Source organism: Gymnoscopelus microlampas, assembly GCF_963454915.1.
Source record: "Gymnoscopelus microlampas genome assembly, chromosome: 6".
NCBI classification, from domain to species: Eukaryota; Metazoa; Chordata; class Actinopteri; order Myctophiformes; family Myctophidae; genus Gymnoscopelus; species Gymnoscopelus microlampas.
Genome location: NC_139943.1, coordinates 55,651,009 through 55,723,097, shown reverse-complemented (window position 1 = coordinate 55,723,097; position 72,089 = coordinate 55,651,009). Strand labels below are relative to the sequence as shown.

Genomic DNA, 72,089 nt, shown 5'->3' with positions numbered 1-72,089 from the left:
GGCGGCCGGCATGGTAGGGACTGGCATGTTAGCCAGTGAGCGGGCTACCATGCAGACAGAAGGGGGTCTATAATTTGGGGGTTGTCTATGTCTTAGATATGCCATTATGGTGTTATTACAATTAAAAAGAGACCCTTGCCAAGTTAATTCTGAATCTAATAAGATCAATGATTTGAATTATGAAAATTAAATTAGTTTTGGGATGGTTAAATTTAACAGTTAATTTATAACTATTTTATATCTAAAGTGAACAGTTTAATTTATGGCAATTTACAGTTATATGATATAACTATAAATTGTCACAATGCCTCTCTAATGTGCAAAGTCAATAAACCAAACTATACCCTTCCAGTAGACCGATCACCGGATCCAGTATTCCGCGAAGAAATGAAAAATATATTTCCGAGTATATAAAAAAATCCTAGTAATTCGCTCGTTCACGAAAAATCGTATTTATCCGCGCTCGTTTTGGACCATTTGATAACGTAGAATAATGAGGGCAATATTATGCCCTAATTAGCCCAAGCTATCACTGGAACCTGGACCCTGTGTAGACTTTATGATTTTGGGTAAAAAGGTGTTAAGACTGTAAAGGTATAGTAATAATAAAAGAGACGACAACGACAGGTTAAAATAAGGTAATTATTATTACAAAATGAGTTATTAATTACAGTTACAATTAATTGCGGTTAGATTGAGTTTGCACAGAGCTGCGATAGGAGGCAATACAAAAATAAGGATCGTATAGCGTTCCTTCAGGTTAAGTAAAAATGTTACAACTGGATTATGGGAGAGAGATTCAGATATTAAAAGGAGGAACAGTCTGTTATCTTCCAGTAGGAGGGGGGGGGGATTTGACCTCGCAGGACGTCTTCAGAGCTATCTTGCCATATAGCTCTCGGCAGTTTGATGACGTCAGAGGACCCAGGCTGGTAGCTGCTGGTCTTGGGAATCATAGCCATGATTCGGGGCAAAACTTGATAGTAGAAGTCAGGAATCCACAACATGGTGGGGTAGACACAACTGGCAAGCGACGCCAAATGAGGGAACCTTGGCAGGCAGTTCTCGTTTAAAGTTCACTGGGGTTTGGGGCAGTCTGGCCTTAGTGTAATTTCCAAGGTGAAAAGATGGTTTTATGTATTTCACGTGATGTTAAAACCTTTATGCAGCATTTATATTAATTTGACATTTAAAGCAGGTTTAAGACATTAGACAAATTATGATTAATTAAAACATATCCATCAATGCTTAAGAGTTTTCAGAAACATGCTTTTGAATAATGAGTGTTTTTAAAAGCACTAACTGCACTAAGTACGCATTTGACTGAGGGGGGTATAATAACTTGTATTGTTCTAATGTTGCTTCGATTGGACCTGTTTCTGAGTTGGTGTCACACAGAATGTGCTCTCTGAGTACCTCTTCTGAGTAACATTGCATCTGTTTTTAGATACGCTTCAAACTGAAAATGCCACTAATTTACAAGAATAATTTGCCTTGTACATGCAATGAATGTCTTTAAATTTTAAATTTTACAATGTATCTACATATAGTAGCAGGATGCATGCACAAATAATTAAAAATGTATCATGATTAATAATTCATGTTTCCATTATTACAGTCGTGAAATATAAAGTATTGAAAATAAAATAATTTGAAACTTTAAAGATTGCAAGTAGATTTTCGCTCGCACGCACGCACGCACGCACGCACGCACGCACGCACGCACGCACACACATTTCTTTTATTAAAATATATAATAATATAATATATATATATATATATATATATTTATCCTTGCTAATAATATGTTGGATTCAAGTTAATGCATATTTTCAGACATAAAAAGAAAAAAAACAACAACAAAAACACACTCCTATGAAAAAAATAATTGGGTACCCCCCCTGCAGTGACTCAGAGGACCCCCTCGGGGTCATGGACCCCCTGTTGAATACACATGTTTTTTAAATAGGGAAGCCCTGACATTTTTACATGACTTACAACTCCCTACATCAGCAAAATTACAGGCAAACAATAGCAAGGACTCAAGCATCCACAACACCTGACGAAGCATAAATCCTGCATCAGTCTCTTTTGACAGTGGTTCTCAAACTTTTTCATGTCAAGGTGAAAAAATCACACCCTGTGTGAAGGTAGCGGCGCCTTTGATACATTTTGTCATCGATATGTGTTTATAATGTGTTTATAGCCATGTGTCACGTGAAGATTGACCAATCAATTTGTTGACGGGTCTGACCAATCAGAGCGTTGACGGTTCTGACCAATCAGAGCGTTGACGGGTCTGACCAATCAGAGCGTTGACGGGTCTGACCAATCAGAGCGTTGACGGGTCTGACCAATCAGAGCGTTGATGGTGAACACGGACAAAGTCAGGTATAGAGCAGGATCTTAGAGCGGCGCAAAAAATTATATGTATTTTGCCGTGGACCCCCATCTCAAAATATGTTGTTCCAGGGACCCCCAGAAGCAAAGATTTGAGTTACAAATGTTGGCTTTAAAAAATAAAATTGTATATATATATATATATATATATATATATATATATATATAAGAAAGATATAAACCTCCCCTCTGCTTCTCTTAGGAAGGAACCGCACACTCCAAATGACGATGGACTCAAGACTCCATTAATGCTTCATTTTTAAGCTTTTATTTAGCACGACGCGTTTCGCCGTGTTGGCTTCATCAGGTGCTATATACACAGGCGTGACTGATCACTCTGATTTATAGTGACATCCCCCGTGACAACAGATACTCCGCCCACCTGTGTGGCTACTCAGTCAATTGTTTATACAATGAAATTGTTTATACAATGTATCAAAAGTGGGCAGGTACAAAAGCAGAAAAAAGGTGACAGACAATAATAAAATATTATAATAAAATGCAATACAGAGAGAGAATTCATATCTATGTGTATACACACATACACACCCACTGTGTGTATGTATATGTCCACATAATAAATGCATATATATATATATACACACACATGATGCAACATGACACGGAACCACCTTGATGTAAATAAATTAATGTAAATACTCCTATTTAGCAGCAGTACATTTACTGACAGTGAATGGAGTTTTGTAAAAGAGAGGGTTTGGAATACTCCAACACCCCCCCTCTTATTCTTTTTTCTTTTCTCTCTCATTGACCACTGACTAACACAGTACACCAACAGCTCAGTGAAATTTGGAGTAGGCCAAGCAAGACTGAGTAGGCTGCAGCCTATGTACAGTAATACAGCTATTTGTGATACTTAAACATACATGGCTGTTTAGAATACATCAAATTTACAAAAAGGAACTTAGATCCAGGCTTTCATTCAAGCCGTGTGGTTCCATTGAATTCAATGTGAAGATCCAGTATGTTTCCCTTTGTAATAAAAGTTTTTTATGGTCACCACCTCGAGGAGGCAAGGTGACCTTTTCAATGCCAAAAAATTTGAGTGTGGCTGCCGAGCCATGGGCTCTCTCCTTATAGTGCCTTGCTATGGCGTACTCCATATTGCCATTTCTTATGGCTGCCTTGTGTTCGGCTATACGTATCTTTAAGTTGCGTTTAGTTTGCCCAATATAAATCATACCACAGGGACATTTCAACATGTAAATCACATGGGTGGTGTTACAGTTGATAAAATGTTTAATTTTGTATTCCTGTCCTGTGTGTGGGTGAAAAAAGACCTTAGTGGTTGAAGTGTTAGAGCAATGTGTGCATCTCCCACACGGGTGGTTACCACATAGTTCCTCTCTTAACCAGTTGGAACTAGAACTAGGTGATCTATATAGTGATGTGACGACAGAGTCTCTAATGTTCTTTCCTCTTGTGAAACAAAACCTTGGTGGTGACAATGCCATGTTTTTCAAATTAGGATCACATTTAAGCAGATTCCAGTGTTTATTAATGATATTTTTGATAGTTTGGGATGAAGTATTGTACTCCGAAACAAAAGTGACTCTGTTCCCCACAACATCCTTGTGTGAAGGATCTAAGAGGGACTCCCTTTGTACAGTTTTGATTTTGTTCATTGCTGTGCGTATCACAGGTTCTTTGTAACCTTCTTTGTAACCTGTGATATATATATATATATATATATATATATATATATATATATATATATATATATATATATATATATATATAAATATGTGCACAGATGTCTGTCAAGGTGGCATGTTGCCTTGAACATCTGTTCCATGCCCTCGTCTACCAATCAGACAGTTGACTGTGTGACAGACAGTGAGCTGAACTATCCATCACCTTCAACACTTCTGATTGGCTACACGACTACCTCCATTATGACATCATCCACGTCTCCTCTTTTCGCATTGGCTGCAGCTAAGGGGAGAGAGAGAGAGAGAGAGAGAGAGAGAGAGAGAGAGAGAGTGATCATCCATAATATCAGCCAGTGATGGTTATAAGAGTCACTTCATTAAAGGAGCACTTCACCCATATTTAACCTATCTTCATAAAATTGGTCCTCACTAACGCTCATTATACAGTAAGATTGCACCTTTTCTGTCCACTCACTCTTTGTCTCATTGGTGGGCTATGGACAGTTCAGAAACCAGCCTACCACTGACACCATTGGTAGGCTGGTTTGGTCATTTCAAACAAGATTTCAAACTTTCTAACTTTTTTTTATGCAAGAACAATGACTTCTATTGTGGCATAATGTTTTGATTGATTGATTGATTGATTGATTGATTGATTGATTGATTGATTGATTGATTGATTGATTATATTTAGAGAAAGCACTGCAAAGCAGAAGACCCGCAACAAAAGTCTTAAGGTGCACGCCTCAACAATGTCATGAAACTGAGAAAACAGCCAGCACACAGTAAATGTCCTTTTCACAGCGTTGTCACACCGTCCGTTGCTCTGTCCATGGAGAAGTAAATAAATAATAATAATAATGTGAAAAGGACATTTATTGTGTGCTGGTTGAAGATGAAGATAAGGTTGGAAATCGGTTCCTATAGCACAGTTTATTATTAGTTTATTTTCAGGATCAGTCAGTTTATTCTCCAAGCACGTTTGCACATAGGATTACACATGATTATATACAGTACAACAGGAGTTGAATATAACAGAAATATAACAGATTCTAGGACCCAGAGGAACATGGACACAGCTGTTAGGTCAGTGGATCTCAAAGTGGGGTCACCCAGGGGTCCTTGAGGGGGCTCTAGGGGGTCCCAAGCTAAATGATTGATAGTTAGAAACCAAATGGACCCTTACAGGTCTGCAACTCTAGACCTGTAAGGGTCCATTTGGTTCCATTTGTACACTCTCAGGGTTATGCATACCAAAATGGGGGTCTTTGAAATTAAAGAAGTTTGAGAAGCACTGTGTTAACCCATTAAGACCGGGAAAGCACCTGTCATTTTAGATTTTAACCACTTTAACCATTATTTTAAACTTTGGCTATTCAAAAATAGCAGATATACAAGCTCATAGCACATTTTTGCTTTGAGTATATTTTTAAAGCAAACATTTGTTACTCTATTCTACAATTGTCTTCTAAATCCTAACAGTTAAAAAAAAAAAGAACGTATGTTACCCCCACAATTATATGTATTTGGCCACGGACCATAAAAATGTTGGCTTAACAAAATGTGTATATTCAAATATTTGCACAAAGTTTTATGATTTTTCAAAAAATAGCAGATATACAAGCTCGTAGCGTGGCACTTGATGCCGCGCTACGAGCTTGTATATCTGAGCTTGTAGATCTGCTATTTTTGAATAGCCAATATATAAGATAATGGCTAAAGTGGTTACACAGATGCATTCCCGTTTTTAATGTGTTATGGTGTGTTCGCATAGCATGTCTCACCTCTAGCTCTGTCTCTGTTTATGAGAACCAGCAGGATGGTCGACACCAGGTAAGGAATGAAGGCGATTAGATGAAGAATCAGGCTGGCCGTAGACATGAGAGGGGGTGCAGCTGATGGAGAGTTGGTGGGTCCCATTGATGATGCAGTTGGCGATGCAACTAAAATAAAATCGGCCGTGGATCCAAGTGGAAAGAAAGAAAGAAAGAAAGAAAGAAAGAAAGAAAGAAAGAAAGAAAGAAAGAAAGAAAGAAAGAAAGAAAGAAAGAAAGAAAGAAAGAAAGAAAGATTATAAGTTATAACATACAAATACAAAACACATTCAAAGCTGGTTTCATGTACCTTTAAATATTGACCCACTGTAGACCCAAGTGTTTCCCAAACAGTGCGTCGGGACCCATTTTTGGGTCGTGGACCTATTTTCTGGGTCGCAAGTAAATATGTTTAAATAAATATTATTTCAAAAGATAAAAAAAATAATAATTATGGCTTAACCTTAAAAAATAATGGCTTAACCTTAAATGTATATTTTGGGTGTCAACTTAAGCGAAAAAGTTTGGGAAGCCCTGCTGTAGACCATTCATCTCACCTCTCACATCTATCCAGCTCTCTGGTGACTCTCCCAGGTCAGATATGTTACACTTGTAATAACCTTCATCAGACTTGGCAACGCTGTGGATGGTCATCTCTCCTGTAGGCCCACTGTTGATGAAGTGTCCGTCTTTGTAGAAATCAGCCTTGAAGTGAGAAGAGGGGTTTTCTTTACGTCTCTTTCTGTGCCAGCAGCGCAGAGTCAAGCTACCTCCCATCACAGGAAGCACAGGACTTTCCAGGATTACAGCGCCTTCTGAAATTCCAGTAGTTAATGATGATTAATTTGACGATGTTGTTTTGACAAAAAGGCTTCACTCCATGGTACGGCACATTAAAGTCACATTAACCAGGATACCACAACAGAGGACAATATTTCTTGGTTAAAACAAAGTATTTGTGTTAAATAATCAAAGCACTCTATTCTGATAGTGTTCAGTATTGCTATAGAGTGTTTGTACAGGGGTCCGCCTGTCTCTCCAGCTCTTAACAGAAAATACATTTTCAGGTGGGTTGCTGCTTATTGAACCTGTAAAGGAATACTTTACACAAAACAATGACTTTTTACCTATCAATTACTCACCCCATGAAGCCTTGAATTCATGGAGATTTTGTTTTTTTTTTGTCGCGTTCCTGAGCCAATAATCAAATATTTGACCAATTGAAGTTTATAGGAGACCAATCTTAACAAGAGAAAACACATATTTAAAACATTCTGTTTGAACCTGGATCACCAGTAGGCTCATCAGTGATTAACAATGTGAGAGTTTTTTTGGAGTTTATATTAGTCTTTCTAGCTCTAGTTTATATTGTTATAAGAGTCCTCAAATATTGGATTATTGGATCAGGAATGCGACAAAAAAGAAAAAGAAATCTCCATGAATTCAAGGCTTTCATGGGGGAATGTTTAAGAATAAAGAATAAAATGCAAAAAGAGACTTGCTGAACGTACCGGTCACAGTGATATTAACAGTGTTACTTTTCCCCTTTGAGGACTCACACCAGTAAAGCCCACTGTCTATCAAGGGAAGCATGGATCCGGCGAGACATCCTTTGTTGGTGGCCTTCCCCCAGTCGTCACCACACTCTGAGGTGACGTTTCTGATGTTGTTCCTCTTCGCCTTCCAGGCAGTAGAGTTGTTAGACTCAACGCTGTCCTTGCAGCTCAGAGAGACAGACTCATATCTAAAGAACTGAGACCTCTCAGGACTGATTCTGAGAGAGGCTGGGGGGGTGTGTGGGGAAGAGAGAGAGAGAGAGAGAGAGAGAGAGGGAGAGAGAGAGAGATTTCCTATTATATGTGTGGCAGATACAGTATAGTACAGTACATAGTATGTTGTTGCTGTCGAGCAGAAACCTCCTATCAACATTTTTGTACTTGTGTTTTTTCGTAACTTAATGGCTACTTGATCATACTACAACGTCACGCAAAGGCATCAAAAGTAACAGATCTACAAGCTCAAAACGCGGCGCAAAGCGACACGTTTTGAGCTTGTCGATTTGCTACTTTTGCTATTTTTGAATTTTAATCCTGACAAGTCACCGTTTTTGACAAAGAGATGTATGCTTCGAATACTTTACTGAGGCGATCAAAAATACTTGATCTCACCATTAAAAATGACAAACAGACTTACCTCTCATAACGTCATCACTGTTTTGAGTTTCTGCTGAGACAGTCCCCATGAAATTCACCACTAAACAGAGGAGAACAAGAGTATTATGGGCAATGGCCATTTTAAGCAATGTTTAGATTTGGACTGTATGGGTCCCATCTTACACCTGGTGAAATACGCAAGTACGCAATAGTCAGTGCTAGTTTATACTAGGGCTCCACAATTAATCACATTTTTATCTGGATCACTTTGGCTTCCCACAATTAAATTAACATCGTCCGATTATTTATATTTAAAATGTGATGCATTTTGAGCTTTCGGCACACAAAACTGTTGTAAGACAAATTATCAGTTAGAATGTACGTCAACTAGTGAGGTTCAGCAGTTTTATTCACACCCATCATGCATGTACAATGAATGGAGTGAAAGACTTAATATTTTGCTCATAGGAGATGCACTGGAGTAAATACAAACAGTATTTAAGTCTGCAAAGATGTGTTAATTAGCAGGAATATGTCAAAGTGAAAGCAGTGGTCTGTTGTTTTCATTTAGTGTTAAGTTTTGGTGTTTATTCTGGAGGACCAATTTAATTTTTTATTCAAACCTACATTAGCAGGAATGTACAGCAGCACAACATGAATGTGAAAGCAGTGATATGTTTATCTGACAAAAACAATTGGCACTAAACTCAATGAATAATCGTGATCTCAATATTGATCAAAAATAATCGTGATCATTTAATTTTTACACTTTGCACCCAAGTTGTGTTCCGTATGTACAGTACGTAGCCCCTCTGTGCTCCCATGGGTGTGTTGGTCTTAAAAATAAGTGTTCAGGCACATTGGTGGCATATTGCTATCTTAGGTGGAGTGAGCAAAGTCAAAAAGCGATTGTGCCTTAGACCAGCTGACCTGGTCTAAAGTTGTGCTCACTCCGCAGCACTGTAGCCTACATTAGAAAGTAGATTTACAATTTTTCCTATATTAGCAGGTTCACAACGCACGCACATTGCTTGTAATCAAAATCCATCTGAATTTTACACATAACTCATGTTCAACATGGTAGATAACATTGCTGAGACTCTTGGCCAGATTATTGCATTGGTGGTGCCTGCCAATTTGCCATGCTGGGTGGCACCAAAAATCTAAATACTTTTCATGTTCAGAAACAGCAGACACATTATTTAAAACAGTTGAAAACTAAAAGAAAGAAAAAAGAAAGAAAGAAATTAAGCAGGACTGAACTTCATTTCTGATAAAATTAATTTCTGATAAATATGTTAAAATACCTCCCGTCATGTATGAATGTTGTGAACCCATAGCCTTCTGGCTTGCTTTATCTATCTCTGCTCAACGTAGAGCAGTAACAGTTCCTATCCATTTCAGAGTTCACAGCGTCCCTGTCATGCTCGTATTGGTGTTTAAATAAAGAACCTTTAACTGAGAACGAGGATCATGTGATTATTAAATTGATGGCCGAGAGAATGCCAAGCATCTTATGGAGTTTTTTTCATTCTATTCTATTAAACAAAACTGAGGCAACATGCCATGTGTGTAAAAATAATGTGTGTAAAAATACAATATTGTGGCAATACCACAACCCTGCTGAAAATCAGCCACATAAAAGAGCATGATGAGAGATAATGTTAAAGCAGTGGATAAATGGGGGGTAAATTGGTAATTAGGTTATTTTAAACCGAAAGCATAAATTGAATACCACATTTTCTAACTTTTCTTGAATACATTATATCCATTTTGTGGCAAAACTGATATGCATTGCTCAGAATGTCTAAAACATAGGCTTAGAATGGGTTATAAAATGAAGACCATTACAGTTTTGACAGTAAATGTCTTTGGTTGTCAATAGCTTCAAGAATTAGCCCAATTTCTTTCAGTATCCGTGTATTGGGATACTAAAGACCTTGGAGTTACTGGGTATCAGATGAAAAAGAGAATCTGTGGTATCACCCAACCTTACACATGAATCATTAGGCTACATAAAATACGTGCAGTAACTGGTTTGTATTTGCTCAATCGGCACAACAATTGTATTGTGGGTTTCTACTCACAGACTAGAAGGTACAGTGATGTTAGCTCCATCCTGTGTTACTGCTCACTGACTGACTGACTGACTGACAGACAGAGTCACTGACTGGTGCAATCTCCTCCTACTGGTATTGTGGTAGGAAGGAGGTTACGCTCATACATGATGGTAGCATGAGGAAGTGTGAGCTCATTTATGACATTCTGGGAATACATGGCAATGAATAGTATAATAATAAATACATGTAATGTTGTAAAAATACATTTTAAAAAGTTTGTTGTGGACTTGACTTATACAGTAAGTCCAGTTTGTTGGCTTAGTGGTTATTTCCTACATTTATTTAGTCCAAGTTATATATTTTTTCATATGATTGAATTACTATATGAGCATACATTGTATTATCTGTAATAGCTTAACAAGGGTGTATTATGATTAACAAACTAAAATATTTGCATATACATTTTGTTTTAGCATGTGTGCTTTGTTGTCATTTTTGTGAGTTTTGTCTGTATGGTTGTGTGTCCAAAATCATTTAAACTCTCAGCCCCCTGTTTTTGTATTTTGTGTAATCATCTGTCCTGCTTTTCTCATTGCAACTTTCCTTGTTTTCTTTGTATTTTTTAACTTGTACAGCACTTTGGTCAACCACAGCTGTTTTTAGATGAGCTTGATGATCTGTTGTTCTATTGCAGTAACACAAGATCACAAAACTGTCTTCTGTGGCGTCTCAGACTTGTGAGAGGTGGCACTTGGTAGACCGGCAATGGTATCAATTCTCAAAAAGGCCACAGGGTGGCATTCTGACACTGTTGATAAAACTTACACTGACAGGTCTTTTTGAAAAAAAGTACAATTAAGTGTATGCAAATGACCTCCTGCACACAATTCTGCATTCATTCAAACTCTGAAAACTCTGAATTGGGAGGGAATCTTGGAGATCCTGATGTGAAAGAAATGTAAGAACATATTAAAAAAAGAAGGAAAATAATAAAAGGTTGTTATGCAAAATCTGTTGGAAATATTTCGCTTTGATGTGGTGTCATAATTCAATTTAATGTTGATATGGTACACTCACTATCAAGCAAATAAAAACATGGCACTTCATGTCAAAAAGGTTGCCAAGTAACTAGTGACTAGAGTTTTCAAATAATTGTAGTGGAGTAAAAGTACAATATTTGCCTCTGAGATGTAGCCTAGTGGAGTAGAAGTGCAATTTGTGCAATTTTTACTTTACAGGAGTATGTCCAATTTTCAGTACGTTGTACTGTACAAAGTATTGACAAATGGACATTGTCTATATTCTATAAGCCAGTAACACGGTACAACCATGGGTAGAACTAGACCCATACAGAGAGTTCCGTCACGCTTTCATCTCGCCGCAAAGCGGGCTGCTATGGGCTATAGTTCCAAACATTTGAACTTTCTCATTGAGATAGACAGAGCATTTCCGCATTCCATTCTTTACTATGTGAGTCTATACTACTGTCGTCACTCTCATACTAGATCACGCTGGGCTGGGTAGAACACACCACATGCTTGGCTGAGTCATACATGTACCCCTCACTGCAAAACCCCACCCACTCCTCCTCCATAACCCCGCCCACTCCTCCTAGGAGAAGCCCCTTTCCCCATTCACTCTTGCACTTGGGCGTTGGACAAACGGCTATAGCTGGCGTGAATGGGATAGCTCCAGTGAGGACTGGAGAACGGAGAAAGAGAGGAGAACGGACTCAGCCAGGACAGCGGAGAACAAAATAAATAAGTAAGGTAAGTTATTAAATACCTTATCTAATGTAACGTTACTTTCCTTTGTAGTGTTAGAGGCAACGGAGCCCTGGACAATAGATTAGACTGAGATACATCGTTTTTAGCCGTTTTATTTTTTATGACATGTGTTGCATCTCTCTGTCTAGCACTCTGTCCACAGCTTTAGAAGGAGTCCTAAAGGGATATTTCACTTAAAAAACAAAATTGGGGTCATTTTAACATCTACTCGGGCTTTTGTTAGCCCCCCAGACAGTTTTTAAGTTGCTTGATTCTGTATTTAGATATTTGATGTTAATTTTATCAGACACACCCCCTTCCTATACAAACCCATTATAACTTCAAACTCCATGACCCAGCGTTGGGTGACTGGGTCTGGGTCATGTCTTCAACATATGGGGGTGCCATGCCTTATAGGCAGGTACACATTGCAGGACCTTAACGTGGTCGGGGGGTCATCTGATCGTTAAGCATAACATACTGCAGGAGTTTATTTCTTGAAATCGGCTGTCATAATATCGTTGTGGTCTTCACAACACGATTGATCCCCGACAAGGGCTGACACACTGTAGGATAGTTCACTGATGCTATCTCCAGAGTCAGACCCAATACATACATTTGTGTTTATTCCAATTCATTTTAATCGACTTATCCCGTGATATGCCTCTCTCTCTCTCCCTCTCCCCCCTCTCTCGCTCTCTCTCTCTCGCTCTCTCTCTCGCTCGCACGTCAAGAGCGCAGAAGCGGCCAATGACAGAGTTGCCATGTCCGCTTATTATAAGCGACTTTGGGATTGTTTTTCTGTAAAGTTGCTTGAAAGTGTAGTTGCTTTTTTGGCCTTGTTTCCTAATGTTGTTTGAACCAGTTGTTCTCAAACATTTTCATGGCAAGGACTCCCAAATTAATAATAATAATTAATTGTCCACACAGAGGCGCAGACCTCCCCCTTCTGAAAACATGTTGTGCCATAGACCCCCATACAGATCTGTGTGGATTTGGAAAATACTCCACAACCCCCCCCCCCCCTAAATATCTTCTTTAAAAATAGCCTATCTACAACGTGAGCTTGTAGATCATCTATTTTCAAGTATCCAATGTATTTGTATATAGGCTTGAAGTGCTCATAGTCGCTTTTGTTGGGCTTGTTTTCACAAAGTTGGTTGCTTATTTCTCTAGCAAAATCTGGCAACACTCACAGACTACGAGACATTCACACACACACACACACACACACACACACACCGCTCACTCTCTGTGTCTTTCTCTGTCTCTCTATCTCCTCAGTGCAATAGTCTCAAATAAACAGCCCCCCTTTGAGCACGCTTGCTCACTCTCATTCTGTTTTATAATAATGTTTAACTTAATACAGGACTGGACGGTAACTATGTGGGGGATCTCAGATCCCGGATCTGTTTGTTGTGGTCAGGTCCACCGACCTTCCATAGCCACGGTGGCTGTAATGTGCTCTCATTGGCTGTAGCGTGCATCTCCTCGCAAGGTGCTCGCAGCCCCGTTCATAGTGTATGATATTGTCTGTTGTCCTGTCCCAGACAGATCTGAATATCTAACAATTTAGATATCTGAAAACGGTCGGAAAGCCGTCGCAGAGCGGAGAATCGCGGCCACATCGGGTCGCAGAGCCTTTCACACACACAGAGCATTATCTCGCAGATCAAAGGCCGATCTGCGTCAGGTCGGGAGGTTTTGTCGGCGAGCGCCAAAAAATGTCGGCGATAGCAATATCGGACCTAATGTCCTGCAGTGTGTACCAGCCCTAGTCGCCTTGTAGGTGACTCCTTTAGAAGGAGTCTTAAAGGGATATTTCACTTTTTTTTTAAAAATTGGGGCAATTTTAACATCTACTCAGACTTTTGTGAGCCCCCAGACAGTTTTTAAGTTGCTTGATACTGTATTTAGATATTTGATATTCATTTTATCAGACACACCCCCTTCCTTTACAAACCCAACTTCAAACTCCATTTTTAACATGTTAGATTCATCAACAACACCCGTCCTTGGTTCTGGTGACTCATGGCACTAGGGAAATCGGGGCACCAGGAAGACTGGGCATTAGGAAGACTGGAAACTAGGAAGACTGGGCACTAGGAAGACTGGGCACTAGGAATTTGGGCATTAGGAAGAGTGGGCATTGGCCAGGGTGAATAACGGAAGGTTCAAACAGCATTCCTATATTACCTGCTCTAAGTGAGCACGAAGCGTTGGGTGACTGGGTCATGTCTTCAACATATGGGGGTGCCATGCCTTTAGTCGCCTTGTAGGCCAACACCGCTGTTTTGTGTTTTGTAAGGGCTCTTACCAGTGTGTGTGGGCATTGGCGCTAGATGGCTCTTGGACTGGGGGTGGTTCAGTGTTCAGTAGTTATTGTTGCATTTTAACCCTAACCCTCGGGTGGAAACCTTGTATGTCCAAAACAGTTATTATTATATTTAAAAAAAAACAATTTAAATGGCGAAAATATGAGATCTACAAGCTTCACATCACGAGGCGTTGTAAGCTTGTAGATCCACTATTTTCCCCCACTACTTTGGTGTGACACTTTTGTATGAAGTAGGGCATTCATTTACAGAACAAAATACATATTTCAAAGTGATTATGACGATTATGCAATTAGTGAGACTATCTCAAATAATTGCGATTATGTAATAATTGTGACAGGCCTAGCCGTGGCCATGGTATAACTCACACTTTTGCATGGAAACTGAGTTTCTGTCTTTCTTTTTTTGTTATTGTTTTTACATATGAAGTTGGAGTACCTGCGTGTCCTCGTTCCAGTTCTGCTCTCTAGCACTTTAGGTAAGGATGAGAGGGGGGGGGGGGGGGGGGGTGCTAACTCAATTCATTACAGGTAGTCACATTAACAAGTCTTTATGAATTATTTTAGAACAATAGAACTCAGAGCTAGACCTATACATTCATGAATTAATTAAAAGAAAATGTTGTCGACACAACTTAAAGTAAGTTACTAGGATGTAGTAATAGTTGACTGAAGTGGTGTTAAATTCTTCTCTTCTCTTCTCTTCTCTTCTCTTCTCTTCTCTTCTCTTCTCTTCTCTTCTCTTCTCTTCTCTTCTCTCCTCTCCTCTCCTCTCCTCTCCAGGGATTTGTCAGTACGCATCAGTGAATGTAGAGGTTGGAGATGACGCTGTGCTACCATGTGAGGTCAAAATGTACACTGAAAATGATGTAGCGTGGTTAAGAGAAGACCTATCATCCAAAGAATGTGTGCATTACGTTAGGAAGGGGGAAGAAATAGTTGATCTTAAGAATGATGCCTACAAGGGAAGAACTTCCCTCTTCAAAGGTGAACTGGAGAAAGGCAATCTTTCCCTCAAAATCTCCAGAGTGACATTGTTTGATGGGGGAAACTACACATGCTACATCCCTGAAATAGAACAGGAATGCACTGTTCAACTCATTGTCGGTAATGGTAAGGCAATTGTAATTCAAAGTATCACAGTTTTTAATTGTTGGTACGCTAAATCCACTTTCACAGGGACCAGGAATCTCACGAAAATGTGTGCTTGTTTGAGCTGAGGTTGAACTCGTGTTTTGATCAGTGGTGGAATAAGTACTCACATTTTTTTACTTAAGCAAAAGTATCAATACTGCGATATAGAAATACTCTGTTACAAGTAAAAGTCCGGAATTCAAAATGTACTTGAGTAAAAGTACAAAATTATCAAAATGTACTGAAAGTACCAAAAGTAAAAGTACTCATTATGCAGAATGTCCCATTTCAAGTTTTCAAATGTATATATTTTTTGGGAAAATAGCAGATCTATAAGCTCACAGTGCGGCTCATCGCGATGCATTGTGAGCTTGTAGATGTGCTATTTTCAAATGGGAGAAATGTTTAAAGGGCTGAAGTGGTTAATGTGTGTTTTGTAATAATAATCCAAATCTACAAAGTAACTAGTGACTAAAGTTTTGAAATAATTGTAGTGGAGTAAACGTACAATATTTGCCTCTGAGATGTAGTGGAGTAGAAGTAAAAGTATTGGAAATTGGAAATACTCAAGTAAAGTACGTACATGTACTTAGTTACTTTCCACCACTGGTTTTGATTTTAAAGCGTGACCACTGGATATGCAGTACATTTCTCAGTAGATGGGCAGGTAAACCAAATACGACCACCACAGTTGTTTTAGTTATTATATCATTTGGATGATTGTTTTGGCTTAATATATTGTGGCGTTGGTATCATATTGGGACACGTATTGCATAGTGACTCTTCTATCGGTATATGTATCCTGCCCTGAGTTTTTATCTGCGAATATACCCAGCCCTATTAGCCAATAAATATCCATTAAAACCAGAAAAGCATCGATTCGATTTTTGTGTTGGCTATTAAAAAATAGCAGATATTCAAGCTCACTTCGTGCCGCGCTGCAAGCTTGTACATCTGCTATTTTTGAACATTTTTGAAAAAATCTTGAAAGTGTGAGATCAAGAGGGGATTTGTAGAATCGGCCTCAGGTCTTAATGAGTTAATGGAGTTCATTGTCCTTTTTTTGCTTTTGTTTACAGGAGACCCACTTGTTGACAGCTCAGCACCAGTGATGCCTGCTGTTAGCGGCCTAGTATTGGCGATAATGATGATGCCAATAATCATGGTATAGTTATACGTTCAACATTTAAGAATACTGCAACAACAACAAGTGAATCATATGCATGCTAAAGCTCCCGTTATCCATAAACTTAGAATACTTACTGAAATGGTTTTGCTACTTAAAGCCAGGCTGTTGTTTATCAGTATTTATCTTGATATATTATATACCACATTTTTACTAATGCTATACTGTAGGCCTGACCGCGAATATTCGAATAGTCGACTAATCAGTCGAGGGGAGTCTGAGTCAACTGCCAATCTCTTAGTCGAATTATGAAAACAATTATGAAAAAAGTGTCATTGTTCGACTGAGAGATTGGCCTAATTTGTTAGATTAATTAACTTAATAGTTTGCCAAAAATAGGATATACATCATGATGTAATGGGAGAAACCAAGCAAGTGTATGTTAAATCAGACATTAAGCACCCAGGCAGCCCAAATGGAATGTTCCTCTATTGCGTAACATCTTTTTTGCATGACTCGACTGAGAGATTGGCAGTCGAATCAGACTTATTCGACTGACAATCTCAGTGAAATCATGCCCAAAAAAATAAATAAAATAAAGTAAAAGATAGTTTATATTTTGTTGGTGTTGCATTAGTCGACTATAGGCAACATTTGGCCAATCAGATTTGACTATAGAAATCCTTAGTCGGGGACAGGCCTACTATACTGTATATAATCATCATCCGTATCATTATTATCAATGACTTCATTAATGTATTTTTGTTAACAGCTTCCAGGTAGATGAACAGGATGTTGCAGTCAACTTCCAGCCAGACAGAAGACATCGTGCCATCCTACCCCATCACTGGATCCGGTCAACAACAACAAACGCCTTGGACTCACAACGGACGATAAGCTCACTTCTATACATAAACCTTTCAGGATTCAAATTCTAAAGCATAAAGCATGTAGCAGATCTACAAGCTCAAAACGCGTTGTTTCGCGATGCACTTCAAGCTCGCAGATCTGCTACTTTTGATGCTTTTGTGTGACGCTGTAGTGTGATCAAGTAGGGCGTTAATTTATGAAAAAACACAAAGATGAAGATGAGAGGTTTATGCCTGACAACAACAATATACACTTAGTTGTACGACAGATACCGAAAATAGGCGATCTACAAGCTCAAAACACATCACATCACTACAAATGCTATAAATGTTCGCCTATACAACATGATTTGTATCCCACACACACACACACACACACACACACACACACACACACACACACACACACACACACACACACACACACACACACCCACTGTGCCCGCCCGCCCACCAATGTCAAGGACACTGGCATAGCACAGGTCAGTTTTTACATACACCCAGATCATCCTATAATAGGCTCTATGCACAGCAGCCATATTGGAAAGAAATTGGGCCTCTTCTTAATTCCTTCACAGGTGTTACCAGTGATACTAATGAAGGCTCTGTTCCATTCTGGTCAAACAGAGTCTGTGCTGACATTGTGCATGTTGGCTCACTGGAAACACTTGAGGGGGTTCCAAATGGCCCCTTGCGGGTCTGTAACTCTGAGAATGTACAAATGGAACCAAATGGACCCGTACATGACACGCTATGAGCTATGCATCTGCTTTTTCTGCTATTTTACACACACACACACACACACACACACACACACACACACACACACACACACACACACACACACACACACACACACACACACACACACACACACACACCCACACCCCCCCCCCCACACACACACACACACACACACACACACACACACACACCACTGCCAAGAACTCTGCCAAAGGACAGTTTTTACATACGCACAAAGATATTTTTATAGATGTTTATAACCTTGGAGTAAGAACCTTGCACCTTAAGCTTTTCTGTTATTTTATTATTCTTTCTTGTTTATTTACTATTGTTGTTGTTGTTGTTGTTGTTGTTGTTGTTATTATTATTTATGCTGCTACAATGGATGACAGAGGAAAGATAGGTATTCATTTACATGTGAGAAGTACATTAAACACTTAAGGTTGGTGGTCATAATCGTTGCCAAATTATTTATACAATTTCCCAAAACATATTTGTAAAGGTTTTTGAAAGTTATTTGTCATGTCTGCCCTAGTCTGAGCAATTCGGATTTTTTTTAACAAAGCCTAAAAGCCAAGCGGAAATTTGTATTAATATGTTCCAATGTTCAATACCAAAAAGACTAAATTAAATGAGGTCCTTTTTATTTTTACCCATTTTCTCCCCAATTTAGTCGTTATGCCAATTAATTAAACACATTTATGTGTGTTGTCACTGCTGTCGTATCCGACTGGCTCACCTGCCCCAACCGGGACACTCCTGACAGGCACAGGCTCCGCCCCCCAGCCCATAGGAGTACATGCAGTGACAAATATCACCCTGCCCGCCCGGCTTCCCTCCCCCGAACGCGGGACAATTCTGTTAGTATAGACCAGGGGTCTTCAACGTTTTCAGGCCAGGGACCCCCTAGCTGAGAGAGAGATGAAGCAGGGACCCCCTATATATATTGAATAAAATTGTGTTTCAGATAAACTTCTGCTGCTCTTTTTTCCCTCTACACCTATAACTCTTTGCCAAAAATAGCCGATCTACAAGCTGCGAGGGTTGTGAGCTTGTAGATCGGCTATTTTTGGCTAAAGTTCTCCTCAGAAAAGGGATGCGAGGGTTCAAGTGGTTAAGGTAAAAAAAAAAAATAATCATATCACACAAGGATTTGGCGGACCCCTTGTCGTAACTCTGAGGACCCCCTAGGGGTCCCGGACCCCCTGTTGAAGACCCCTGGTATAGACGCTCGACAAAGCCGAATGCACCACGGTGGATTCAAACCCACAACCCCCGCAGTGGTGGGCAGGCACTTTACCACTGCGCCTCCCAAGTTCCATGGTGTCTTGATCCTATAATATTGTACTGTATACTCTTCATAATGATAATGAATTTTATTGTATAGCACCTTTCCAAACAAAGTTACAAAATACAAAGTGCTGAACAGAGCAAGGTTTAAAAAAACAACAAAGCAAAACACCAAATAGAAAAAACGTTTGATTAAACAAATGGCAACATGGGTGTGTACAGTCATATAAAAAACAATTAAGAAAAACACTTAGGTAGGTTTTCAGAAGTGACTTAAACGGAGGCACGAATGGTGCTAACCTCAGCTGCCCCGGCAGTGTGTTCCACAGCCTAGGTGCCCGGGCGGCGAAGGCCCAATAGGCTCTATGCACAGCAGCCATATTGGAAAGAAATTGGGCCTCTTCTTACTTCTTAGGTGTTACTAATGATACTAATGAAGGCTCTGTTCCATTCTGGTCAGGGTGCTGATATCGTGCCCTTATGGTGGGTGTGTAACTCTGAGAATGTACAAATGGAACCAAATGGACCCTTACGGTTCCATTTGGTTCCATTTGTACACTCTCAGAGTTATGGGGGTCCTTGAAAATAAGACAACCACTATGCCACACTAAATGGACACAGAGCCTTAATTAGTATTATTGGTAACACCTGTGAAGGAAGTAAGGAAGGGGCCCAATTTCTTTCCAATATGGCTGCTGTGCATAGAGCCTATCGCCCCGGGTTACTAGGTTAGTATTTGGTACCTCCAGGAGGGCCTTATCTGAGGATCTAACTTAGAATGCGCTCAGACTTAGGAGGGGACAGCATATCAATTCATTCATAGGACTGAGATCACAGTGTACAACTACTACTAGGGATGGATGAAGCCTCTCACTGCAGAGCCTACTGACCAAGGTGTTTTTTATATGTTTTTATGTGAATATATATCTTTTTTTATTTAACCTTTTTAGCCTAGTGGGCGAGTATGCCAAATGTGAAAAAGGTAAAAAGCATTTCTTTTATTTTTCCTGCAGTCGTTAATGAATGTGAAATTCTCAAGGTTCTATGCTATCCAGTATATATATATATGCTATGTACCTGCTGACAACAATCTTTTTATTCACACCCTTAATGAGATTGTATGTAATTTACAATTACTGGAAGCATTAGAATAGTTTTTGGGATCAAATATTGACATTATGAAATAAAACATTTATTATAAACATACATTTGTTTTTATTTATTCTACGAAAGCTCCCCTCCTATCTTCATAATACTTTTCCCCCCCTTTAGCTGTTGCTGTATTTTAATTGCATTTTAATTGATATAGCCATGTAGTCTCGTGCTCATTTGATTTTAATTATCTCCACCAGGCCGGGGGCGTGGGGATCATGTTTTCGGCCCGTTGTGTGTGTGTGTGTGTGTGTGTGTGTGTGTGTGTGTGTGTCTATCTGTCTGTCGGTCTGTCTGTCTGTCTGTCTGTCTGTCTGTCTGTTCGGGGCTAATCTCCAAAACCTCTGGACGGATAAGCGCCAAACCTTTTGTGCACACAGTAGGCCAAGGGAGTACCTCCACCACAATTTATTCAAAATCGGCCTCATGGTGGCACTATACCAGCCTGCTTTTCATTTTGGCCTGTAACTCTGAATTGAAATGTATTTTTTCCCCTGGATTACTGGAAAAATGATGCATGATAATGATGTACCGTGCATGTTCAAATCATGATTTATAGCTACTTTACATTACTTAAAGGGATAGTTCACCCCCAATAATACTTTTTTTCCTATCGATTAGTCACCCCATGGAGACTTTGTGGATATTTTTTAGTTTTTGTCGCATTCCTAAGCCAATAATTTGATGACCAGCGGACCGGTTGGCAGCGGTTCCAGTAGGACAGTGGTTCTCAAACTTTTTCATGTCAAGGACCCCCAAATTGACACTTATTAGCCCGCGGACCCCCTTTGAAAAGATATGCCAAGGACCCCCATAAGAGAATTTTTTTAAGGCTCTAGCAGTGATTTTCAACCATTTCAATTTCAAGGACCCCCAGTTTGACATGCATTAGGCTACGGACCCCCCAATTTATATAGTAAAATCAATGTTAATTTAACTCTGAGCGTGTACAAATGGAACCAAATGGACCCGTTAGGGTCCATTTGGTTCCATTTGTACACTCTCAGAGTTACAGACCCATAAGGGTCAATTTGGTTCCTAACTATCATTCAGCTGAGGACCCCCTGGAACTCTCTCAAGGACCCCTGGGGGTCCCCGGACCCCACTTTGAGAACCAATGCAGTAGGAGACACAAAGGAGACTCTTTGTGTCTCCTATACCGGAACCGCTGCCAGTCATCAAATTATTGGCTTAGGAATTAATTCAAGTCTCCATGGGGTGACTAATCAATAGGAAAAAAAGCAATTTCTTTGGGTGAACTATCCCTTTAAGGCCATTTTCCAAAGCATACATTTAATATTACATTTATGTGGTGCCCACAATGTTTAGGTGCCCACTGGACCTGTATCCCAGCCAACGCCTCTCCACCTGCTCTGCTCTCTGTCTGAGATGCAGTGGTGGAAAAAGTACTCACATTCTTTACTTAAGTAAAAGTATCAATACTGCAATATCAAAATACTCTGTTACATGTACTTGAGTAAAAGTACAAAAGTATTGACATCAAAAAGTCCTCATTGAGCAGAATGTCCAATTTCAAGTTTCCAAATGTATACAAATCTTTTGAAAATAGCTGATGTACAAGCTCACAATGCGTTGCATCGCGACGCATTGTGAGCTTGTAGATCGGCTATTTTCAGATGACCGAAATGTATATGGGGCTGAAGTGGTTAATGTATGTTTTGTAATAATATAATAATCAAGATCTACAAAGTAACTAGTAACTAAAGTTTTCAAATAATTGTATTGGAGTAAAAGCACAATATTTTGCCTCTGAGATGTAGCGGAGTAGAAGTAAAAGTATTGGAAATTGGAAATACCCAAATTAAAGTACAAATACCTCAAATTTGCACTTAAGTACAGTACTTGAGAACATGTACTTTAGACCAGTTACTTTTTGTTCTACTGTACCATTCATCCTAAGATATCATAACATCATAGAAAAGGTAAGAAAAACTTAGTCCAAAATTCTCCTTTAAGTGAGGGGTACTGTGCAAAAGACTGTTGCTGTAACGTAAGTCATTATAATTAGACATATTCTCAAAATAATGGCGTATCTCAAAATAATTATAACCTTTCCCAAAAATAATGATGGCACGTTAGCATCTCAACAATATTATTGTATATCAACATGATGAAACTTTATTAGCAAATTATTTCATTATATTATCAAAAGAAATTGATGGAAAAGGGCTTGACCAACCCTTGACCAACCCTTTTTTGGCTCAACAAAGGGAAGTAACTCGTTCTCATGCTATTCATCAAAAATGTGGAACGCCCTACCAAAAGGAGTAAAGGAGTGTAAAACCCTACTCTCTTTCAAAACAGCCCTAAAGATACACCTTCAGGAGGCTGCAATTGGAAAATGGCCCATGTCTAAGTCCTAACCTAACCTACCCCCCTACCCCCCCCCCCCTCTCTCCTTCTCCTTTTGTACATATTTCTCACTCTTCATACCAGTAACCTGTAAACTGATTGTATGACATTCTATAGTAGTTGTGTATATCTGTCTGTCTCTTATATGTCATCATGATTTGTGTGCATGGGGAACTCATTTGAAACAAGCTCAGTGCTTTTATGAGTCTTCCAGTTTAGTAGACCTTGTATTGTGAATTTGTACTTCCATGTACTGTTGTTCTCATGTCTTACTAAATAAAGTACATCAATCAATCAATCAATCAAAACCATAAATTACTGCACAAGTATGAATTTGGGAAAAAGTGTGACCCCTGGAGTAACACAATTCGATAGCTGATCAATTCGGTCGTAACACATGTAGTTGAAGTGAAGGCGCTTCCTGCCTCAACTCAGCGTGTCATCTATGCACAACTTCACTGTGAAGAGGCAACATGTTGCGAGCTTGTAGATTAACTATTTTCACAATATTTATCTGGGGGGGGGGGGGGGGGGGCCTGTCCCCTGTCCCCTGTCCCCGGTTAAAATATGATTATTTTGGGGGGCCACGGCCTGAAAAGGTTGAGAACCACGGACTTACTACTGCACAAGTAAGAATAGGCTCTATTCACAGCAGCCATATTATGAAGACATTCACAGGTGTTACCAATGATACTAATGAAGGCTCTGTTCCATTCTGGTCAAACAGAGTCAGGGTGCTGATATTGTGCATGTTGGCTCACTGGAAACACTCTGCTACACCAGTGGGTCTACAGTTGGGGTCCAGGGACCCTCATGGGCTTCCAAGTGGCCCCTTAACGGGTGTGTAACTCTGTCGCGTAAACCACTGTGGTGTGCTAGACTAAATGGAACAGAGCCTTCATTAGTATCATTGGTAACACCTGGGAATGAAGTGATAATATGGCTGCTGTGCATAGAGGCTATTTGTGGAAAAAGTGCGACCCCTGGAGTCACATGATTCTATAGGTGGTCAGTTGGGTCGTAACGCGTTAGGTTGAAGTGAAGGCGCTTCCTGTCTCAACGTCTCATCTCTGTCTCTTCTGTCCAAGTTGTTTTCTTCTGCCCGAGGCTTTTCTTTACCATTATATGCAGTGAAACAACGACTAGTATAGCTTTTTTTAATCCTAACAAATATCTGCTGCTTTCTAAGTTTTCCTGCAGTAAAGCTTCTCGTTATGTTACAGTTGGTTCGGCGGGCGGAAATATTCCATGTTTAATTTCCTCAAACCAAAAAAAAGTCGCTGCTTATGGTTTTGAGTTCCTTGAACTTTCTCTGGTGTTTTTATAGTTCAGTTTATTGTTTAGGTTATTGGAGGTTGATGTTTTCACATGGAAACATGCATGAATAGCAGCTGAAACACACGATCAATCACTCCTTCATCAACAGGTAAGATATGATCATTCATAATAATAACTCTTTACATACATCATGTAACATATGGGTGCGACGCCCTTAATGAGCTTATTCATATGACAGTCCTGGAGAAGTTTAGTCTACAGTGTGTTTCTGCATGAGATAGATTGATAGATAGATAGATACAGTAGATAGATAGATAGATAGATAGATAGATAGATAGATATAGTTAGATGGATAGATATAGGTAGGTAGGTATATCTATCTATCTATGTATCTATCTATATATCGATCTATCTATATAGATATATAGATTAGCCTTAAGTCAAGAACTCTTGTAGATGTATTTGATCGATATTTTAGGTCAAAATCGATAAAATAAGAGTCTTGATCCAAGTCTAGATATAGAGGTAGATAGATAGATAGATAGATAGATATAGGTAGATAGATAGATATAGAGATAGGTATGTAGATAGATATAGAGGTAGGTAGGTAGGTAGGTAGGTAGGTAGATAGATAGATAGATAGATATATAGGTAGGTAGATAGATATAGGTAGGTAGATACTGTAGGCAAAGGCACGTTTGTATAACACATTTTTCAACAACAACAACAAGGCAATTCAAAATTGCTTTACACAAACCAAGACCATTAGGAAACAGCAGACACATACAGACAGGCAGGCAGACAGACAGACAGACAGGCTGGATGAAGATGTGTATAATGTTGTCATTATAGTGATATACAGGCCTAAGTAATTATTCATGTACAATCATACCCTGTGAATATGTGCATGCATTCTATTGCCTATGCCTTGATTATTATATATGGACTATCAATGTGTAACACACACACACACACACACACACACACACACACACACACACACACACACACACACACACACACACACACACACACACACACACACACACACACACACACACACACACGCGTTTGTGTTACTACTACCATACTTGTGAGGACATTTTATGAATGCCATTTTTACCATTTCTAAGGTAACCCTGAAGCCAAAAATAGTCGACCTGCAAGCTCACAACGTGTCGCGCTGCAACGTGTTGTGGTGAGCTTGTAGATCTGCTGTTTTTGCTAAGTATAAATCAGGCATAACTCTAGCCCTATCTGCTAAAGCTAGTGTCTAAATGTGTAATCCTTCCTACCAACCCCAACCTGGATCTTGTCCTAACTGTAAGACTAAAAAGTCTCCTTTAATCATAAAACAAACCATTTCTTTAGTGAGCACCGGGACAATTATCCACACAATGTGTATGTCTTTATCAAATTATACTAAACTAATGTAACACACACACACACACACACACACACACACACACACACACACACACACACACACACACACACACACACACACACACACACACACAGTGCAGTAGATAATATATTGTTGCCGTCGGATGGAAAAATCATCCAAAACCGTTCCTTTTTTATTATTATTGTGAAAATAGCCGATCTACACTCTGGTGTGATGAAGTGGGGCATTGATTTACGGAAAGAACATACAATATGTTTACGTTCTCTTGAAGGTCAGAGGTCAGTTGAGCGGTATCCATAACCGTCAAATCATCAATCAGAGCCTGGTATACCAGAGTCTGTGTCCAGTGACAGAGCCTGGTATATCAGGGTCTGTTTCCAGTGTCAAAGCCTGGTATATCAGGGTCTGTGTCCAGTGTCAGAGCCTGGTATATCAGGGTCTGTTTCATTTTTCATTTTTTTTAAAGGTTTAAAAACTAAATAGGGAAAATAGCAGCTGTAGCTCACAACGCATCTGAAAAACACGTGTGTGTGTGTGTGTGCGTGTGCGTGCATGCATGTCACGTATGGGGGGTCTCAGCTTTTGTCAGATGTTGAACAATAAATCCCATGCCGTTTAACGAGGGGCTTCCCCTTTAACGGACAGCAACTGTTTTTATGTTTTTGTTTCCCTGAAAATTATGTTATTTGCCCCCCCCCCCCACACACACACACACACCACACATCATACATTTTTTAACACATCCCACCCCCACTCAACACAAGCACCTACATCTGAAACTTTTTATACTTGTGTGTACACACACACACACACACACACACACACACACACACACACACACACACACACACACACACACACACACACACACACACACACACACACACACACACAGAGAGAGAGAGCTAATTATATGTATGTGATCAATGGAAACATAGTGTCAATTCTGAGAAAAGATGCATTCATAAAATACAAAAAAGGAGGGGAGGGGGGCTTTGACCTCTTGAACCCTAGCTTCGCTAGTCTGCAGAGAACATTCTGCAAAAGTAGCAGACACACACACACACACACTCACACTCACACTCACACTCACACAACCACAACTTTTTCCAGCTTCTCATAAATATCAACAACACTGCGTGTGTGTGTGTGTGTGTGTGTGTGTGTGTGTGTGTGTGTGCGTGCGTGCGCGTGCAGTGTGTAGTACATATTTACTGTACCTGAAATATATAGGATTTAATGAATGTAAATCTTAGAGTTTTGAGCTGGTTGACACTAGTGTGAAGGCAGACAGGACGTGCACTCTTTTATTTGAGTGCACGTTTGTCTCTTCATTTGCGTTTCGCTCCCACGATCTGTGCCTCACTAATGAAACTCTCATTATGACTGGATCAGTTTCCATCTGCGGTAGTGGTAGTTATTTGCAGGTTACGGAGGTGTTGCTTCTGGGTGGGTTTCCTCCACAGTGGGTTCTGAAGAACGTCTGTAGGGAAACGCTTATATTTTGGGGTCTTTTTCTGCCTTTTACTGACGATAGTCCACAGTGAAGACAAGAGACAGGGAGAGAGAGTCAGGGATAGGGCTGTCACTAGTACACAATACACATTTAAGTTTAATTGTCACTTGAATAATTGCAATAGGCTCTATGCACAGCAGCCATATTGGGAATGAATTAGTAACACCTTCACAGGTGTTACCAATGATGCTATTAAGGCTCTGTTCCATTTAGTGTGGCATAGTGGTTGTCTTATTTTCAAGGACCCCCATAACTCTGAGAGTGTACAAATGGAACCAAATGGACCCGTAAGGGTCCATTTGGTTCCATTTTACACATCCACCACAAGGGGCCATTTGGGAACCAAAATGGAGTGTTTCTAGTGAGACAACATGCAAGATATCAGCACCCTGACCAGAATGGAACAGAGCCCTTAATTAGTATCATTGGTAACACCTGTGAAGGAAGTAAGAAGAGGCCCAATTTCTTTCCAATATGGCTGCTGTGCATACTAGAGCCTATTAACGATTTAGTTGTGTGTTTGGCGTTGAACATTGGAACATCTTATGAAGCCTTTTAGGCTTCGTAATGAAAAAATTGCACAGGGCAGACTTGACAAATATCTGAAATATACAAAGAAACTATTGACATATTTGATCATTTTATACATAAAAAAAGCAGGAATGGCTGATCTACAAGCTTACAACGCGTCACAAAGTGACTCGTTGTAAGCTCATCACTGTGCTGCAGGTGGAAAGCAGCAGGGGTGGAAAAATTACTCAAATGTTTTACTCAACTAAAAGTATCAATACTGCAATGTAGATGTACTGTAGTAAAAGTACGAAAATGTTTGAAAATAGCAGATCCACCACCTCACACGACGCGTTGTGAGCTTGTAGATCGGTAATTTTCAAATAGCCTAGGTATAAAATAGGGCTAAAGTGGTTAATTAAGCAATATTACACGAGAGGGTGTGCTTTACCGTCATTATTGGCACGCCAGTGATGCGGTCAGGAACGAGGCGAAGCCGAGTTCCGCCAGCATCACTGAAGTGCCAATAATGTAAGGTAAAGCACACCCTCGAGTGTAATATTGCGATTATACAACAGTTACCAACAAAACACATCCAAATGTATTCATATTGTGGGGCAATTAATAATAAAAATGTTTCGCTATTGTCCGTTTCCCTGTAAAGAGAAGAGTTTTTGACTGAGAGACATTAAATAGTCCCTGTAGCAGTGCTTTGAGTTTGAGGCACCGTCTCATCAACACAGCTGAGCTATCAATGCTTGCGCAGTGGAATGAATTCCAGTAGGCTATATGCTCCGTCGTACGACCGTGTCACGCGGCCAAAATAACTGATCTACAAGCTGACAACGCGTTGCGATGGCGACGCGTTGTGAACTTGTAGATCGGCTATTTTGGCCGCGTGACACGGTCGTACGACGGAGCATATAGCCTACTGGACTGTTAACGAAATGGGAGTCATTTTACTTTACACAGGAGGATATTTATAACCTTCTAACCATTGATCAACCGTAAATCCACCAAATTAACAACATAGTCCATTTTGCATAGCTGTTTGTTCTCCGGTGGCGGCGGTGGGTCAGGCTACTCACTGTCTGTTTGTTTTCCTACCGTGGGACAGAGTGACTTCACAGCACAGCTGTGCCATATAATGGTCTAATGCGGACTGGACTGCACTGCGGAGTGATTTATTAATGTGATTCGGCCCGTGCTATGATGCTGGTTTGAAGCACGGCTAGAAAGCTATTTCAACCAATCAGATTGCTTGGTCGGAACTACCTGTTGTATAATGTATGTTTTATAATGTAACAATTGTTATCTGCAACGTAACTAGAAACTACATTTTTCAATTCATTTTCTGAGTAAAAGTACAATATTAGTCTCTGAGATGTAGTGGAGTAGAAGTTAAAGTAAAGACAATTGGAAATACTCCAGTAAAGTGAAAGTACCTCAAAGTTGTACTTAAGTACAGTACTTGAGTACATGTAGTTAGTTACTTTACACTACTGTAAAGAAGTGGGTGACATTATTTCTATCATCATTTAGTAGTATTCTGTGAGAAGAGAGAGAGAACAGAGTGAGAGAGCAGAAGGGAAAGAGTTAGAAAGCAGTTTAGAATAGAACAAATAACGGTAACGATTTTGGACAAAAAAATGCAGATCTACAAGCTTGCCGCGCCTTGAGCTTGTATAACTGCTATTTTTGAATACCCAAAGAAATCTTAAAATGACACAGATGCGTTCCCGGTCTTAATGGATTAAGCCTTTAAGTTCAGTTCAGGGGTGATGCAACTTTGATGATGGAGAGGGCCACTATATTTCCACACTCACTCTAGAGGGCCACATACTGTCGGGCAGAAACCTCTTATCTCCGTATTTTAACTTTCTTTCGTAAATTAATGCCGTACTTTGCCATTCTATGTCACACAAAAATAGCAAAAATAGCCGATCTACAAGCTCAAAACGAGTCGCAGTGCGACACGTTTTGAGCTTTTAGATCGTCTATTTTTGCTATTTTTGAATTTGAATCAAAAACAAAATCCTGAATTTGTTTTTGCCATTTTTGAATTGGAATCCTGTAAAGTATTTTTTTTTTCCAGTTTGGGCAGGAACCCATATTTGTAACTATACCTTTCAGGACAGGAACCCCTTTTGGGGTTCTTGTTGCTATGTACAGTATATAGCAACATACATTTGTTGTAATTTTTGAATAAATATTTGAAGTTTTTCAGAAAACTTTTAGAAGGCGTTTTTAGAATCGGCCTCAGGTCTAAATGGGTACATTTCAAATGCATTTAGTTATACTCATGTTAACTTTATGAACTTAAATACAAATACATTGGACATAAAAAAAAGACAATAGAATTTTAATACTAGTCATGTAAGCTACTAACATAGACTGAAGGAATTAAAGCGGGTCATGTTTGCATGTTTGGAATTGTAACAGCTGAAATCAATAATATATCAATATTCCGATATTAACCTGCGGGCCGCATATAAGTGACGGTGGGGCCGCATGTGGCCCCCGGGCCGCCAGTTGCCCATGTAAGGCCTCAGAGTGAGTGTGTGTGTGTGTGTGTGTGTGTGCGCGCTCTGACCTGCCTGCTGGTTGTGCAGTATTACAGAAACTAACATTTTTGAAAGTCTTCACCTATAATGACAACCTCTGCACTGCCAGGTCGGGGCGTGGCAGGCTGCTGATGTGGCTTCCTGCCTGTCAGGGCTCGTTTTGTCCGTCTGACTGTTTTAACCCATTAAGACCTGAGGCGATTCTTAAAAAGAGTCTAAATCCTAAAGGTTTTTTGGAAAAAATAGCCAAAGATATCTAAAGTGACACACTGTGACCCCCATCTCAAAATATTTAGTTCCAGGGACCCCCCCAGAAGCAAGGATTTGAGATACAAATGTTTGCATACAAATATATTCAAAGATTCGCAAAAAAAATCTAGATTTAAAAAAATAGCCAAAGACAACTAAAATGACACGGATGCATGCGTTCCCGGTCTTAATGGGTTAACTATTTGAACCCTGATCTCTAAGACTGATATACAACAATCTGATCCGGAATGTTCCCAGATTGCCTGAACCCTACTAGCGTCCATATTCTGGTGCTAACTTATCAGATCTACAAGCTCGCAACACATTGCAACGCCACATGCTGTGAGCTTGTAGATCAGCTGTTTTCAACCGATTTTAATATTTTGAGTGAAAACAGGAGGGGGGCCCGGTATAGATCTCTGGTCAACTACAGTAAGTAGATAGTAAATTCAGTCGTCAGGGCCAGAACAGCTGTTGGAGTACATATACAGAGGAGGAGGGGGGGGGGGGCAGATAAGTACTAGAGAGAGAAATATAGGGTTTAAGTTGTTAAACTGTAACTGGATTCACGGTACCAATGGCCAAATGGTTAAGGTGCGTACCACATACTGTAGGCTCTGATGCCTGACTGATTGATTTATTGATTGATTGATTGATTGATTGAATACTTAACATTTTGCACAAAAAAGGATGCTAAAAGGATTAAACCTGCAGAAAACCTATGGCTTAATTCCTTTGGGGTCCTGTGTATTCAATTCATCGAAACATTTAAAGACAACAATAATATACAATAATATGCACAAAAAAACCATCATATAAACGGCTAAACTAGAGTAGTAATCAAAAAGAAAAATAAGTGCAATACAAAGTGTTGGGGTTATTTCCAGGGATAAAAGCTTAGACATTTTACAGAGGTCAGTTCTGAATTGCTCTGTTGGAGCGGTTTTGAAGGAGAATAAGGAGTCACACTTTTTGTATGACTGTTGGGCAGGGAATTCCACATTTTGGTGGCATAGCAGTAGAACAAATGTAACCCCCTGTTGGAGCCGAATCTGGGTTGAACAAGATTGGTGGAGCTTCCTCTGGTGTTGTGCTTGTGGTCGTCTTTAACACTTTTTTTTTTTTTTTTTTTTACATTTTTTTGGGGGCTTTTTATAGCTTTATTTGGAGAGGGACAGTGAAAGTAGGCTGACAGGAAACGGGGAGAGAGATGGGGGAAGACATGCAGCAAAGGTCGTCGGGAACGGGACGCGAACCCGCGACACGCTGTCAGTTAAGGGATTTCAACCGAGGGTGCCTGGACCGCGACGCCACGGCCCAGGCCGTCTTTAACACTTTAGTTTTGACAGGTAACATGGGTGTCTCTGTGGTGTTATGTATCTTGTAGACCAGGCCCATTGGCTCTATTCACAGCAGCCATATTATGAAGACATTCACAGGTGTTACCAATGATACTAATGAAGGCTCTGTTCCATTCTGCTCAAACAGAGTCAGGGTGCATATTGTGCATGTTGGCTCACTGGAAACACTCTGTTACACCAGTGGGTCTACAGTTGGGGTCCAGGGACCCTCATGGGCTTCCAAATGGCCCCTTACAGGTGTGTAACAATGAGAGTGTACAAATGGAACCATTTGGTTCCATTTGTACACTCTCAGAGTTATGGTCGTGGAAACCACTGTGCTACACTAAATGGAACAGAGCCTTCATTAGTATCATTGGTAACACCTGTGAAGGAAGTGATACTATGGCTGCTGTGAATAGAGCCTATTGAAGTGACCTGAGCCATCCCACCATAGCATAATGAGCAGGGGTTAGATGAGTTGTGGGAGTGAGGCTAAGCAGTAGCCTGACCAGCAGTAGCCTGACCAGTTTGTTCTGGGATGTCTGGAGCCTTGTTTTTAAGGCCTTTGTGGTGCTATGGTACCATGAAGTGCATGCGTAGTCAAAGTGACTTTGGATGAGTGCTCCAGCTAGAGTCCACTGTAATGGGTGGTGGTCTTTGGAGGGGGGTTTTGAACAGTTTAGCCCATTAAAACCGGTAAAGCATCTGTGCATTGTAACCACTTGCCATTAGGTCCTATTTTATACTTTGGCTATTAGAAAATAGCAGATCGTGAAAATGTGTGCAAATCTTTGAATATGTATGTATTAGTGATGCGCGGGTTGACCCGTAACCCGCGGGACCCGCGGGTCAACCCGCGGCGCGGGTGGGTCAAGTCAGAATTTCGGAGGCAATTATGCGGGCTGCGGGTGAGCGGGTCAGCCGCTCTCACACGCAAAAAAAATAAAAAAATCACATGCTCTTGTTTTGTCTTTATTCCTAATAAGAATAAGAATAATAACAATAAAACAGTTTGAATACACTTGGGGATTATTTTCTAACCATGATTTTACAGAATAAAAAAAAAATCGCGGGTCGTGGGGCGGGTTGAGCCATAGATTTATATATGGGTTCGCGGGTTGGGTTCCGTCACGGGGCGGGTGGGGCGGGTCATGAAAAAACCCGACCCGCGCATCACTAGTATGTATATATCTTTAAAGCAAACGTTTTTAACTAAAATCTTTGCTTCTGGGGGGTCCCTGGAACAACATATTTTGAGATGGAGGTCCACGGCCAAATACATATCATTTTGGGGGTCCATGACATGCAAAGGTTTGAGAACCACTGATTATAGCAACATCATTTTTTTATTTTATTTAGAAGACATTTGTAGAATCCCCCAGAAGCAAAGATTTGAGTTACAAATGTTTGCTTAAAACATGTGCGAATGTGCATCTGTGTCACTTTAGATTTCTTTGGCTATTCAAAAATAGCAGATCTACAAGCTCATCGTGCTATGAGCTTGTAGATCTGCTATTTTTGAAAAATCTTGAACATTTTTTTTTTATAAAAAAAAAAAAAAACTGTTAGGATTTAGATTTTTTTTAAAGAATCGCCTCAGGTCTTAATGGGATAATGGTAGTGGTCATTGTGGGGGGGGGGTTTGATGTGTCGGTTATCCTGGTGAGAGCTCTCAGCTCTTGTCTGCCCATAGTATCTGTTGGTGTGTTCAATGAACGCCTGAATTCATACAGATTCCTGTTTTATATCTGTTCATGTGTAGGCCTGTCACAATTATTACATCATCATCGCCTAATCGCCAACTATTCGAGTTGATCACAAATATTTGTTGGCGTAATAAAATAAATCGTCCTTCATACGTATATTTATATATACACAAATTCATCTGTTGAAAAACCAAAGCAGCTATTTTCGCTGTTTAAAAAATAAATAAACAAAAATACTGAAGGTGTAAAATGATCAAATGCATGGCCAGTTCTGGCCTATTAGAATTTTGGGTATCACTGTCTGTCAGGTCTTTGCATGTTTGCAAGTTATTCATCATGTCTTTTTTTGCTATTTTGTTTTACAAACCCTAAAAGGCAAACCGACATTTTATTCTTATTTATATGTTCCAATGTTCAAAGCCAAATTGTAATTAATCATCAACTAATAATATGATATTGTGTGGATGTGTGAAGGTTCAGCTCTTGTCTGATCATGTCTCCTTCATGCATTACCATGTCTGTTGGGTAAAAGCTGCTGGTTTACTTCTTCCTGCACGTTGGGCAATGAATGCCACACACACACACACACACACACACACACACACACACACACACACACACACACACACACACACACACACACACACACACCATGTAATGTATTCAACGGTCTCTGCAGTCTGCACAAGGGCTGAGTGATAGGACTTCAAATCAATATCACCGTTATTTCAAACTTTGGCCTCGACGACGGGGAGGGGGGGGATACATTTTGAGATGGGGGTCCGCGGCCAAATACATAGAATCTAAAAATGCTTTCTAAATTTAGCCTTACTCAGCTTGTAGATCTGCTATTTTTGCCCCAGAATAGTATTAGGGACACTAGGGTTGAAGTGGTGTAAGACACACTAGTAGAGCTGAAGAATGCTATAGAGTCTGTTCTTATTAAAGTGAGTCATATGCAGCGTACCCGGAAGGCTCGCCCCAAAACACGCTCACCCCCATTTCTTTCTCGGACCGCTTGCCCCTCCCAGCGGTTCTTGTATTCTTGCATTTGTTTTACCGAGGTTACGTTTAGGAATAAGGTTCGGTTCAGGCATAGTTTTACTGAGGTTATGTTTAGGAATAAGGTTAGGTTTAGGCATAGTTTTACCGAGGTTACGTTTAGGAATAAGGTTAGGTTTAGGCATAGTTTTACTGAGGTTACGTTTAGGAATAAGGTTAGGTTTAGGCATAGTTTTACTGAGGTTAAGGTTAGGAATAAGGTTAGGTTAAGGTATAGTTTTACTTAGGTTAAGGTTAGGAATAAGTTTAGGTTCACGCATCGTTTTGCTGAGGTTACGTTTAGGAATACCCATGAATTGACCCGGGGCGAGCGTGTTTTGGGGCGAGCATTCTTCAAACCCAGTACTTGAGTCAAAGTATAGACTATACTCCTGATCAAATGTACTTGTGGTCAAATATTACTCTAGTCTACTACAACAAGTGAAAGTTGTTCTGTCAAATGTGTGCTTGTTGGTTTCCTTTCCTCTCACGTACACAAGTTCCTTATTGCATGGAGTTTCTTATGGATGTAGGATTAAACCACGTTTTGTCTCTAGCAGCTCATTTGTGTTTTGGAAATATCTAGATGTGAACATTTTGGTAAGAATCATTGAGCGTTCTCTTGCCTATAATGATGTAACGCCCCCCCCCCCCCCCCCCCCCCGGGATTGGAATCCAGGTCTCCCGTCCCGCGGGGGAAGGGACACCAAAGCCAAACATCTTACCCACTAGGCTGAAGGGGACTCATTCCCTTGTGCCGGGGGGGGGGGGGGGGTTAGATATTAGGATTTTGGTCTTCAGGCCCTCTGTAACCCATAACCCCCCTATGACCCCCCTCCCTCCGCACCGGGAAACCCCGCCGATTTGGGTCACGGCACCAACGTAAACGCCCGGGATTCGAACCCAGGTGTCCTCCTGTCCCGTGTGGGAAGGCCAGTACTCAGTTACTAGTAAAAGTCCGGAATATACTTGAGTAAAAGTACAAAAGTAATGGTATCAAAATGTACTTAAAGTACCAAAAGTAAAAGTACTAAAATGTTTGAAAATAGCAGATCTACAATGACACCCATGAATACAATAAAATGACACGGATGCGTTCCCGGATTGAATGGGTTAAAAGCGTAACCTTGTGTGATTTCTCCTCAGCGGATCACACAGGCTGCTACCTTTTTATTATTATGACCACCATCATGTGACTCGTCATAAACGTCACATCATGACGGCTGGCGATGATAATAATAATAATAACTTCATGTGTTGCTGTTGGAACACGTCCAAGGGGAAGTGGCTTTGCGTTTAGCTGGGCTCGTCATCAGATGTCAACCCCCCGGGCTTTTTATTGTTCCTTACGGACGCAGAGCAGGAAGTACGCTGCACAATAACACTCTCTATGACATGGTGGGAGGAAGTGACCTCATGTGATGGGGTAACGACTGTCCCTGACAGCGCTGGGGGGGGGAAGTACTCCGATATTGGACTTAAAGTAAAAAGTAGTGTGTGCCACACAGTGTAGAAAAATACTTTGTTACGAGACTACTAAGTCCTTACTTTTACTTGTAACTTTACTTAACCCATTACAATCAGGAACCGGGAATGCATCTCTTTGTAACCACTTCAACCGTTATTTTATACTTTGGCCATTCAAAAGTAGCAGATCTACAAGCTCATAGCGCCGCATTTCGTGCCGTGCTATGAGCTTGTAGATCTGCTATTTTTGAAAATTGTATTATATTATATGTCATATATTCTTTTTTAAAGCGAATATTTGTAACTCAAATATTTGCTTCTGGTGGGGGTCCCTGGAACAAAATATCTTTGAGATGTGGGGGTCCACGGCCAAATACATATCATTTTGGGGGTCCTTGACATGAAAAAGTTTGAGAACCACTGATATAGAAAAAGCTTTTTCTACAAGCTGCTATTTTTGAATAGCCAAAGTATAAAATAATGGTTGTAGGTAAAATCTAAAATGACACAGATGCGTTCCGAGATTAAATGGGTTAAGGATTACGAATGGAAATTAACCTTCTTGCTAAATCCGATACATCATGTATGTATTAATTCATATCCGCTGTCCCGTCCAAATAAATACATAAAAAGTAAACTAAAAGTGCCTTTAAAATCGTACTTTAAGTACAGTACTTGAGTAAATGTACTTCATTACTTCCCACCAGCTGGATGTGGTGGTAAACTATCCGGAGGGCCAAAAAAAAAAAAAGTGTCCCTGAGCTCTGACCCGCTGGTCCACTGCGTCGCCGTGGAAACGGGCCGCTATAGCAGCCAGAGAGAGAGAGGAAGTAGGAGTGGCCTATAGCTGGTGGGTGACTCCAAAGACCGCTGACTGTTCACGGAGCTGCTTCGTCGTGGTTGTTGTTGTTGTTGTGCTGCTGTCATGGAAACGGTGGCTCAAGGATTTCTGGGTCGTGGTGGTGGCGGTGATGATGATGATGATGAAGGCATTCCTCTGACAACAGGAAGGGTCTTTAACCCCGTACATGGCCTGTTCACATACTGTAATAGAACCAGTGGTTCTCCGACCTTTTCCGCGTCAAGGACGCCCAAAATCCCAATGTATTTTTTGTGCCAGTGACTTTTTCAAAAATAGCAGATCTACAAGCTCATAGCGCGGCACTCGGTGCCGCGCTATGAGCTTGTAGATCTGCTATTTTTTGAATAGCCCAAAGTATATAACATAATTATGGTTAAAAGGATCTTAATGACCCCATCTTAAAAATGATTTTGTGCCAGTGACTTTTTTCAAAAATAGCAGATCTACAAGCTCATAGCGCGGCGTAGATCTGCTATTTTTGAATAGCCCAAAGTATAACATAATTATGGTTAAAAAAAAAAAAGTGACGCCATATTAACTAATTTAGCTGGGGGACCCCCTGGATGAACCCCCCCCCCACCCCTCAAGGACCCTACTGCCCCCCGGTTCACACTTCTAGTTTAGAGAACCACTAGTCTTTCCCCCCCCCCCCCCTCCCCCCCAGCGTTGTGAAAGTGTGACGGAGAGAAAGCACTTAACTTCTGCTTTTGCACTGGACTGAGTTATTTTTATAACTGACATGTTCTGTTAAGCCATTAAGACCGGGAACGCGTCACGTTCATTTTTAAGGTTTTCTTTGGACTATTCCAAAAGATATAGCAGATATACAAGCTCACGCGCTGCGTGCTTGTGGATACAATGAAAATATAAACGTGTGCAAATCTTTGAATATATATATTTTTTTGTAAAAGCGACCATTTTTAACTCAAGTCTTTGCTTTTGGGGGGGGTCCCTGGAACAACATATTTTGAGATGAGGGTCCATGGCCAAATACATATAATTTTGGGTGGTCCTTGACATTAAAAAAGAATCACTGATTATAGCAACATACGTTTATAAAAAGAAACTGTTAGGATTTAGAAGACATTTGTAGAATCCCCCCAGAAGCAAAGATTTGTGTTACAAATGTTCGCTTTAAAAAAATATTGCACGAATCTTGACGTTAAAAAAAAAGAAGCAGATCTACAAGCTCATAGCCACGCTATGAGCTTGTAGATCTGCTATATTTTTTTTAAAAGCCAAAGAAATCCAAAAATGACACAGATGCTTGCATTCCCGGTCTTAATGGGTTAATAGCTGGCTGGTTTGGTGTGGAGATATATATATACATAGTGTTCTATACTATACTAACCCCAGTCAGGCTTCATTATGAAAGTGGAACCACTATTTCAGGGACCTCTGCCATTGAATAAACTGCTTCCATGAAGCCTGTATTGAGACTGTTTTTCTTCTTTTTTTTCTTCGCAGGGAAGTGAGTGTGTGTGTGTGTGTGGCGTGCATGTACGTGCACATCACAACTCTAATGGTAGCAGCAAGCGTGCTTCGTGCCAGTGAGGATTGACCTGCCTCTTCCCCATCACCATGTCAGAGATCCATGTAAGACGCACGCACGCACGCACACACTCATATTTTACATGTCTAATCATTTATAGAATATTTATTTATTCACTAGCAAGGGTTTTTTTTTTTTTTTTTTCATTCATTTTTTATTTTTGCTTTGTTTTGTTTGGTTTTAAACCTGAGTTACTAGTGTTTTTAAATTACATTTTGTGTTAGTTTAAAGGTAGGGTGAGTGATTTACTTTGGTTAAACTAAGTGTTAAATAGCTCTATATTCTGATTGTACTCATTGCTATAGAAGTGTTTGTTCAGTAAAAGGAGTCTCCCGTGTCTCTTTTCAGTGCTCTCTCCTGAGTCCTGATTGGCTTAAATGGTTGTCACCTACCTGAAAATGTACTATATTCTGTTTACTAAAGCAGTGGTTTTCAACCTTTTTTGCGTCAAGGACCCCCAAATTGACACACATTAGCCCAGGGACCCCCATTTGAAAAGATATGCCAGGGACCCCCAATAAGAGAAGATTTTTACGGCTCTAGCAGTGATTCTCAACCATTTTAATTTCAAGGACCCCCAGTTTAACATGCATTAGGCTACAGACCCCCATTTAATGGCATTTCTATCTCTGGGACCCCAATTTATATTATAAAATCAATGTTAATGTAACTCTGAGAGTGTGCAAATGGAACCAAATGGACCCGTTAGGGTCCATTTGGTTCCATTTGCACACTCTCAGAGTTACAGACCCATAAGGGTCCATTTTGTTCCTATCTATCATTTAGCTGGGGACCCCCTGGAACTCCCTCAAGGACCACTGGTGGTCCCCGGACCACTGGTTGAAAACCACTGTACTAAAGAGCTGTAGAGACCCCTGTGACCGAACTAACGCTCTCTAGCAATGATTACTATCAGAATATACTACTTTAACCTTTTTAACAATACATATTTTTTATTTAATAATATATATATCACAACACTTAAGGCCTATGCAGACAGGGTGCGATTAGTCAATCAGTTTTTACCGCATGCGAAAAGACGCACGAATCGAACTGGGTTCGATTGAAAAAACAAAACGCATCGCCGCACGGTAAATGCGGAGCCGGTGTGCATGAGGTCATTGAGAACCATGTGTTCATTTAACTCATTCAGTGCCAGGCTTTTTCAAGCTTGTTGATCCCTGTGCCATGAAAAAGGCTATTATTTTACCTTTTCAATTGGTCACAGAGTGTTTGTCTTCAGTGTGATTGATCCCCTGATGGTTGCTAATCACTGAGTCACTTCAGGTGTGGTTTCACAAATTTCAACGAGGTCATTGTGACCTCGTTGACATTTGTTTTTGATGTTTGAAAGTGGCATGGCACACTCAGAAATACAGGGTTTACAATGGTAGGAAAAATGTTTTTTTTTTCTCCGTTTCCTTTTTAACATTGAAGTGGATGGAGCAATAAGTTTTTGAAAATCGTTTTCTCCTAGTTCCTTTGAGATAAAAAAAAAAAATAAATAACAAAAAAAATAATAATAATTTAAAAATTGTATTTTGAAAAAAAATATATCATTTTTTAGGAGACGTCAAAAGACGTCATTGGCACTAATGGCCAATTGAAAACAGCCGTCAAAAGACGTCATTGGCATTGAATGAGTTAAAAAATGATATTGTCCGTTTTTTTCTGTGCGAAAAATCGCACCCTGTCTGCAAAGGCCTTTACCCTGCCTTTTACGTTTTATTTTATAGAATATAACATACTGTGATATTTGTCGGGGGGGGGCTTGAGATTCTAAAAGATCAGAAAACACTTTTCAGTTAACAAACATGTTTTTTGTTTAGTTAGTTTTTCAGATCTAGTTTTCTTTTTTTTTTTTACTATATTGAACTGGGGACTATTTGGTACACGCTGTGGGCTGTCCGCGCCCCATATAGTTAAAGGACGACTTCACCACTTTTCAACATAACTTCATATAATAGGTCCTCACTAATGCTCATGATAAAATGGTACAATTTTTTTCTAATCAGTCTGTGTCTCAGAGGAGGGCTGTAGACAGTTCAGAAACCCGTTTACCAGTGACATCAGCGATGGGGAATCCAAGCTAATAGAAACTGCAGGCTTTGTATTCCTGGAAAGTTGCAATGCAATAATAGATCCCATTGTTCTGGCCTTAATACAAAACTGAATAATTTTTTTAAAATCTTTTTGGAAAAAAAAATCCTGCCTAACGATGATGTCACTGGTAGACGGGTTTCTGGACTGTCCACAGCCCTCCTATGAGACACAGACCAAGTAGAAAAAAATTGTATCATTTTGTCATGAGCATTAGTGAGGACCTATTATATGAAGACATGTTGAAAAGTGGTGAAGTCGTCCTTTAACTAATAATAAACCGTGGTCACTAATCAGGGGTCCTCTCTCTTTGTCTCTCTGTTAGGCTCCTTGGCCTCAGGGCACAGAATGTGTGGCCAGGTACACCTTCAAGGGAACTACCGAACAGGACCTGCCGTTCAACAAAGGAGACGTCTTGACTATTATCGTGGTCACAAAGGTTGGGGCTGAAGTTTCTCTGTAAAAAGCAGGGAGTCGTGGGAGATACGATGCCACCTCTGCGCGCGGCTATTGGTTTACAGGAGGCTGTAGTTTTCTTTAGTAGTAGTTTTTCTTTTTATGTCCCTCCTGTTGTTTAGATCCAGTGGTGGAATAAGTACTCAATTCTTTTTTTTTACTTAAAGGACAACTTTAGTTTTTTACAACCAAGGTTTATATTTTAGCTTGTAATTAAAGTAAATAAAAGATGAGTGTTATTTTTTTTTCATGTACTGCTTTCTACAGTTTTGGCAATTTTTGCGATATTTTTTACAGTGGGCGGGGGCATTCTGTCCGGTGGCTAAATATGCCTTTTTTACACAATAAAAAAGGTCCTGTGGTCTTTGATGGCCAAATGTGAGTTATTGGGGGCTAGAAGAGCTACTGTACATAATAATAAAGAAAACACCGGGTTATTGTGTAAAAAAAGACATATTTAGCCACCGGACAGAATGCCCCCGCCCACTGTAAAAAAGATCGCGAAAATTGCTAAAACTATAGAAAGCAGTACATTTAAAAATTTTAACACTCATATTTTATTTACTTTAATTACAATCTAAAACATAAACCTTGGTTGTAAAAAACTAAAGTTGTCCTTTAAAGGAGAGATCCAGTCATTTTAGGTGTTTGCTTTGATGTGTCACTAATCACTCACCAACATACCAGGGGGAGTTGACTTTTTTCATAGAAGCCCCTGTTGTCCATTGTGGAGACCCCTTTCTCTCACAGAATCTGAGGAACACTGAGGACTAGCTTCCACGTTGTTCTGCATGAACATTCAGTTCATGTTTGAGTGTCAGGACACTGCATAATGAGGATTAGTGGAGAAAAAACGAACTTTGGAGCTGCTAAAATAGGAGATTTTCGTTTATGCACATTACTCCATTACGCCAGTGGAAGGGGTCTCCACAATGGACAACAGGGGCTTCTATGAAAAAAGTCAACTGCCCCTGGTATGTTGGTGAGTGATTAGCGACACATCAAAGCAAACACCTAAAATGACTGGATCTCTCCTTTAAGTAAAAGTATCAATACTGCAATATAGACATACTCCGTTACAGGTAAAAGTCCGGAATTCAAAATGTACTTGAGGAAAAGTACAAAAGTATAGGCATGAAAATGTATTTAAAGTACCAAAAGTAAAAGTACTCACGACTCATTATGCAGAATGTCCAATTTCAAGTTTTTAAATGTATAAAAATCTTTTGAAAATAACCGATCTACGAGCTCACAATGCGTCGCATTGTGACGCATTGTCAGCTTGTTGTAGATCGGCTATTTTCAAATGCCCGAAATGTGTATAGGGCTGAAGTGGTTAATGTATAAGTGTACAATCTAGTACCTAGTAACTAAAGATTTCAAATAATAGTAGTGGAGTAAAAGTACAATATTTGCCTCTGAGATGTAGTGAAGTACAAGTAAAAGTATTGGAAAGTACAAATACCTCAAAATGGACTTAAGTGCAGTACTTCAGTACTTAGTTACTTTCCACCACTCTTTAAATCCATAATGATGATGATGTGTGGTGTTTTCTTTTGTTTAGGACCCAAATTGGTACAAAGCTAAAAACGCTGCTGGTCGAGAAGGAACCATTCCGGCCAACTACGTCCAGAAGAGAGAAGGAGTGAAGTCTGGACCGAAGCTCAGTCTGATGCCGTAAGTTCAAAGAGGAGTGAACCCTGTCCTTGTGGAGAATAAAGGGTCGTTTACACCAAGCGCTACAGAGCACCGAAGTCTGACTTCATTTACGCATTCCTACCCGGGTCACGGTTTCTTTCCTTCATTCAGAATTCCCATAGTGTTTAATATTGCGTCATATAAGAACTGTGTTCCAGAACAACCCGATCACCAATAATTTAGTATTTTGCACGGAGGTGTCATTCCGTGCATAGACAACTGGAAAACCCAAAAATCCGTGCAGAGCCGCCTCGCATCTCCCCCACTGTGACTAAACCATTTCGGAGGCACGCAGTTTCAAGGGAATTGTTGCTACGTAAGGGACCACCGAGCGAGCTAAAGTGAGCGAGTTGCCGTCCCGAAATTTACAGAATCGTAAATTTTGTTGTAGGGACTGCTCTGCTTCCGGGTTTTTCCGGGTTGCAACTGGTTACGCCCACCGTGGGACTCGTCGTACATATGCACAGATTTTCAGGGTTTCTAGGCTACTATGCACGGAATAATGTGCACTGGATCCGTGCAATGTATACCAAATTCTTGGAGATCAGGCTGTCCAGAAATAAACAAAATGATCCCGGCGGTTTGACTCATATGGATATGAAGCATCAACTGATGCCAAGAAAACGCAAATGTTACCGCCGCCAAATTAATTACATTTTCGCCAGAAACAGACTGTATCAAATATGAGTGACTGACTATCGTAAACGATACAGAGCCACCTCTCTGACAATATCACCGGGGCAGTTTGTTTATTTTTGGACCACCATTCTTACATGAGACGATTCTGAGATGACCGAATGTTATTCTCCATAGAGAAATTCCTTCCGCGACCCAGGGGATGAACGAATGACGTCAGGACTTCTGGTACTTATGATGATAACTATAACAGTCCATAAGATTTGGTGGCACAAGCGCCACATTATCTACTGGTGAGCTAAGACAGAAAGTCTGTTTGGGGCGGGGGAGATATTACGCTTTTGGTTCTCGGGAAAAATCCCTCTTGACAATCAGTAGTGGTCCTCGCGCGCACCGAGATATTCAAAGATTTGCACACATTTAAAAAAGATCTACAAGCTCAAGCTCATGGGCCTACTGCAGCCGGGTGCTTCCTGTATACTAGGCAGATCTATGTGAATGTACACCACAGCTGGGCCTGGCTGCTGCTTCACTGTTGTGCACCAGTACACCCTGTTTCCTGTCCATATGAGACTGAAACTCAACTGTGTGTGTGTGCGTGTGCGTGTGTGGCCGTCACGATAACATATTTACGTTGACGATTAATTTTCACACAAATAATGCACCCTATGCACAGCAGCCATTCACAGGTGTTGCCAATTATACTAATGAAGGCTCTGTTCCATTCTGTTTAAACAGAGTCAGGGTGCTGATATTTTGCATGTTGGCTCACTGGAAACATTCTGTTACACCAGTGGGTCTACAGTTGGGGTCCAGGGACCCTCATGGGCTTCCAAATGGCCCCTTAACGTGTGTGTAACTCTGAGAGTGTACAAATGGAACCAAATGGACCCGTAAGGGTCCATTTGGTTCCATTTGTACACTCTCAGAGTTATGGGGGTCGTGGAAACCACTGTGCTACACTAAATGGAACAGAGCCTTCATTAGTATCATTGGTAACACCTGTGAAGGAAGTGATAATATGGCTGCTGTGCATAGAGCCTATTGCGATTGACGATGTAATTGTGCTTTTGGCGTTGCACATTGGAACATAATGAATACAACTTTAATTTCTGTTTGCCTTTTAGGCTTCGTAATCAAACGTTGCACCGGGCAGACATGACAAATAACTAAAATATACAAAGATATCATTTTATACTTTAAAAAAAAAGTTTATTGTGGTTTTCTGTGTGTTTTGCGATACGCTGAGAGCGCTGGAATGCACCCCAGGTGCTCTCTGGGCGTTGGGTATAATTCAGAGCGGGGTCAGGGTGCACACACTGACTGCTCCTCCTCTTTCTTAGACCACTTCCTCCCGTTTGCCTCTGTGTTTATTCTTAGTAACAGCAACACTACATGTTTAGGGCAGTAGTGTGTTTATTCTTACTAACAGAAACACTACATGTTTAGGGCAGTAGTGTGTTCATTCTTGCTAACAGCAACACTACATGTTTAGGGCAGTAGTGTGTTTATTCTTACTAACAACAACACTACATGTTTAGGGCAGTAGTGTGTTTATTCTTACTAACAACAACACTACATGTTTAGGGCAGTAGTGTGTTTATTCCTACTAACAACAACACTACATGTTTAGGGCAGTAGTGTGTTTATTCTTGCTAACAGCAACACTACATGTTTAGGGCAGTGGTGCCGACAGATTACACAACTGGTAATACTCATGTTCATGCATGGGATGACTTTTAAAAGATGGAGATAACATGGTATTCTGACTGTTAAATGAACTCATATCAGAGCACTCATATTACATGAAAACCAGAGCTTCTCTGTAGGGATGGGTCAGAATAATTGAATATTTGAACAATCGTTTTTTAGGATAAAAATCGAATATCATTATTATTACTATTCTTTTTTTGTATTAAAAAAACTGTTGCAAAGGCTATATTGTCATCCAAACCCTGCCCATAGTAACTACATTTTAGAGGATACCTAGTGTGGGTGTAATTTATTCTTTATTTTGCGTTTACAGGAAGTAATTCAAAATTGTTGGTTGAATATTTGAATCTTCGTCATTAATAGAATTTTTGTAATAAATTTCATTTTGGTCACTTTTACACATCCCTATTTTGAGAATGTCTCAGAGCATTTTGTTGTTGTCTGGCAGATTATCTCCATAATTAAACTTTTTAATGTTTTTTCTTGAATGAATGTCCTACTTTGTCATACTAAGGTGTCACACACAAGTAGCAGAAATAGCCGATCTACAAGCTTTTGAGCTCTCTCTGTCTCTCTCTGTCTCTCTCTGTCTCTCTCTGTCTCTCTGTCTCTCTCTCTCTCTCTCGCTCTCTCTCTCTCTCGCTCTCTCTCTCTCGCTCTCTCTCTCGCTCTCGCTCTCGCTCTCTCGCGCTCTCGCTCTCTCTCTCTCTCTCAGGTGGTTCCACGGTAAGATAGCGCGGCACCAGGCCGAGCGGCTGCTGAACCCCCCCGAGACAGGCATGTTCCTGGTGCGGGAGAGCACCAACTTCCCCGGGGACTACACCCTGTGTGTGAGCTGTGAGGACAAGGTGGAGCACTACCGCATCGTCTACCACAACGGCAAGCTCAGCATCGACGAGGAGGAGTACTTCGACAACCTCATGCAGCTGGTTGAGGTAATTGATTGATAGATAGTCTTTATTGGTCATTAAATACATTGTTGATTTCGCCGACTAAAACTATGACGATTTTTTTTTGACTGGCGAAAACAAAATAAAAACTAGAATATTCGCAATTCTGGGAAATTGCAAAGTGTGGTTTTGCCGAAGCGAATCTTATTTTATTTGATTTCAGCAGTGAGTGGCCAGACAGGCCTGTCTGGGCTTTCTCCACAGTTCATAACATGAACTATCCTATCAGCGTCCTCGCTCAATGTTCTGTGATTGACAGCGAAGGTTGGCCAATCAGGTTCAAGTGAAACCGAATGGAACCGAGTGCAGCCGACAAAAATGGGACGGGCGGCCATTGTTTCTGTCTGGTGTTTTTGGTTTCGGTTTTAAAACCTTAAAAACGCTCTCAAACATCTTTTTTGAGGCACGGAATTTACTTTTAAGATATCGTTTGGATAGAATTTAGTTGTTTAACTTCATATATGTGGTCAATTAATCATGACAGAGCCTATTTAAAAATAAAAAATCATAGAACCGGCAGGGGCGGGCAGTGACACGTATGTATCCGAATAAAGCAACCTATTTTCGGCATGGCCCCTTAAAATGTTTCCATTGCGGTCCTTTAGTACGAGATGTGTATGATGACATGTAGTGCGGTGCTAGCCTGTTGGGTGCATGGGATGTATAGAGCATGAGCATTGGTTCTCAAAGTGGGGTCTTTGGAGGGGTTCCAGGGGGTCCCCAGCAAAATGTGTAACCGTGGCTATTTCCAAATAGCAGATATACAAGCTCACAGCGCAAGCTTGTTCATCTGCTATTTTTTTGGAAAAATGTTTGGAAAATGTTGCATTTTTTTAACACAAATCTTCTCTTCTTGGTGGGCCCCTGCCACAAAACATTTTCAGATGGGGGGTCCACGACCAAATGCATATCAATTTAGGGGTCCTTGACATGAAATAGTTTGAGAACCGCTGCTTCATGATGTGAGCAAGTCTCCTGAGTGAATGCATGGGTGTACCTGCCACTCAGTGTGTGTGTGTGTGTGTGTGTGTGTGTGTGTGTGTGTGTGCGCGTGTGCGTGCGCGTGCATGCGCACGGGGGGGGTACATCAACATCAGACACATATTCACAATATACCATCTACAATATCGATACAATATAGAAAACCAAATTCTAATTTTGTGATGGCAATCATTGCTATAGAGTGTTTGTTCAGTAACGGTGCTCTCTCCATCTCTTTAATACATTTTCCCGGGTGGGTTGCCAGTTTCTTAAATAAAGTAATAAAGTACCCATTTATGCAATTTTATTTTTGTCATCTCTTCCAATCTCCAATGTTTATCCTGATCGGATGAAATCGGTACCCCTGGAAATGCATTTAATGTTTATTAAAGAGCTGGAGAGACGAGTAGACCCCTGTTAGTGAACAAACACTCTATAGCAATGATTTTACTGTGAGAATATAGTGCTATTTAATACTTATTTTAACAAAAGGTTACTGTACATATGATGATCAGGCTATATTCATCATCAGTGTGTTACTGTACATATGATGATCAGGCTATATTCAGAATCAGTGTGCTACAGCTACAGACAGTATCTGCAGCACGTGTTGTTTTCCTGTCGTAGGGCTGTTGTTCAGACCTCTGTGTTACCTCATAGCCCACACGCAGTTCCTGGAACACATCGTGAACAGGAAGTGTCGAAGAGGAAGAGCAAAGCTGGCCGCTCAGGTTCCAGAGAACACATAGACAGGCAGGCAGATAGACAGACAGACAGACACACACACACACACACACAGACAGCCAGACACTGAATACTTCATTGACACAGTGCAACATTTAAAAACATCAAAATGGATACATTCCCAAATTGTGGTCCATTTAAAACATTCAGCACCAGTGGTGGAAGAAGTACTCAGATATATTACTTAAAGTAAAGCAATACCACATTGTAGAATTACTCTGTTACAAGTAAAAGGCCTGTGTTCAAAATGTTGCTTGAGTAAAAGTACAAAAGTATTGGCATCAAAATATACTTAAATGACCAAAAGTAAAAGTACTAAAATGTTTTGAACACATGAACATTTATACATAGGCTATTTTCAAATAGCCTATGTATAAAATAGGGCAAAAGTTGTTAATGTATGTTTTATGATATAACTAGGCGAATATAGGTGAAGTGTGCAGTCAAAAGTATTTGCAAACGTGGGGTTATACACAGTAGGCTATATGCTTAGTCAAACCCGCATGCTTGGGTGTCCCGTGGCGTCGTGCACACACACACACACACACACACACACACACACACACACACACACACACACACACACACACACACACACACACACACGGCCGCACGGCCGCAGGACCCGCACCCACAGTGAACACACACACACACACACACAACCGTAATAATGTTTTGTTAGTGTGCACGGCGGACCCGCACGCCTTGTTTTCATAGACCCGGTTGCTTGTTTCTCTCGCAAAACCTGGCAACCCTGTTGTTGTTTAATCTGAAGACGTTAACGTGGTTAATAGTGTTTTCTTTGGGATGTTGTGTGGTAGTGGTGTACCTCATAGTGGTGAAGATGATATCCAATGCCATATGTCTTATAACGCAGAGTCGCGCGTGTGCCGTCGCGGCCTCCTGGACCCACAGTGAACACACACACGCGAACCCACACACACACACACACGGCCGGACAGACCCGCATGCGCACGCCCGCACGTCCCGTCGCCGCTTAAGCACGTTCTCTGTGTGTTTGTGGCAGACGGCAACAGTGTAACGCAGTGGGTCTATGGATTCGACGCATGTGCAGTTTGATCATGCGTCCCAGGGGTCGGAAGGCTATCCCACAGCTGGGGAGCCGTAACCATGGTGACATTCTTCTTTGACATAAAAAGGCTAATAAACAGCTGATATTTGGGGAACGTGAAAACGGGCTTCAGTGTTCTGTCCACATGGTAATGGTCAATGGCTGTGTGCAAATGCAGAGCAATAGGCTCTATTCACAGCAGCCATATTATGAAGACATTCACAGGTGTTACCAATGATACTAAAGAAGGCTCTGTTCCATTTAGTGTAGCACAGTGGTTTCCACGACCCCCATAACTCTGAGAGTGTACAAATGGACCTGTACGGGGCCATTTGGAAGCCCATGAGGGTCCCTGGACCCCAACTGCACAATATCAGCACCCTGACTCTGTTTGACCAGAATGGAACAGAGCCTTCATTAGTATCATTGGTAACACCTGTGAATGTCTTCATAATATGGCTGCTGTGAATAGAGTCTATTGCTCCAGCCACTGAGGAGAACTGGGTGTTTTTTTGCACACATCACAGGCAGAGCTACAGACGCACAGAGCTTTGTGGAATTATAGCAGGATAATTAATATCTGCAAAGAAAATAGTAACTAAAGTACTTTTCAAATAATTATAGTGGAGTAAAAGTACAATATTTGTCTCTGAGATGTAGTGGAGTAGAAGTAAAATATTGCAAATTGGAAATACTCCAGTAAAGTAAAAAAAATTGCTCAAAGTACAGTACTTGAGTAAATGTACTTAGTTGCTTTCCACCATTGTTCAGCACCCACAAGACTAGAGAAACAACGGTGCAACAACACAACACAAGACTGGTTTTGTGTAAACCATGGGGTAGCTCTCCAGCTTCATATAGATGGGGGGGGGGGTGGCCTGTGGCCTGCCCTAAAGGTTAGAGGAACACACTTGTTGCCACAAGGTACCCGGCTCACCCCTCCCCCAACAGCACTGAAGTGCCCTTGAGCAATGCACCGAACCCCCAACTGCTCCAGTGGAGCTGCTCAGTGGTCAACAGTATAAGACTGTGGTTGTACTGGTCAGCGTGTGTGTGGGTGTGTGAGTGTGTGGGTGTGTGGGGGTGGGGGTGTTTGTGTGTGTGTGGGTGTTGCTATAAATGAGCACTTGCGCTCAGCTACTACCCTGGGTAAATACAGAACTTAAAGGTATAGTTCACACAAAAAATGACTTATTTTCTATCGATTAGTCACCCCATGGAGACATGGAGATATATTTTTTGTTTTTGTCGCATTCCTAAGCCAATAATTTGATGACCAGCGGACCGGTAGGCAGTGGTTCCGGTAGGAGACACAAAGGAGACTCTTATGTCTCCTACCGGAACCGCTGCTGGTCATCAAATTATTGGCTTCAGAATGCGACAAAAACAAAAAAAATCTCCATGAATTCAAGTCTCCATGGGGTTGGCGTTTGGGGGTGAACTATCCCTTTAACAACAAACAAAAAAGCATGCGAAGATTGGGCATCAACTTTCTTTAACCACATTAACCCTAGTCCCTACTCTTGGTGTGTCATAACAGGCAAACATTCAGAAACAAATAGCTGATCTAGCGTGTGGCTTGTAGACGGGCTATCTTGGCAGATTTGGTGTAAAAAGAAAAGGATGGGGCGAAGTACAGACCCCTGGGGGACCTTGGTCAACAAAGTATATACAGTAGGTCTTAACCACATGAACCCTAGCGCTCCATTTCTGGGGGCGAACATTGAGTGAAGAGATTTAGTGTAGAGGGGAAAAAGGTTTCAGACCAAGGAAGGACGGGCCCCTGGGGGACCCCAGTCAGCTAACTATGTATGGTTTACGTGATTATTAAGTGGTTATGACTTGTTGTGAAAGGGTTTTTTTGCAGGAAAAAGGGGGCTTTGATAGAGGATGGGGATGTCATTTGCAAAATATCTCAATGCTTGACTGGGTTGCCATGGAAGTTTCTGTGCACCATCAGCCTTTTTGGTGACCCTGTGGCCTTTCCTCTAGCGCCACCCGTAGGCCAAAATGTCCATAAAAGATCATTTAATGGTCAGATTTCCATGGAGTTCAGGTTATGTTTTGTAAGATAATCTTGGGGCAATAAAAAATGTTGGGGCAATAATGATAATCATGTACCGTACTTTGCACCATGGTGCACTGCATGGCTAATAGGGGTGTGCCGATACACTAATTTCACGAAACGATACGATACGATATTTGGCTCACAACTTCGATACGATTTCGATACGATACGATACGCACTTTTTTTATTATGAAAATATATGGAGGAGAAAAAAAGAAAATGCAAACAAATAATTCTGTTTTTGCATTATTCAGACATGCAAACTTGTAGCTTTTCAGCTACAATAGCCGTTTTGAATCCAAATAGTATGACACCTGACCCGAAAAAAAAACATGTTGTCACTCTTTTCACTTCGGGGCCGTTTGCATGCCTGATTATTATGATTGTAAAAAAAAAAAAAAAAAAAAAAAAAAAAAAATTTTTTTTTCAAAAACGATATTTTTTTTTCCCAAAACGATACATATCGTCGCGAAAACGTATCGCGATATATCGCGGGACGATATATCGGCACACCCCTAATGGCTAACCATAATGTTTGACTATGAATGATGACATGAGGCTCACATTTTAGCCACTCATATTTCCGTCAAAATCGGGGCGTTACACTTTCTGGACATTAAAGAATCAGGGCAATAAGTAAAGGAGACGTTACATTTTTCCAGCATGAAAACATGTGCTGCCGTGTCCCTGCACGCATCAACATGGGGCGGTAAATGTCTTACTTTGAGCAGAGTAACATTACTTAAGCCATTAAGACCTGGAACGCATCTGTGTCACTTTAGATTTCTTTGGCTATTCAAAAATTGCAGATCTACAAGCTCATAGCGCGGCACCGAGTGCCCCGCTATAAAAAAAATAGATTTTTTTTCCAAAAAAATAGATTTTTTTTCCAAAAAAACTGTTAGGATTTAAGGGTTAATATAACTATATTATATGAGAAAAGAGAACTTTGAACCGTTGCTGTGAATCCATGGTTTGACTTTTATGACCTACAAAGCTACAGTGGGTCTCTGTTCAGTACTGCTCTCTGTGCATTAACGTCATTTCATTCCTAAAATGCAGACAGTACAGTGTCCTCAGACAATGTCCTTACATAATGTGACTCATATTATGTGTGTGTGTGTGTGTGTGTGTGTGTGTGACCCTGTAGCACTACACCAAAGATGCAGATGGCCTCTGCACCAAACTGATCAAGCCCAAGCTGGAGGAGGGAACGCTTCCAGCTCAGGAAGAGTTCTCCAGGAGTAAGGACCCCGTTTCAAACTCTTACTATAACCACATAAGACCTATTTTATACTTTGTCATACGATGGCGGCCGATCTACAAGCTTGTTGTGTTCTATTTGACCCACAGGTGGCTGGGCGCTGGACAGGAAGGACCTCAAGCTGCTCCAGGCTATAGGGAAAGGAGAATTTGGAGGCAAGTGTTCACGTGTACAACTTTAGGGGCCGTGTTCACAGCAGTGTTGATTTCGTCGACTAAAACTATGACGAAAAACGTTCGTCGACTACCTTTTTTCACTGACGAAAACTAAATGAAAACGAAATATAAACTAAACCCGATAACTACAACTAAAAGACATATAGGAAATATGTGGACTATTTCTATTTTTAGCATGCAACCAAGTGTAAAATCAGCCATTACGACACCATCAAGGCACCGGTTTGGTGGACTAAATAAACCGTATATATTTAGTCGACTGAAATCTTAGGAAATGTAGTCGACTAAAACTAGACTAAAACGTTTCAGAAGACTAAAATATGACTAAAACTAAATGAAATGTTATTCTAAACACTATGACTAAAACTAAAATCTAAATTTGCTTGTTTAATATCGCGGCATATAAGAACTGTGTTTCAAAAATAAACAAAATGATCCCGGCAGTTTGACTCATGGATATGAAGCATCACTTGACGGCGAGAAAACGCTAATGTTACCGCTGCCAAATTAATTAACTTTTCTCCATAAACGGACTGTATCAAATGTGAGTGACCTCTCTGACAATATCACTGTTTGTTTATTTTTGGACCACAATTCTTATATGAGGCGATTCTAAGATGACCCAATGTTATTTTACATAGAGAAATTACTTCTCATCAGGACTTCTGGTACTCTATTGCAGTGGTTCTCAACCTGTGGGTCGGGACTCCCAGGGGGGTCCCCACATGATGTTTTGAGGGTCCCCAGATGACAGTGAATTGACAATTTAAAGACTTAAAAGACCTTTTTAATACATAAAAAAAAAAAATGTAAATGGATTGAAAAAAGGCCCATTACTGCATCAAAACTAATCAACAAACTACACTATAAAAACTGGTCAAACATTGGCCAAATTCTCAAATAATATAAGAAAGATAAGATAGGATAAATAAGGAAAAAAAATGCCGATCTACAAGCTCACAACGCCTCGCGTTTGCGAAGCGTTGTGAGCTTTTTTTGTGAGCTATTTTCACAATATTAGTGAAACCGAGTCATACTGTGGAACTCCTACATTCCAAGTGCTTATCAGAGTAGGGGGTCCCCAGTTCACATATGATTATTTAAGGGGGTCCCCAGTTCAATTTTTTTTATTTTGGGTGGTCGCAGCCTGAAAAGTTTGGGAACCACTGCTCTATTGTGTCTATTGAATACCTTGGTGGGCTTGGTCATTGAGTGTCTATGTGTTCTTCTATTTCAGATGTAATGTTGGGAGATTACAGAGGCACTAAAGTAGCGGTGAAGTGCATCAAACACGATGCCACGGCTCAGGCGTTTGTGGCAGAGGCTTCAGTCATGACGTAAGACCCATTTATATTTACGAGCTCACAGCATGTCTTGCCGCAACGTGTTGCGAGCTCAGGGGTTGACAGACACCAGTGGTGTGTTCTACCGTGGTACGCTGTATACGCAGTGTGGCCTGCAGATTGTTTTGCGGTGCCAATGTATACATCCAAAGACCGTTTGAGATGTCGTATCTGATACGTTGATACGCATCCGATACACTGCACGCTAAAATTAGCTTAAAGGAGGAGTTCACCCAAAAAATTACTTATTTTCTATCAATTGCACACCCCACGAAGCCTTGAATCCATGGATTTATTTCTGTTTTTGTGGCATTCCTAAGCCAATAATTTCATTCCCGTCTCCTACCTGCTAATGTATCCGGTAGGAGACACAAAGTAGATTATTTGTGTCTCCTACTGGATACACACCCGGTCATCAAATTATTGGCTTAGGAATGCCACAAAAACAAAAATAAATCCATGAATTCAAGGCTTCATGGGGTGTGCAATTGATAGAAAATATGTCATTTTTTGGGTGAACTCCTCCTTTAATGAAATTGAACTCATGAAAGGCACCACTCTCTTCACACTGGGTGTGATTTTTTTTTTTCATTACGGAAATGAAAAAAGAAAAAGCAATCTCAGAACTTGACGGGTAGTGGAACGGTTAAGGAAGGAAGAGGTTACCTATATCTCGGTTGTATTTTAGATAACAGTCTTTCTTTCCTGTGAGGAATTGGCCAACACAAGTAATCAATGCCCACGCACCTGTCAAACTACTGCACAACACCAGAGGGAGCTCCCACTGGTCTCGTTTCCCACAAGTTCGGCACAAACATGGGGATGAATGCATTCTACTATTATGCCGCCAAAATGTGGACCGCCCTATACCACCAGCCATAAAATAACCTGTTTGCAATTTTCAACTGGACCTTCTAGCTTGCCACCAGAAATGACCCCCCCCCCTCCCACACACACACACACACACACACACACACACACACACACACACACACACACACACACACACACACACACACACACACACACACACACACACACACACACACACACACACACACACACACACACACAGGGATGGGACGATATGAAAATTTCATGTCACGATTATGGCTGCAATTTCTTTTTGCGATTAACGATATTATCACGATAATCAAAATATGCCACTTTTGTTAACCACTTCAACCCCCAGCATCCCTACTCTGGGGGGAACGTTCAAGCCGATTTACAAGCGCACTCGCAATGCGTTGTGAGCTTGTAAATCTGCTATTGTTGGTAGTTGTACTGAATTTGCAGCTCAACAAAAGCTAATTCATCCTAGTGTATGATGGAGGACAATTTCACCGTAACTTAAAATCTTTGCGATACGATTATTGTGAGTTTTTCTTTTATCACGATAAACGATAATAGCGATTATCGTCCCATCCCTACACACACACACACACACACACACACACACACGCTGTACTTTGTGCAAGCTCTTAACCCTTTAAGACCGGGAACGCATCTGTGTGTAATTTTTAGATTTCTTTGGCTATTCAAAAATAGCAGATATACAAGCTCATAGCGCAACCGAGTGCCGCGCTACGAGCTTGTTGATCTACTATTTTTGAAAAATCTTGGAAATTTGTGCAATTCTTTGATATTTTTTCAAGGCCAGCATTTTTTACTCAAATCTTTGCCTCTGGGGATTCTACAAATGTCTTCTAAATCCTAACAGATTTTTGAAAAACCTATGTTTCTATATCAGCGGTCCTCCAACTTTTCCATGTCATGGACCCCCAAAATGATACCTAATTGGCCGCGGACCCCCACATCTCAAAACATGTTGTTCCAGGGACCCCCAGAAGCAAAGATTTGAGTTACAAACGTTTGCTTTAAAAAATATATATATACATTCAAAGATTTGCACAAATTTTTCCCGATTCTTCAAAAAAATAGCAGACCTACAAGCTCATAGCACGGCACTCGGTGCCGTGCTATGAGCTTGTAGATCTGCTATTTTTGAATAGCCAAAGACATCTAAAAATGACACAGATGCGTTCCCGGTCTTAATGTATTAATAAAGTATTCAATCGATCAATCTGGATTAGAGACATTAGTGTCTCTTAATGCGCCCACACCACGAACCACCTCCATGTGCTTGTGTAAAAAACTGCCTGTGTGATCTCTGAGGTGTTGTTTGTCCTTCATCCTGGTATAAGTGTATATATGCAGTTTAAATGTGTCGCTCTGTGCGTTCCTGCAGACAACTGCGACACGACAACCTGGTGCAGCTTCTAGGGGTGATTCTGGAGGAGACGGGAAGCCTGTTTATAGTTGCTGAATACATGGCCAAGGTAGGAGGAATGTGGAGCGCAAACTCTGTCCTGTCACAAAAAAAAAAAAAACATATCAAAAACATTGCCGGCCCCGATGCAATAAGTACATCATGTAAGGAATTTCAATCCGGGAACGCAATCTCAATCTCTGTCATTTTAGATTTTTTTGGGCTATTCAAAAATAGCAGATCTACAAGCTAATTTCTGTGCTCAGCTTGTACAGTAGATCTGCTATTTTTGAAGAAAAAAAAAAGTGAAAATGTGTGCAAATCTTTGGATATAATATATTATTTAAGCCGAACTCAAATCTCTGCTTCTGGGGGTCCCTGGAACAAAACATTTTATAAATGTTCCCTTTAAAAAATATATATTAAAAGATTTGCACACATTTTCACGATTTTGTAGATCTGCTATTTTTGAATGGCCAAAGAAATCTAAAATGACAGAGATGCGTTCCCCGGATTGATTGGCTTGAATGCCACTCTTTGTTTTGCCACCATCACTTTTTGCCTCTGCACAGTTCCATTGAAGAAACGATCACTCAACGTTTTGTCCATTCTGGCACTTTATTTATTATTATTAAAGCAGGCAACAATATGACACAGCTGAGGAAGGCTTTGTAGTCCAAACGCGTTTCTCTGTCATGTTGCTTTGCTTTAATAATAAAATGACAAGTGCACTGAATGGGCAAAACGTAAGGCTATCATTCCTTACAAGGTACGACTGAACCAGTACAATACATACTGACCAGTACAACATATTGAGTTTGAACATTAAAGGGATATTTCACAAAAAAACGTTGGGTCATTTTATCACCTACTCAGGCTTTTGTCAGCCCCCCAGACCGTTTTTAAGTTGCTTGATTCAGTATTTAGATATTTGATATTCACATATTGACAAAAACAAAAAATTATCCATTAATTAACTAATCGATAGAAAAAGAATCATTTCGGGGGTGAACTATCCCTTTAAATGTCTTGCTCAGGGACACTTGGACTCATCGCTGAGGGCTGGAATCGTATGTAATTATAAAGACTATTGTCTGTGTTCTCCTTTCAGGGTTGTCTTGTTGACTACCTGCGCTCAAGAGGCAGATCAGTTCTACTCGGGGATTCTCTCCTTAAGTTCTCACTGTACGTATATTTATGGCTGAATATTATAATATACCCTATATACGGTATATGCCTGAATATGAATTATAATATGTGTTTCTTAACCCATCCAATCCGGGAACACATCTGTGTCATTTTAGATTCTTTGCCTATTCAAAAATAGCAGATATACAAGCTGTATAGTGCTATGAGTTTGTAGATCTGCTATTTTTTGGGAAAAAAATAAACTGTGTGCAAATCGTTATATATATATATATATATATATATATATATATATATATATATATATATATATATATATATATATATATATATATATATTAACTCAAATCTTTGCTTCTGGGGGGGTCCCTGGAACAACATATTTTGAGATGGGGGGTCCGCGGCCAAATACATATAATTTTGGGGGTCCTTGACATGAAAAGGTTTGAGAACCACTGATTATAGCAACATAAGCTTTTTTTAAAAAACTGTTAGGATTTAGAAGACATTTCTAGAATCCCCAGATGATTTGAGTTATAATTGTTCCCTTTAAAAAACATCTTCATGATTTTCATGATTTTTCAAAACCCTGCCGATCTACGAGTGCCGCGCTATGAGCTTGTAGATCTGCTATTTTTTTTTTTTATCGTGAAAATTGGTGCAAATCTTTGAATATATGTATTTTTTAAAGCAGAACATTTGTAACTGTCAAATGTCTCAAAGATTTGAGTTAAAAATGTTGTTTCAAATAAATATATGTATTCAAAGATTTGCACAAATGTTCCATATTATTCAAAAATAGCAGATATGCAAGCTCGTAGCGCTATGAGCTTGTAGAATAGCCCAAAGTATAAAAACAATGGTTATAGCTAAAATCTAAAATGACACAGATGCGTTCCCGGATTGAATGGGATAAGCACATAAAACCCTGAAGAGACGGATCGTGTGGGACATGTTTTTTCGTTCTGTCTGTCCCCCCCCCCCCCCCTCACCACACAGAGACGTGTGCGCTGCCATGGAATACCTGGAGGCCAGTAACTTCGTCCACAGAGACCTGGCCGCCAGGAACGTGCTCGTGTCCGACGACAACATGGCCAAGGTCAGCGACTTCGGCCTGATGAAGGAGGCGTCTTCCACCGAGGACACGGCCAAGCTGCCGGTCAAATGGACGGCTCCGGAGGCGCTCCGGGAGAAGGTTTGGATTATTAATTACGACCCCCACCGTATTTCATATTCACCTTATTTGGCACTTCTCCAGGGGGTGACGGCCATTTTCCCTTTTTCTGCTGCTTCATTCAGTATCTGTCCTCTTCCCTCCTTAGTAGGCTAACAGGTGTAAATGCAGGTCATCGGTGTACAAGCTAACAACGCGTCACACCGCGACACGCTGTGAGCTTGTATTTTCTGGTATTTTCTGGTATTTTCTGGTATTTTCTGGTATTTTCTGGTATTTTCTGGTATTTTCTAATAAATATTGGGGGGAAAAGTGAGTTTTTTTAAAATATATTTTTGAAACATTTTAACACATCGTGTGCCAGAGGTTTATTAAAATAGGGTAAAAAAAAAATGGGCCAAAAAACGGTCCGGACAGTTTATGGCACATGACGCATGGATTCTCAAAAACGGTCCGGACCGTTTATGGCACTCAATGTGTTAACAACAAAAATCTTCTATGTGGGTCCCTGATATGCTTATGACTCAAATAATGCCTCTGCACAGTTCCATTGAAGAGATGATCGTTCATAATAACGATAATAACGATTTTATATTTACATGCATATGTTTCTTTCTGTGTTTGAACAGAAATTCTCCACCGCCTCAGACGTGTGGAGCTACGGTATTCTGCTGTGGGAGATCTACTCTTTCGGTCGAGTGCCTTACCCCAAAATTGTGCGTACCCCCCCCCCCCCCCCCCCCCATCAATGTTTCCTCTGTAATGTTGATCACATGAACCCTAGTGTTAAAACATTCAGCAAAGAATTGCAGATCCATAAGCTCACATCGTGTTGAACTGCGACGTGTTGTGACCTTGTAGATCGGCTAAAATAGGAAGGGACCTTTTAGGGCCCTATTTTCGCCGGTGCCTTACCCATTAACCCTAATAATGGGTAAGGCACCGGCGGAAATAGGGCCCTTAGGGTTGTATTGCTAGAACCCTAAAGGGTATACGTTGTGCTATGGACAATAATTCTAGTTTTGTCTCACAGCTGTTTATATTATGTTTAAACTTTTAACGTTTTTATTGAATACAATGTTATTCATACCAATCTGAATGCATGGTTTAGCAAGTTATTACAATATAACACAACTGCTGCTATAGAGAAATGTATATCCTGCGGTCAGAGAGGACACCTACTGGTTGATAAGAGGTGTTGCATGAAGCTCAAAACAGTCAATTCTCTGCTTTCTGTATTCGCTCAGCAGTACTAAAGGGGGCGTACGTGATATTATTTGGTAAATTAAGTGATAAATAGCTCTATATTCTGGTAGTAATCATTGCTATAGAGTGTTTATTCAGTAACAGTGTTAAATAGCTCTATGTTCTACTTTGACTTTTACAGGGGCCATCTTCGAATTTTAGCCATCATAGGTACTCCATATTTCAGCTTTAGACTAGCTTTAATCCTAGTGCTCATGCTGGGGGACCCGGGTTTAAATCCCTGGTAGGACATGAAAGATTATGGATTGCAGCATCAAAAAAAATGTTTTCAATTATTACGTTATGCATTATTTCTAAAGCACTACTAAACAGCTTGTTTAGTTATAAATTACAACAAAGATTTTCAGTCATGAGATCCCTGCAATAGGCTCTATGCACAGCAGCCATATTGGAAAGAAGTTGGGCCTCTTCTTACTTCCTTAACAGGTGTTACCAATAATACTAATTAAGGCTCTGTTCCATTCTGGTCTCAAAGTGTGGTCCAGGGACCCTCATGGTTCCTTGAGGGGGTTCCAAATGGCCCCTTACGGCTGTGTAACTCTGAGAGTTATGGGAGTCCTTGAAATTAAAACGTTTGAGAACCACTGTGCTACACTAAATGGAACAGAGCCTTCATTAGTATCATTGGTAACACCTGTGAAGGCCCAATTTCCTTCCAATATGGCTGCTGTGCATATAGCCTATTGTTTTGTGCTTAAACCGTCCCCGCCCTTTTCCCGCCCCTCCCCGTATAGCCCCTGAAAGACGTGGTTCCTCGCGTGGAGAAGGGCTACAGGATGGAGTCTCCGGACGGCTGTCCCGACGTGGTCTACACCGTCATGAAGCAGTGCTGGACCCTGGACGCCGGCGCCCGACCCACCTTCCAGGCCCTGAGGCACACCATCCAGAACATCACCATGGAGCAGCAGCAGCACAGCCAGTGAACCCCACAAAGAGAAACAACAAGATCACTTCCCTCTGGGAGGGGGGGGGGGCACACAGAGTTGTGATTCTCAAACCTGTCTTTTTATTTTATTTCAGGGATCCCCCCGTTTGGTATGCATTAGGGCCACGGACGCCCCTTAAAGGCCAACGCATGCTCTTTTTCCGGCATCTGAAAAAAAGAACGTACGGTTTTGGACAGGCTTTCTGAACTACAGACTTGACATCAGACCTCTTCACACTTCTCTTCACGTTTCCTGATCTTTCTCGGTTATCACATTCCCTGCCGATCACGTAAAGCTACGTTTTTCACACAGAACCAGGAGATCACGTGATCCAAAGATTTACTGCTTCCATTTACTTCCTGGTTAAAGTATTTGGGAAATATTCTGTATCTATGTATTTTTGGCGAGACATGCTATTTTCAACGGCATATAACAAGCGAACGGGACGTTGTGATGACATTCTTTTTTTTCACGGAAGCACAGTGAAATCCTCCGTGATTAGCAACCATCAGGGGGTCGATCATACTGAAGATAAATATTCTGTGACTACTTAAGTACAGGTTAGAAAAATCGAAAAAACCCTGGCAGAAGCTTAAAAAAATGGATGCATAGTGAATGTGTTAAAGGACGACTTCACCCATTTTCAACCTATCTTCATCTAATCGGTCCTCACCTAATGTTCATGATAATATGGTACCATTTCTGTCTACTAGGTCTGTGTCTCAGAGGAGGGCTGTGGACAGTTCAGAAACCCGCCTACCAGTGACATCATCGATGGTGAATCCAAGCTAATAGAAACTGCAGGCTTTCTATTCCTGGAAAGTTGGCATGCTATCTTGGAAGCCATTGTTCTCGCGTTAATAAATATCGAAATAAAATATTTGAAACCTGCCTAATGATGTCATTGGTAGGCGGGATTCTGAAGTGTACACAGCCCTCCTATGAGACACGGGCAGAGTAGAAACAAATTGTACCATTTTATCACTAGCATTAGTGAGGACCTATTATATGAAGATGAGTTGAAAATGTGTGAAGTTGTCCTTTTAAGTCCCCCCCCCCCCCCCCCATTGTCGTGCCTTATTTACCAGGTGTGGAAAAGGCCAATTCGCACCTGGAACCATTTAAACACGTGGCAAATGTCCCCCCCTTTCTCCGTGACAATGCTTGGACAATCCACTGATGTTCTACTGAAGTGCCCAATGGCCAGGCTCTTCAGGACTTTGGGATGTCACATCTGTAGTTGGGACAGTCAGGACATCTGGGGCGCGGTGGGGGGGGGGGGGGGGGGGGGGGATGCCACGAGCTCTGAGAGAAAAGTTCTGAGACCGCTCATCAGAACTTCTGAATGACGTCAATTTGTATTTTTTTCACCTCCCTTTTCCGAAGAAAAGTTACGACGTCGGAAGGGGCGTGTATTGGCTTTAACTCTTGAGAGCGTACAAATACGCGTCCGTTTGGTTCCATTTGTACGCTCTCAGAGTTACGGGCCTCTAAGGGGTCCATTTGGAGGGGTCCCCTGATGTTCTCCGGACACAGCTAGGGTTGGGATCCCGTAGGGATTTTAAACGATTGGGGTTCCTTAACGATTCCCTCTTTAACGGTCCGATTCCTTAACGGTTCTCTTTCACGATTCCTATATGTTGAATTAACACCGAGGATTGTACCGGTGTAGAGGTGGGGGGGTCCCTGGCCTAATGAATATGAAACTGGGGGTCCTTGAAATAAAAAAAGAGAGAATAACCGGGCATTTATTTAAAGGACTGCAAAGTGTTTTTTGCTGGATTCACAGTTTTCTTCGTCGTTTTTTAATTTTCTTTTTTCATTTGGTGACATTTTGTAATATTGGTCCTCGCTCACCTCGGGGCGTGTCAGCTTCTGTCATTCTTGATTAGTGGCTCAATTGGTGGTACTAGGGCCCTGTGTTCATCGCTGTCGGGCAGAAACCTTGTATCTCCATATTATTACTTTTTAAATATTTTCGTTTTTCCCGTAAATTAAACGGCCTATACTTTGAGACAAAAAGGAGCAAAAGTACTGAAAATAGCCGATCGACAAGCTCACAACGTGTAATCTTGTAGATGTTCTTTTTTTTTTTTTAAAGTGAAAGTGGTTAGCCCATTCAGACCGGGAACGCATCTGTGTCATTTTTTGCTATCTTTGGCTATTCAAAAATAGCAGATATACAAGCTCATAGCACGGCACCGAGTGCCGCGCTATGAGCTTGTAGATCTGCTATTTTTGAAAAATAATTGTGAAAATGTGCAAATCTTTGAATATATATATATATATATACACATTTTAACTCAAATCTTAGCTTCTGGGTTTTTTTCACGATTTTCCCAAAAATATAGCAAATCTACAAGCTCGTAGCGCTATGAGCTTATAGATCTGCTATATTTGAATAAAATGTATAAAATGATGGTGATAGCTAAAAATCGAAAATGACACAGTATGCGTTCTCGGATTGAATGGGCTAAGTGTGCCCTTGAGTTTTATAAATGTTGAACCAATGCAAAAGTAGTAAGATCTTATTATATAATGACTACATTGGATCCATTGGAACGCATGTTCTGTTGAACTTGTCCTGTAAAGTAACTTGTTATGGACTTAGAATGTTTCCACACGACAGCAACGGTGCATTCATACACTTCTGTTATTCCTAGTGAGAGCACGGATCTACGGTGACAATCTAATGTTTTTATATCTGGTCCTATGTTTAAGGTGGTTGTTGTTTTCTTTGTTCCTCGTCGTTTTAGCTCAGCCCTGTGGATCATTGTTTAAGGTCGACCACTTAAGCCCTTTTTTTTATACTTTGGCTATTCAAAAGTAGCGGAGGCGTTGTGCGCTTGTAAATCTTTTAGTTTTCGTTTTTTTGTTATTTTTTAAAAGAACATTTTTTTTAAGATTTATTGAAAGAAAGTTTTGAAAATGTTTGCCTATTATGACATTGATGCCCAAACCTTGGACAGTGGATACCATGGTGGTTAAAACCACCTGTTAAAGGAAGAGTATAAGTTGTGGATGAATGGTATTTTGAGTATTTTTACATAAAAGCATTCAGTTACAGAGAGAGTGAATCTGGGATTGGTAAAAAGCTGTTAAGAGTTTTATGTGTAATTAGACCATAATTCTGTAAATGTTGCTGTATTATCAATTCAGTTCTGATTAAAGGTTCATCTGATAAAAAAATGTTTTTGTTTTTCCAACTACTTTTACTGGGAAAGCCAGTGTGTTGGAAGTTTAAAAAAAAAATGCAGTTCCAGCAGAGAGCTCCAGACTAACCTCGCACAGTGGTGGAAAGAAATACTCAAATGTTTTACTGAAGTAAACGTGTCAATACTTAATGTAGAAATGCTCTGCTACAAGTAAAAGGCCGATGTTCAAAATGTTACTTGAGTAAAAGTACAAAAGTATTGGTGTCAAAATATACTTAAAGTGCCAAAAGTAAAAGTACTAAAATGTTTGAAAATAGCAGAACTACAAGCTCACAACGCGTCGCCATGTGACACGTTCTGAGCTTGTAGATCTGCTATTTTCAAATAGCCTATGCATAAAATAGGGCTAACCTGGTTATTGTTTTGATTGATGGATTGATTGATGTACTTTATTTAGTAAGACATGAGAACATCAGTACATGGAAGTACAGATACTCAACTGGAAGACTCATTAAGCACTGAGCTTGTTTAAGATGAGATCCCCACGCACACAAATCATGACATATAAGAGACAGACAGATATACACACTACTATACAGAACGTCATACAATCAGCTTACAGGTTACTGGTATAAAGAGTGAAAAATATGTACAAGAGAAGGAAAAAAAAGGGGGGGGGAGTAGGTTAGGACTTAGACAGGGGCCATTTTCGAATTGCAGCCTCCTGAAGGTGTATCTTTATAGTAAGGCGGAATTATGCCGTTTTCAATACACGATAGTGCACTTGGTGATACAAGCGCGAAATTTGGCACAGATGTCCTTCATATGACCCTAATTGATAATCAACCTCTGGCCACGCAAAAATCCTAAGATTTCAAGATGGCCACCACCAGTTTTCAAAATGACTGCAACTGGGCCAATGTTTTGGACTATATCACTTTGCTGGTGCTCATTTTAATATATGAGAATATGTTCTGGAGGTACTTACCTTTTATCGAGGTAAGTACAATAAAAAATAACATTAGGTTCCAATATGGCGGCATGTTTTCCAATATGGCTGCCGATAAATTGCAGAAATGTGCATCTGCTTATGGTTTATCCACATGAGATTGTAGTACATGTATTTGTATTAATTACCATACACAGAATCAATTTATGGAACATTTGAAAGTGATTTATTAGCTTGGTAATGCTTACTTTTTGTTTTGTTATAAGTCATTATAAACACATTCTCATTTACAATGGTGGATGGGCAAGTGACAGACCAGTGTACTAGCAACTGCAACCACAGAGGGGTGTGCAGATAAGTCCAAACTTAAAACATTTGCAGTGTCCAGAACATGCTTTTTTACATCCACATCGTGTCAGCTTCTGGCATAATTTGGCAAACAGGACTTCACAAGAGTGACTGGCCCCATATATGTCCTGCTTGGAATGCACTTCACTTGCATTCACTTCCTTGTAGGAACTACTTCTATGAAGTTCTATCGTACATGAGTACTATGAACTACTCAATGACTTGCATATGTTTATCATTTATTGCAACAGGTGTTGAACCTACTTTGGAGAAGTTGTCTGCCATGCTGACCTTTTTCCCTTTCCATGGAAGGACGAAATTGTGTGGCATCCCCTGAATGCATGAAAGAAGCAAAGACCTGATGACTTTGATTCAATAGCTGATGCAATTTCATGAACAGGGATCCATCTGAGATCCTTCCCTCCTTCCAAAGGCAATCCACAGCTAATTCAAGCCAAGTCTTTGAACAAGTGAAACTGTTATGTCAACAATGTCAGTATCTGAGGCAGAGCTGCAGAGGATAGCATCTGACACATGATGATTTGCAGCTCAGATACTGACGTTATTGTCATAGTAGTTGCACTTGTTCATAAGTAAGTCTGAGACTTATTGTCACTATCAGCTGAGAACGCAGGGGTCTTATAGACCCCCTGGTATTGCTGAGGTGGATCGCCACACTCACCGTACCTACTCATACACTGATCCTGACCGAACCCATGACCATGTGAACCGAAGGTGAAAGCTCTACCGACTGAGCTACCCAGACACAAAGACTTGGCTTGAAAAAGCTGTCGAAGAACCTCAGATGGATCCCCCTTCATGAAAATGCATCAGCTATTGGATCAAAGTCATCAGGTCTTTGCTTCTTTCATGCGTTCAGCAGATGCCATACAGTTTTGTCCTTCCACGGAAAGAGAAAAAGGTCAGCACCTGTTTGAGAAAACATATACCCTATATATATATATATACGTTTTTGTATTTATTTGTGAACATATTGAAAAGTCTGTTGCCCTAGGTCATCATCTTCCTCTGGTGTTATGATCGTGGACATTAACGTTAATTGTATGTTTTATAATGTAATAATCTATATCTGCAAAGTAACTTGTAACTAAAGTTTTCAAATAATTGTAGAGGAGTAAAAGTACAATATTTTCCTCAGAGATGTAGTGGAGTGAAAGTTAAAGTATAGAAAATTGGAAATACTCCAGTAAAGTAAAAGTACCTCAAAATTGTACCTAAGTACAGTACTTGAGTAAATATACTCAGTTACTTTACACCACTGCCCGGTCAACATTACATTAGCTCATCTTGGGTGAACCCAAGATGTTCCAAGGCCAGCGTGGACATATAACCCCCCCCCCCCCCCCCCCCCAATCTGGTCCAGGATACCAATTTTATCCAATAAGGAGAGATAATTTATACAGGATCAAGTGAAATTGGAAATGATGATGATGAAACAAATGAGTTGACAAGATTGGAACCGGAACACAAGATGATACCTGATCTTTCTGGGGATCTCTGTCCTGATTGGATGGCATTTGTAACCCACCTGAAAATGGATTTGTTTAGGCCTAGGCCTACTAAAGGTCTTCAGAGAGTTACTGAACAAACACTATGAGTTATGAATTAAGTAGCCTAATCTATTACTTATCAATTAGGCTATATGAATTGGGATTCAAACCTCGCCAAACAGCTAAAAGTTGACGAGGTATGGTCAACATTACAAGGAAGAAGAGAGAAAGTAAGATAAGCTATTCCTCCTATAAGGTAAGAAATGGTATACTTCACTATGCTTTTGCTTATTGGAGTATAGACATTTTTCATGGCATCCATCTACATACAATAATACGGTAAAGGCAGGTGTTACCAATTATACTAATGTAGTCCTGACTGTCTAGGTGTGAATGGAACACTTAATTATCATTCTAGTCAATGAGAATTAGACTGTGAATTATATAGATGGATAACACATACTTTAAGGCTGTTTTTGAACTTCTACTTCACTACAACTCAGAGGCTAATATTGTGCTTTTTACTCCACTACAATTATTTGAAAATTACTCACTTTGCACATTTAGATTATTATTACAAAACATACATTTGCCATATTTCATAATTTGTGCTATGCCCGAATAGCTATTTTTAACTCTATGCCTAATAGTAGCTTATTTTAGGCTCGTTTTCGTCTACCTGTCTTCCTTGTTTCTCTGACAACATCTGGCAACCAACGCTTCAGCCTTCAACAGTGAGAAGTGAAGTGAAGTGAAGCAGCATTGAGACTCGGCCATGTGACCGAGGTTCGGGGGCGTGGCCCTGGTCCATAGCGTTCTCCTTGACGCTATGGTACTTTCCAGCCTCCTGCACACGCATTGTAGGCTGCGCAGCCTCTCGTCTTTAGTAAAAAATAAAACATACACTTTCGCTATTCACCAAAACAAAAACGGTTTTATAGAGCTGAAAGCCTATTCTACTTAGTGGGAACACTTTGAGCCCTCCACCTCAGGTCTAAAATACACTCTTTTGGCCAGAAAAGACAATATTTCACCGGAAGGAATCTGGTCAATAGAAAAATTCCATTGACCAGATATGTAAGGAGCGCAGTGGAGTAACCAAAAACATTTTTTTCTTCCGGTGAACTATTTTTTTTTCTGGCCAAAAAGTGTATTTTAGACGTGAGGTGGGGGGCTCAGAGAGTTCCCACTAAGTAGAGTAGGCTTTCAACATCATAAAACCCTCTTTGTTTTGGTGAGTAGCGAAAGTGTATGTTTTATTTTGTACTAAAGACGAGAGGCTGCGCAGCCTGCGCTGCCGCGGGTGTGAGGGGAAAGGATGGAAGTACCATAGCGTTAAAGGAGAACTCCTTCAAACGCCAGAGTTAAAGTCTGAACCATGCAGTGGTGTAAAGTAACTAAGTACATTTACTCAACTACTGTACTTACGTACAAGTTTGTGGTATTTTTACTTTACTGGAGTATTTCCAACTTTTAATACTTTTACTTCTACTCCACTACATCTCAGAGGCAAATGTTGTACTTTTACTCCACTACAATTGCTGGACAACTTTAGTTGATATAGCTACTAGTTAATTTGTAGATTTGAAATATTATTGTAAAACATGCATTAACCACTTCAGCCCTAGACTTCAGCTATTTGAAAATAGCCGATAAGCTCACAACGTGTCACATTGCAACGGGTTGTGTGAGCTTGTAGATCTGCTATTTTCAAATGATTTTATACATTTTTTTAAAACATGAAATGGAATATTCCTGCATGAGTACTTTTACTTTTGGTACTTTAAGTACATTTTGATACCAATGCCTTAATTTGCACTTTTTTACCCAAGTACATTTTTAAATTCCGGACGTTTTTTACAAACAGAGCATGTCTACATTGCAGTATTGATACTTTTACTTAAGTAAAAAAAAAAAATGTGAGTACTTTTTCCACCACTGGAACTAGCTGTAGAATACAACAACTCTCGTAGACGTATTTATGATTCTGACTTTTTCAATCTACGAGAGTTGTAGGGTTCACCCCCTATGGACACAGAACATTTCAGCACTATGCCCCGTAGACACTCCAAACATGTACACATTGAAAATAAAGGTGCTTAACCCCACGTCCCAAATGTTAACTCTCGCTACGGGGTAGTAGTGTAATGTAATAATCCATATCTTTCAATAAAAAAGTGTTTTAATGCCGTCTGTGGCTGATTCTGTCGGAAGTTCCCAATGAGCGGTAGTGACGCGCCCATCTGGTGAAACCCAGAATTACACTCAATGTAAACAGGAAGTAAACGAGGGTGAAAAAATGACGTTCGGCCACAAACGGCATTAAAACACTTCTTTATTGAAATGTATGGATTATTACATTAAACTACTACCCCGTAGCGAGAGTTAACATATGGGGCGTGGGGATAAGCACCTTTATTTTCAATTTGTACATGTTTGGAGTGTCTACTGGGCATAGTGCTGAAAGTCCCTGTACCCATGGGGGGTGAACCCCACAACTCTCGTAGATTGAAAACGTCAGAATCATAGATACGTCTACGAGAAAAAAAAAAACACTGGAACCACGTGACCCTAGGTTCGTGGGCGTCGCCCTGGCCGCCGTGGGGCCAATAGGAGCAGCAGAGTGTGGAACGGTGTAAACAACTCTAACACGCTGTTTGTCTAATGTTTGGCTTTTTTATTGTTATGTGCCACAACAACAATAACAATAACCACAACAATAACGACGCCTGGTGAGTCGCCGTGACAGCAGAACAACCACAAGTCAAACAAACCCGGTAAGAACTCTTTTGTTTGACTGTAAAGTGTCTCATGTTGAACTTGTGAACGAGCTGCTTTCCTCTTTGTAGTAAATCTCTCCGGAGAAAAGTTTGGCTCGAGTTGAGACGAGAACAAAACAAAACATCATCCGCTCTGCGTAGTAAAGACAGAAAGACTTGTCAAATACTTTACACCAATGGTTTTTAACCTTTTGTTTTTTGCGTCAAGGACCCCCAAATTGACACACATTAGCCCACGGACCACCATTTGAAAAGATATGCCAGGGACTCAACCATTTATGTTTATTGAGGGGGTCCCAATCTACACTGTATCACCATCATCAGTGTTCATTTAACTCTCAGAGTTACATATAAGGGTCTATTTGGTTGCTAACTATTAATTTGGTTAGGGACCCCCTGGAACCCCGTCAAGGACCACTGGTGGTGGTCCCCGGACCACTGGTTGAAAACCCCTGCTTTACACTAAATAAACACAATCTGTCTGACTGATACATGCAGATGTCACGGTTTTTATTGGAAACACTCCAGAATTATTGTGAGGCTACTAAACCTGATATTGCTTTTTTAGAGACAAAACGGTAACATAAGGCAGATGGAGCTGACAATGTATAGCAGGGTGTGGTGGTGTGTTGTTGACAATAATATGGCATAACTCGGTGTCCGCATGGAATGTTCTGGGTGGATATGCAGGTGAAATGTGATATTTACATATATGTGTGGAGTGAAGCACTCATCCTATAGTCTAGAATCTAGACTTATTTTTGAAAAATCCTTATTTTTAAAAACATCTTTGAATACATATATTTGCTTTTGGGGCTCCCTGGCACAAAACGTTTTCAGATGGGGGCCAAATATATATCAATTTGGGGATCCTTGACATAAAAAGTTTGGGAACCACTGATCTAAACTCTAGAACATTCTGTGGCTCATTGGAACAGAGTTATCTGGAAATCACTCCTCCTCCATGCCCTGCAGAGCAGCCTGTTTACAGTCTTTGGTTGTAGGGATTGGCTATATTGACATGATATTGTATCGATACCGTGTTATGAGACAATATTTAGCATATCGTTGCTGTCAGGCTGTCAACTTTTCGTGTTTTTCCCTACTGAAAAATAGCAAAAATAGTCGATCATAAATGTGTCACATGGTCGCTACCATCGCTGATCAACACTTGTAGATCGGCTCTTTTTGCTTTTTTGGGGGAAATTATTTTAAGTTAAAGTGAAAGGTTTTTGGACATAATGAGTTTTGTACCTGACAGAGACGATATCATGATATGGCATAACGTGTTGTCTTGTTGCTGGACCATTTTATACTTTCAAAAATAGCAGATGTACAAGTTCACAATGCATCATTTGTGATGCATTGTGATGCATTGTGAGCTAGTAGATGTTTTCACGATCCAATATTCCTTCATCCTTATTATTGTCTGTTGTTTGTCTGTTTTGTCTGATTGTCAATGCTGTTGGCAGCAGTGTGTTGAGGTGGTGGCTGACCTGCCCATCATCATGATGATGATGATGATGATGATGATGATGATGATAATGGTGATACTTTGACAATGTATTGACAGAAAGAACAATAGTTTTGTAGTAGTTGGACTGCCTCTGAGTTGGGGTTATTTTACTGTTACAGTGACGAGTGTGTGGACACATATTATCTTTTATGTCGTGGCACAGTGTATGCTTTTATATTTGCTACATGTGTTTTGTTTTGTTTTTATGTTTTTGCACTTGCTGCAGCATCAATTGCCCACTTTAGTTGGGACACATACACTTGAAGTCTGTCTGTCTGTCTGTCTGTCTGTCTGTTTGGTTAACATTTTTAACATTTCTGCCAAGTCTCATCAGAATCTCTTATTACCTCGCTCTTTTTCTCCCTCATCTCTGTCTTCCCTTCATGCCCCTACACACGTGCACACACACACACACACACACACACACACACACACACACACACACACACACACACACACACACACACACACACACACACACACACGCACACACATGCACACACATGCGTGCAGCAGCAGCAGTGAACGGATGTGGGTTCTTGTCTTTGTTAGGAGACGTCAACGACTGCTGGCAGAACGCCCACCATGCACCATGTCACATCCTCTGACACTAAGACCTTTAACACTAAGAGCCTACCTTTAACACTGATACTACCTTTAACACTGATACTACCTTTAACACTGATACTACCTTTAACACTGAGAGAGCCTACCTTTAACACTGAGAGAGCCTACCTTTAACACTGATATGCTGAGAGCCTACCTTTAGCACTGAGAGAGCCTACCTTTAACACTGAGAGAGCCTACCTTTAGCACTGAGAGAGCCTACCTTTAACACTGAGAGAGCCTACCTTTAACACTGAGAGAGCCTACCTTTAACACTGAGAGAGCCTACCTTTAACACTGACATTTTGCGTGTTTCTCTTCTTTGCAATCTGTGGTTTTAAAACCCTTAAAGGACGACTTCACCGCTTTTCAACCTATCTTCATATAATAGGTCCTCACTAATACTCATGATAAAATGGTACGATTTTTTTCTATTCGGTCTGTGTCTCAGAGGAGGGCTGTAGACAGTTCAGAGTCCCGTCTACCAGTGACATCATCAATGGGGAATCCAAGCTAATAGAAACTGCAGGCTTTCTATTCCTGGAAAGTTGCAATGCAATAAAAGAAGCCATTGTTCTCGTGTTAATAAAAATCTAAATAAAAAATGTGAAATCTTGTTGGAAAAAAAAATCATGCCTAACGATGATGTCACTGGTAGACGGGTTTCTGGACTGTCCACAGCCCTCCTATGAGACACAGACCAAGTAGAAAAATATTGTACCATTTTATCATGAGTATTAGTGAGGACCAATTATATGAAGATGGGTTGAAAAGCGGTGAAGTCGTCCTTTAAGAAGATGATTGAAAATCTTGTGTGTGTGTGTGTGTGTGTGTGTGTGTGTGTGTGTGTGTGTGTG

General features: G+C 40.5%; 1 protein-coding gene and 1 long non-coding RNA gene across 3 annotated transcripts; both read left to right on the top strand.

The window, feature by feature from the left end:
- Positions 1 to 15,030: 15,030 nt before the first annotated feature.
- On the top strand, positions 15,031 to 18,067 carry LOC311046830. Its single transcript, XR_014600932.1, has 3 exons — positions 15,031 to 15,308; positions 16,415 to 16,500; positions 17,234 to 18,067. It is a non-coding gene; the product is annotated as an uncharacterized lncRNA (long non-coding RNA).
- Positions 18,068 to 23,919: 5,852 nt separating this feature from the next.
- On the top strand, positions 23,920 to 62,527 carry LOC311046524 (tyrosine-protein kinase CSK-like). Of its 2 annotated transcripts, XR_014600893.1 has the most exons (14): positions 23,920 to 24,315; positions 38,301 to 38,429; positions 40,811 to 40,924; positions 42,506 to 42,618; positions 45,704 to 45,923; positions 51,954 to 52,047; positions 52,157 to 52,222; positions 53,481 to 53,580; positions 55,835 to 55,925; positions 56,967 to 57,040; positions 58,001 to 58,196; positions 58,805 to 58,891; positions 60,176 to 61,436; positions 61,467 to 62,527. XR_014600893.1 is itself a non-coding variant. In XM_084058877.1 (13 exons), the coding sequence occupies exons 2-13, from the start codon at positions 38,415 to 38,417 to the stop codon at positions 60,362 to 60,364; spliced, it is 1,359 nt and encodes a 452-aa protein (XP_083915003.1). In that variant the 5' UTR covers positions 23,920 to 24,315; positions 38,301 to 38,414; the 3' UTR covers positions 60,365 to 62,527. The 2 variants fall into 2 exon arrangements, 1 of the variants encoding a protein (XP_083915003.1); XM_084058877.1 differs by having other exon boundaries at positions 60,176 to 62,527.
- Positions 62,528 to 72,089: the final 9,562 nt, after the last annotated feature.

Excerpts from the sequence above, each read along its gene's own strand:
- LOC311046524 (XM_084058877.1), top strand. Across the intron at positions 45,924-51,953 it reads ACCTCATGCAGCTGGTTGAG|CACTACACCAAAGATGCAGA; the intron begins GTAATTGATTGA and ends GTGACCCTGTAG. Across the intron at positions 53,581-55,834 it reads GCAGAGGCTTCAGTCATGAC|ACAACTGCGACACGACAACC; the intron begins GTAAGACCCATT and ends GCGTTCCTGCAG.